The 72,089-nt window shown below is 48.0% G+C and overlaps 1 protein-coding gene across 2 annotated transcripts; it reads left to right on the top strand.

Annotated features, from left to right (window-relative positions):
• Positions 1 to 32,746: 32,746 nt before the first annotated feature.
• LOC116952521 (P2Y purinoceptor 4-like) lies at positions 32,747 to 64,042 on the top strand. 2 transcript variants are annotated; one of them, XM_032971931.2, is made up of 3 exons: positions 32,747 to 32,914; positions 45,918 to 46,039; positions 53,868 to 64,042. In XM_032971931.2, the coding sequence occupies exon 3, from the start codon at positions 54,129 to 54,131 to the stop codon at positions 55,347 to 55,349; it is 1,221 nt and encodes a 406-aa protein (XP_032827822.1). In that variant the 5' UTR covers positions 32,747 to 32,914; positions 45,918 to 46,039; positions 53,868 to 54,128; the 3' UTR covers positions 55,350 to 64,042. The 2 variants fall into 2 exon arrangements, with proteins under 2 accessions (XP_032827822.1, XP_032827821.1); XM_032971930.2 differs by lacking the exon at positions 45,918 to 46,039.
• Positions 64,043 to 72,089: the final 8,047 nt, after the last annotated feature.

Genomic DNA, 72,089 nt, shown 5'->3' with positions numbered 1-72,089 from the left:
TAACTCTATGGAACTATATGTAACTCTATGGATCTCTGTGTAACTCTATGGATCTCTGTGTAACTCTATATATCTCTGTGTCACTCTATGTATCTCTGTGTAGCTTTATGGATCTCTGTATCACTCTATGGATCTCTGTGTAACTCTATGGATCTCTATGTAACTCTATGGATCTCTGTGTAACTCTATGGCTCTCTGTGTAACTCTATGGATCTCTGTGTAACTCTATGGGTTTATGTGTCACTCTATGGATCTCTGTGTAACTCTATGGATCTCTATGTAACTCTATGGATCTCTGTGTAACTCTATGGGTCTCTGTGTAACTCTATGGGTCTCTGTGTAACTCTATGGATCGCTCTGTAACTCTATGCATCTCTGTGTAACTCTATGGATCACTGTGTAACTCTATCTCTGTGTAACTCTATGGATCTCTGTGTAGCTCTATGGATCTCTGTGTAACTCTATGGATCACTGTGTAACTCTATGTATCTCTGTGTAACTCTATGGGTCTCTATGTAACTCTATGGATCTCTGTGTAACTCTATGGATATCTGTGTAACTCTATGGATATCTGTGTAACTCTATGGATATCTGCGTAACTCTATGTATCTCTGTGTAACTCTATGGATCACTGTGTAACTCTATGGGTCTCTGTGTAACTCTTTGGATCTCTGTGTAACTCTACGGATCTCTGTGTAACTCTATGGATCACTGTGTAACTCTATGAGTCTCTGTGTAACTCTATGGATCTCTGTGTAACTCTATGGATCTCTGTGTAACTCTATGGAACTATATGTAACTCTATGGATCTCTGTGTACCTCTATGGATCTCTGTGTAACTCTATATATCTCTGTGTGACTCTATGTATCTCTGTGTAGCTTTATGGATCTCTGTGTATCTCTATGGGTCTCTGTGTCACTCTATGGATCTCTGTGTAACTCTATGGATCTCTATGTAACTCTATGGATCTCTGTGTAACTCTATGGCTCTCTGTGTAACTCTATGGATCTCTGTGTAACTCTATGGGTCTATGTGTCACTCTATGGATCTCTGTGTAACTCTATGGATCTCTATGTAACTCTATGGATCTCTGTGTAACTCTATGGGTCTCTGTGTAACTCTATGGGTCTCTGTATCACTCTATGGATCTCTGTAACTCTATGGATATCTGTGTAACTCTATGGATCTCTCTGTAACTCTATGCATCTCTGTGTAACTCTATGGATCACTGTGTAACTCTATCTCTGTGTAACTCTATGGATCTCTGTGTAGCTCTATGGCTCTCTGTGTAACTCAATGGATCACTGTGTAACTCTATGTATCTCTGTGTAACTCTATGGGTCTCTGTGTAACTCTATGGATCTCTGTGTAACTCTATGGAACTATATGGATCTCTGTGTAACTCTGGATCTCTGTGTAACTCTATGGAACTATATGTTACTCTCTGGATCTCTTTGTAACTCTATGGATCTCTGTGTAACTTTATGGATCTATGTGTAACTCTATGGATCTATGTGTAACTCTATGGATCTCTGTGTAACTCTATGGATCTCTGTGTAACTCGATGGATCTTTGTGTAACTCTATGGATCTCTGTGTAACTATATGTATCTCTGTGTGACTGTTTGGATCTCTATGTAAATCTATGGATCTCTGTGTATCTCTATGGATCTCTGTGTATCTCTATGGATCACTGTGTAACTCTATGGATGAATATGTAACTCTATGGATCTCTCTGTAACTATATAGACCAAAGTGTAACTCTATGGATCACTGTGTAACTCTATGGATCTCTGTGTAACTCTATGGATCACTGTGTAGCTCTATGGATCTCTGTGTAACTCTATGGATCTCTGTGTAGCTTTATGAATCTGTGTAACTCTATGGATCTCTGTGTAGCTCTATGGATCTCTGTGTAACTCTATGGATATCTCTGTAACTCTATGGATCGCTCTGTAACTCTATGCATCTCTGTGTAACTCTATGGATCACTGTGTAACTCTATCTCTGTGTAACTCTATGGATCTCTGTGTAGCTCTATGGATCTCTGTGTAACTCTATGGATCACTGTGTAACTCTATGTATCTCTGTGTAACTCTATGGGTCTCTATGTAACTCTATGGATCTCTGTGTAACTCTATGGATATCTGTGTAACTCTATGGATATCTGTGTAACTCTATGGATATCTGCGTAACTCTATGTATCTCTGTGTAACTCTATAGATCACTGTGTAACTCTATGGGTCTCTGTGTAACTCTATGGATCTCTGTGTAACTCTACGGATCTCTGTGTAACTCTATGGATCACTGTGTAACTCTATGAGTCTCTGTGTAACTCTATGGATCTCTGTGTAACTCTATGGATCTCTGTGTAACTCTATGGAACTATATGTAACTCTATGGATCTCTGTGTAACTCTATGGATCTCTGTGTAACTCTATATATCTCTGTGTGACTCTATGTATCTCTGTGTAGCTTTATGGATCTCTGTGTATCTCTATGGGTCTCTGTGTCACTCTATGGATCTCTGTGTAACTCTATGGATCTCTATGTAACTCTATGGATCTCTGTGTAACTCTATGGCTCTCTGTGTAACTCTATGGATCTCTGTGTAACTCTATGGGTCTATGTGTCACTCTATGGATCTCTGTGTAACTCTATGGATCTCTATGTAACTCTATGGATCTCTGTGTAACTCTATGGGTCTCTGTGTAACTCTATGGGTCTCTGTATCACTCTATGGATCTCTGTAACTCTATGGATATCTGTGTAACTCTATGGATCTCTCTGTAACTCTATGCATCTCTGTGTAACTCTATGGATCACTGTGTAACTCTATCTCTGTGTAACTCTATGGATCTCTGTGTAGCTCTATGGCTCTCTGTGTAACTCAATGGATCACTGTGTAACTCTATGTATCTCTGTGTAACTCTATGGGTCTCTGTGTAACTCTATGGATCTCTGTGTAACTCTATGGAACTATATGGATCTCTGTGTAACTCTGGATCGCTGTGTAACTCTATGGAACTATATGTTACTCTCTGGATCTCTTTGTAACTCTATGGATCTCTGTGTAACTCTATGGATCTCTGTGTAACTCTATGGATCTCTGTGTAACTCGATGGATCTTTGTGTAACTCTATGGATCTCTGTGTAACTATATGTATCTCTGTGTGACTGTTTGGATCTCTATGTAAATCTATGGATCTCTGTGTATCTCTATGGATCTCTGTGTATCTCTATGGATCACTGTGTAACTCTATGGATGAATATGTAACTCTATGGATCTCTCTGTAACTATATAGACCAAAGTGTAACTCTATGGATCACTGTGTAACTCTATGGATCTCTGTGTAACTCTATGGATCACTGTGTAGCTCTATGGATCTCTGTGTAACTCTATGGATCTCTGTGTAGCTTTATGAATCTGTGTAACTCTATGGATCTCTGTGTAGCTCTATGGATCTCTGTGTAACTCTATGGATCTATGTAACTCTATGGGTCTCTGTGTAACTCTATGGATATCTGTGTAACTCTATGGATATCTGTGTAACTCTATGGATATCTGCGTAACTCTATGTATCTCTGTATAACTCTATGGATCACTGTGTAACTCTATGGGTCTCTGTGTAATTCTATGGATCTCTGTGTAACTCTATGGATCTCTGTGTAACTCTGGGGATCTCTGTGTAACTCTATGGATCTCTGTGTAACTCTATGGATCACTGTGTAACTCTATGAGTCTCTGTGTAACTCTATGGATCACTGTGTAGCTCTATGGATCTCTGTGTAACTCTATGGATCTCTGTGTAACTTTATGAATCTGGGTAACTCTATGGATCTCTGTGTAGCTCTATGGATCTCTGTGTAACTCTATGGATCTGTGTAACTCTATGGGTCTCTGTGTCACTCTATGGATCTCTGTGTAAGTCTATCGATATCTGTGTAACTCTATGGATATCTGTGTAACTCTATGGATATCTGCGTAACTCTATGTATCTCTGTGTAACTCTATGGATCACTGTGTAACTCTATGGGTCTCTGTGTAACTCTATGGATCTCTGTGTAACTCTATGGATCTCTGTGTAACTCTGGGGATCTCTGTGTAACTCTATGGATCTCTGTGTAACTCCATGGATCACTGTGTAACTCTATGAGTCTCTGTGTAACTCTCTGGATCTCTGTGTAACTCTTTAGATCTTTGTGTAACTCTGTGGATCTCTGTGTAGCTCTATGGATCTCTATGTAACTCTATGGATCTCTGTGTAACTTTATGGATCTCCGTGTAACTCTGGATCTCTGTGTGACTCTACGGATCTCTGTGTGACTCTATGGATCTCTGTGTAACTCTATGGATATCTCTGTAACTCTATGTATCTCTGTGTAACTCTATGGATATCTGCGTAATGCTATGTATCTCTGTGTAGCTCTATGGATCACTGTGTAACTCTATGGGTCTCTGTGTAACTCTATGGATATCTGTGTAACTCTATGGGTCTCTGTGTCACTCTATGGATATCTGTGTAACTCTGGATCTCTGTGTGACTCTACGGATCTCTGTGTAACTCTATGGATCACTGTGTAACTCTATGGTCTCTGTGTAACTCTATGGATCTCTGTGTAACTCTATGGGTCTCTGTGTAACGCTATGGATATCTGTGTACCTCTATGGATCTCTATGTAGCTCTATGTATCTCTGTGTAACTCTATGGGTCTCTGTGTAACTCTATGGATATCTGTGTAACTCTATGGAACTATATGTAACTCTATGGATCTCTGTGTAACTCTATGGATCTCTGTGTAACTCTATGGAACTATATGTTACTCTATGGATCTCTGTGTAACTCTATGGATCTCTGTGTAACTCTATGAATATCTGTGTAACTCTATGAGTCTCTGTGTAACTCTATGGATCTCTGTGTAACTATGTGGATCTTTGTGTAACTCTATGGATCTCTGTGTAACTCTATGGATCTCTATGTAACTCTATGGATCTCTGTGTAACTTTATGGATCTCTGTGTAACTATGGATCTCTGTGTGACTCTATGGATCTCTGTGTGACTCTATGGATCTCTGTGTAACTCTATGGATATCTGTGTAACTCTATGTATCTCTGTGTACCTCTATGGATCTCTGTGTAACTCTATGGATCTCTGTGTAACTCTATGGAACTATATGTAACTCTATGGATCTCTGTGTGACTCTATGGATCTCTGTGTGACTCTATGGATCTCTGTGTAACTCTATGGATATCTGTGTAACTCTATGTATCTCTGTGTACCTCTATGGATCTCTGTGTAACTCTATGGATATCTGTGTAACTCTATGGGTCTCTGTGTCACTCTATGGATCTCTGTGTAACTCTATGGAACTATATGTAACTCTATGGATCTCTGTGTAACTCTATGGATCTCTGTGTAACTCTATGTATCTCTGTGTGACTCTATGGATCTCTATGTATCTCTGTGTAGCTCTATGGATCTCTGTGTAACTCTATGGGTCTCTGTGTCACTCTATGGATATATTTGTAACTCTATGGATCTCTGTGTACCTCTATGGATCTCTGTGTAACTCTATGGATCTCTGTGTAACTCTATGGCTCTCTGTGTAACTCTATGGATCTCTGTGTAACTCTATGGGTCTCTGTGTCACTCTATGGGTCTCTGTGTAACTCTATGGATCTCTATGTAACTCTATGGATCTCTGTGTAACTCTATGGCTCTCTGTGTAACTCTGTGGATCTCTGTGTAACTCTATGGGTCTCTGTGTCACTCTATGGATCTCTGTGTAACTCTATGGATCTCTATGTAACTCTATGGATCTCTGTGTAACTCTATGGGTCTCTGTGTAACTCTATGGGTCTCTGTGTCACTCTATGGATCTCTGTGTAAGTCTATCGATATCTGTGTAACTCTATGGATATCTGTGTAACTCTATGGATATCTGCGTAACTCTATGTATCTCTGTGTAACTCTATGGATCACTGTGTAACTCTATGGGTCTCTGTGTAACTCTATGGATCTCTGTGTAACTCTATGGATCTCTGTGTAACTCTGGGGATCTCTGTGTAACTCTATGGATCTCTGTGTAACTCTATGGATCACTGTGTAACTCTATGAGTCTCTGTGTAACTCTCTGGATCTCTGTGTAACTCTTTAGATCTTTGTGTAACTCTGTGGATCTCTGTGTAGCTCTATGGATCTCTATGTAACTCTATGGATCTCTGTGTAACTTTATGGATCTCCGTGTAACTCTGGATCTCTGTGTGACTCTACGGATCTCTGTGTGACTCTATGGATCTCTGTGTAACTCTATGGATATCTCTGTAACTCTATGTATCTCTGTGTAACTCTATGGATATCTGCGTAATGCTATGTATCTCTGTGTAGCTCTATGGATCACTGTGTAACTCTATGGGTCTCTGTGTAACTCTATGGATATCTGTGTAACTCTATGGGTCTCTGTGTCACTCTATGGATATCTGTGTAACTCTGGATCTCTGTGTGACTCTACGGATCTCTGTGTAACTCTATGGATCACTGTGTAACTCTATGGTCTCTGTGTAACTCTATGGATCTCTGTGTAACTCTATGGGTCTCTGTGTAACGCTATGGATATCTGTGTATCTCTATGGATCTCTATGTAGCTCTATGTATCTCTGTGTAACTCTATGGGTCTCTGTGTAACTCTATGGATATCTGTGTAACTCTATGGAACTATATGTAACTCTATGGATCTCTGTGTAACTCTATGGATCTCTGTGTAACTCTATGGAACTATATGTTACTCTATGGATCTCTGTGTAACTCTATGGATCTCTGTGTAACTCTATGAATATCTGTGTAACTCTATGAGTCTCTGTGTAACTCTATGGATCTCTGTGTAACTATGTGGATCTTTGTGTAACTCTATGGATCTCTGTGTAACTCTATGGATCTCTATGTAACTCTATGGATCTCTGTGTAACTTTATGGATCTCTGTGTAACTATGGATCTCTGTGTGACTCTATGGATCTCTGTGTGACTCTATGGATCTCTGTGTAACTCTATGGATATCTGTGTAACTCTATGTATCTCTGTGTACCTCTATGGATCTCTGTGTAACTCTATGGATCTCTGTGTAACTCTATGGAACTATATGTAACTCTATGGATCTCTGTGTGACTCTATGGATCTCTGTGTGACTCTATGGATCTCTGTGTAACTCTATGGATATCTGTGTAACTCTATGTATCTCTGTGTACCTCTATGGATCTCTGTGTAACTCTATGGATATCTGTGTAACTCTATGGGTCTCTGTGTCACTCTATGGATCTCTGTGTAACTCTATGGAACTATATGTAACTCTATGGATCTCTGTGTAACTCTATGGATCTCTGTGTAACTCTATGTATCTCTGTGTGACTCTATGGATCTCTATGTATCTCTGTGTAGCTCTATGGATCTCTGTGTAACTCTATGGGTCTCTGTGTCACTCTATGGATATATTTGTAACTCTATGGATCTCTGTGTACCTCTATGGATCTCTGTGTAACTCTATGGATCTCTGTGTAACTCTATGGCTCTCTGTGTAACTCTATGGATCTCTGTGTCACTCTATGGGTCTCTGTGTAACTCTATGGATCTCTATGTAACTCTATGGATCTCTGTGTAACTCTATGGCTCTCTGTGTAACTCTGTGGATCTCTGTGTAACTCTATGGGTCTCTGTGTCACTCTATGGATCTCTGTGTAACTCTATGGATCTCTATGTAACTCTATGGATCTCTGTGTAACTCTATGGGTCTCTGTGTAACTCTATGGGTCTCTGTGTCACTCTATGGATCTCTGTAACTCTATGGATCTCTGTGTAACTCTATGGATCTCTCTGTAACTCTATGTATCTCTGTGTAACTCTATGGATCACTGTGTAACTCTATGTATCTCTGTGTGACTCTATGGATCTCCATGTATCTCTGTGTAGCTCTATGGATCTCTGTGTAACTCTATGGGTCTCTGTGTCACTCTATGGATGTATTTGTAACTATGGATCTCTGTGTACCTCTATGGATCTCTGTGTAACTCTATGGATCTCTGTGTAACTCTATGGCTCTCTGTGTAACTCTATGGATCTCTGTGTAACTCTATGGGTCTCTGTGTCACTCTATGGGTCTCTGTGTAACTCTATGGATCTCTATGTAACTCTATGGATCTCTGTGTAACTCTATGGCTCTCTGTGTAACTCTATGGATCTCTGTGTAACTCTATGGGTCTCTGTGTCACTCTATGGATCTCTGTGTAACTCTATGGATCTCTATGTAACTCTATGGATCTCTGTGTAACTCTATGGCTCTCTGTGTAACTCTGTGGATCTCTGTGTAACTCTATGGGTCTCTGTGTCACTCTATGGATCTCTGTGTAACTCTATGGAACTATATGTTACTCTATGGATCTCTGTGTAACTCTATGGATCTCTGTGTAACTCTATGAATATCTGTGTAACTCTATGAGTCTCTGTGTAACTCTATGGATCTCTGTGTAACTATGTGGATCTTTGTGTAACTCTATGGATCTCTGTGTAACTCTATGGATCTCTATGTAACTCTATGGATCTCTGTGTAACTTTATGGATCTCTGTGTAACTATGGATCTCTGTGTGACTCTATGGATCTCTGTGTGACTCTATGGATCTCTGTGTAACTCTATGGATATCTGTGTAACTCTATGTATCTCTGTGTACCTCTATGGATCTCTGTGTAACTCTATGGATCTCTGTGTAACTCTATGGAACTATATGTAACTCTATGGATCTCTGTGTGACTCTATGGATCTCTGTGTGACTCTATGGATCTCTGTGTAACTCTATGGATATCTGTGTAACTCTATGTATCTCTGTGTACCTCTATGGATCTCTGTGTAACTCTATGGATATCTGTGTAACTCTATGGGTCTCTGTGTCACTCTATGGATCTCTGTGTAACTCTATGGAACTATATGTAACTCTATGGATCTCTGTGTAACTCTATGGATCTCTGTGTAACTCTATGTATCTCTGTGTGACTCTATGGATCTCTATGTATCTCTGTGTAGCTCTATGGATCTCTGTGTAACTCTATGGGTCTCTGTGTCACTCTATGGATATATTTGTAACTCTATGGATCTCTGTGTACCTCTATGGATCTCTGTGTAACTCTATGGATCTCTGTGTAACTCTATGGCTCTCTGTGTAACTCTATGGATCTCTGTGTCACTCTATGGGTCTCTGTGTAACTCTATGGATCTCTATGTAACTCTATGGATCTCTGTGTAACTCTATGGCTCTCTGTGTAACTCTGTGGATCTCTGTGTAACTCTATGGGTCTCTGTGTCACTCTATGGATCTCTGTGTAACTCTATGGATCTCTATGTAACTCTATGGATCTCTGTGTAACTCTATGGGTCTCTGTGTAACTCTATGGGTCTCTGTGTCACTCTATGGATCTCTGTAACTCTATGGATCTCTGTGTAACTCTATGGATCTCTCTGTAACTCTATGTATCTCTGTGTAACTCTATGGATCACTGTGTAACTCTATGTATCTCTGTGTGACTCTATGGATCTCCATGTATCTCTGTGTAGCTCTATGGATCTCTGTGTAACTCTATGGGTCTCTGTGTCACTCTATGGATATATTTGTAACTATGGATCTCTGTGTACCTCTATGGATCTCTGTGTAACTCTATGGATCTCTGTGTAACTCTATGGCTCTCTGTGTAACTCTATGGATCTCTGTGTAACTCTATGGGTCTCTGTGTCACTCTATGGGTCTCTGTGTAACTCTATGGATCTCTATGTAACTCTATGGATCTCTGTGTAACTCTATGGCTCTCTGTGTAACTCTATGGATCTCTGTGTAACTCTATGGGTCTCTGTGTCACTCTATGGATCTCTGTGTAACTCTATGGATCTCTATGTAACTCTATGGATCTCTGTGTAACTCTATGGGTCTCTGTGTAGCTCTATGGATCTCTTGACACTGCTGCCAGTCACGCAGCAACACTGAGAACAACAACCACGTTATTTGTGCCAGGCTACGTGCACTGTGACGCCACAAAGGTTCAAGAAAGCCTCACTGGAAAGAGGGTCAAGGGGACATACCCAAGTTGTTTTTGGTTAATTTAAATGAATGGCAGATGCAACAACAACTGCCATTTGCCACTAAGTGGCGGTGACGTCACCACGACGCTTGTGCCAGGCTATGTGCACGTTAAGGCCACGTGAAGTGTCGAACGACCGCTGGCAGGACAGACCCAGGTGCCATGGGTTGCCTAACTGATATGACTGGCTGATGCACCACCTACTGTGCCAACTTGCTGTGCATTAACCACCCGGCGCTCCGCTCGTTGTTGTGAGCATCGCTCCTCCGCCTTCCGTTGTTGCTGGGGGGCGACTGCCTTCAACTGCCCCGTTGCGTCCTTCACGAGCCTCCTCCATAGAGGCCGATCTTGACACCGCTGGTACCAGTCATCGGCAAGTCCACTCAGTTTCCTGTACCACATCACTCCATCTCTTCTCTAGCCCGTACCGCGCCAATTTAGCCCCCTCTATCTGGCCGAACAAAAGCTGTTTAGGCATGCGGTGGCTCGGCATGCGGGCTACATGGCCCAGCCAACGCAGCCTTGCCTGGCAGAGGGGTTCACTGATGGGATTTTGTCCAAATCTTTCAAGGATGTGTGAGCTCCTCACACAATCCCGCCTGGTTAAACCCAGGATGGATCTTAGGCAGGGCAGTCTAAATGTTTCTAACCGGCGAAGATGTTCCATTAGGGGTCCACGTTTCACAAGCAGAGAAAAGGGGGGGAATGACCGTGGCCGAGAAGACCCGAAGCTTCGCGTGGAGCAATAGACCAGGTAGCTTCCAAACAGCGTTACACAGCCGATGGAAAGATAATGCCGGTCGCCTGATTCGGAGTGAGACCTCTGCTGTCAAACCGGAGCCGGTCATGAACACACTGTCCAGGTATGGAAAACTCTCCACTCTCTCCACAACTACCCTATCATCCATTGGGAGTTGTGGTGGTGGAGTGTTTGATGGCACAAAATACCCAAGCAGGTGCTTAATTTTGGTGCAGATGCACTACCCGAAGTCATTCACCATGCCACCTTGTTGTGCGCTATGTGCCCAGCGCTCCGCTTGTTGTTGTGCCGCAGTAGCCAGATGTTATCTCCCTCGCCTAGTATGCAGGAGGTCGTGGGTTCGATTCCGACCATGACGCCTGCTGCTGTATATTTGGAGTTCGCATGTCTCTCTCCCCGTGGCCACATCGATTTTTCACCAGGTCCTCCTGTTCTTTTTCCGCTCCACATTTAGAAACGTGTGTTAAAATTTACTTGGCTGCTACAAATGTTCACGTGATAAGCCACTTCGTTGGGCTATCATTTGTGGCCAGGTCACTTCTGAAAAAGAGCTAAATAGCTCAGTGAGCTTTACCTGGTAAGGAAAACATAAATCTTGACTTAAAGCTTGCGTGACTGCAAGAATTAATATTTTTGGGGTCTTTCGGTAAAGTCACGTAGATAGGATGAAAGAAAATAAAAATAAGGAAAACATAGTTTAGTTTTAGTGGTGTGTGAATGTAGTTCCTCCGCCTCCCCATTGCTGCTGAAGGGTGGGGGGGGGGGGGGGGTGGGGGGGCTCCAATTGCCCAGCAGCGTCCTTCACGAGCCTCCTGGGCACAGACGCGCGTGCACACAAAATGCCAATTGTAATGCACCGCATAGCATCGCACATCGATTCACGCCGATGTAGTTTCGTGCCAAAAACACGTTTCCACTCACCCGTCACAACCCACCTCCTTCATTTGCCTCCCAGAGCCATTGGCGGGGTGGCGGCGGTGGTTGGGGCATGCAGTATTTCAGATCCAAAGACGAGGGAGAGAGAGCGGAGATGTTAAGTTTTATTGCTTTGGCATTTCGCCGCGGATTCTAGGCTTTCAATCGCGGTTTTTTTTATTTACGGGCTGGAATATATCCCAATTTTCTCAGAGAGAACGGAACGGGCACGTGACTCCTAATGCGTAATAAATTAGAGGAGAAACGATAGGGACACGGCGTAGGTGCGCGGTGTGTGTGGATGTATGTACAGGTGTGTGTGTGTGCAGGTGTGTGTGTGTGTAGCTCTGTGTGTGTGGGTGCAGGTGTGTGTATGTGTGTGCAGGTGTGTGTATGTGTGTGCAGGTGTGTGTGTTTGTGGGGAGCGGTGGTGTAGCGGTGAGCGCGCGCTGCGCTACGAACCTGGCGACCCGAGTTCGATTCTCGCTCATGGCCAACACCAGTGGCGATTATCTGAACCGGTCTTGGGCCTCCCCTAGGTCGACTCAGCCTCAAATGAGTACCTGGTGCGGTGAATAAACATCGCCACTGGGGAGACAAAGGCGGTGGGGCGTGGTGCTGGCCACCCACCTCGTGTACCGTTCCAGCCTTCATAGGTGCTTCTCGCTAACAACACTTGCACCAACAGTCTGTTAAGGCTATACGGGGAATCTTTGTGTGTGTGTGTGAATGTTAGTGTGTGTGTGTGATGCTATAAATCTGAGCAGCTGTAAAACACAAGGAGCTCAGCTCTTGGCATGAGCTTTGGCGGCAGAAATGAGGATTTTTTTTCTTTTAACGGAGATGAGAGAGAGAGAGATAACGAGGGAGTTTTAACAATGCGTAACAGATCGTACGCCTGGGGTGATGAGGCATTTAGAAATGCTGCCCGGTTGGTCACTGGAATGGCGTCTCGGATAGTTTGTGTACCATGAATCATATTTTTTTAATGTTATTTTAAGAATTTGTAATAGTGCATGTTGTCTGTATCTTGTGATTCTTATACATGTTATTGTGTGTTAATGTTAGGTTAGTAACACTCATAGAGATACAAAGACGCATACAGACACATAGAGATTGATAGAGATACACATAGACTCATAGAGACACAAACAGACTCATAGAGATGCATATAGACTCATAGAGACACATAGAGACTCATAGAGATACATATAGACTCGTAGAGACAACACATAGATCCTGGGAGAAAGTGGGATAGAGTTTGCTCAATCCTTGCCAGCTGGCTCAACAAAGTAATAAACACATACATAGAGACACACAGAGGATCATGGAGATACACAGCGACTCGTGGAGATACATTGAGACTCATAGAGGCACATAGAGACTCACAGATACAACGCATAGATACTGGGTGAAAGTGGGCTCAGGTTTGCCCAATCCTGGCCAGGTGGCTCAACAAATGAATTGAATTAATGAATGAATGTGTGGTGGAGGAGCAAGTGACGGCAACGGGCACCTATTTGGGTGCAGGCGGTGCAATTGCGCAGGGGCTAATGCTCACAAGTGTGTAAGAAAGTTGATGTGTTCAAGAACACATCACGATCAGTCTAGTCGTCATCCTCAACTGTATTGATTAAAAACTACTAAACTATTTTTGTTTTACCAGGTAAGGCTCACTGAGCTATATAGCTCTAAGTAGCGACCTGGTCACAAATGACAGCTCAACGTAGTGGGCTTATGACGTGGTAAAATACTCTAAACGCGTGATGTTGATTCTAAATGTGGAGGGAGAAACTGGAGGACCCGGAGAAACATCCACGCGAACACGGGAAGAGAGAGACACACAAACTCCAAATATACAGCAGCAGGCGTCAGGGTCGGGATCGAACCCACAACCTCCTGTATACCAAGCGAGGTAGTTAACATCTACTATGCGCAAGACATCTCATTGCGTAAACACCACGGTACACGCGTTGCCAATGTGTGTATAATTTTAGTTGAGATCGACGTGATTTGCCATGGAGGAAAGTAATGTAAAGTGAACTAGGCAATCGGTGATTAATAATTAGTCGTAAAAAATATATATATGCAGACCGCAGTCACTGCACTCTTAGATTGAGGGCTGTTTGAGGATTACCGTCTATTGTCACGCTGGTCAGTGCGGGTTCGGTGGCAGACAGCACCGGTTCAGATATCACGCGCCACTGATGACAGCCGTGGCTGCGAATCGAACCCGGCCCATCAGGTTTTGTCTGGCGGCACGCTAACTGCTCAGCCACCGCTCCAGAGGTACCGTCAACTAACGGAGGATAGTGTGATTGGGGGGGGGGGGCAACCCCTCCAGAAATTAAAAATTATAAAGGAGTTGTTAGTAAGTAAGGACTTGTTAGTAAGTAAGGAGTTAGTAATAGGTTTTTACCCTTTTAGCTGGCACAAAAAAAACTGACGCCTTTATACAAGGGATCATGTTTGCAATAACCACAACACAAGCAGTCAAAAATGCAAACAAAAATAAACAACTCTGATAATGATATGCACTGTCCTTGAATTTGATTGGTCCACACCCGAGACGGCTTTTCTTAGAGCCTAGTCTCCACTGGTGTTGGACCAGAAGACGCCATAAGGCGTACAACTCAAAAACAGCGCACTATCAGAGTATTGAGAGCTCGGGGTAAGCCTTTACATTATGAGACCTCCAAACATGATCCCTTGCATGAAGGTGTCAGTTTTTTGTGCCAGCTAAAAGGGTAAAAACCCTATTACTATATCTTGTTACTGGCAAAGGAGGTATCATAAAGTAAGGAGTTGTTAGTAAGTAAGGACTTGTTAGTGAGTAAGGAGTTGTTAGTAAGTAAGGACTTGTTAGTGAGTAAGGACTTGTTAGTGAGTAAGGACTTGTTAGTAAGTAAGAAGTTGTTAGTAAGTAGTTGTTAGTAAGTAAGGAGTTGTTAGTAAGGAGTTGTTAGTAAGTAGGGACTTGTTAGTGAGCAAGGAGTTGTTAGTAAGTAAAGAGTTATTAGTAAATAAGGAGTTGTTAGTGAGTAAGGAGTTGTTAGTTAGTAGTTGTTAGTAAGTAAAGAGTTGTTAGTAAGTAAGGAGTTGTTAGTAAAGAGTTGTTAGTAAGTAAGGAGTTGCTAGTAAGGAGTTGTTAGTAAGGAGTTGTTAGTGAGGACTTGTTAGTGAGTAAAGAGTTGTTAGTAAGTAGTTGTTGGTAAGTAAAGAGTTATTAGTAAGTAAGGAGTTGTTAGTATGGAGTTGTTAGTAAGTAAGTAGTTGTTAGTAAGTAAGGACTTGTTAGTAAGGAGTTGTTAGTAAGTAAGGACGTGTTAGTAAGTAAGGAGTTGTTAGTGAGTAAGGAGTTGTTAGTGAGTAAGGAGTTGTTAGTAAGTAAGGACTTGTTAGTAAGTAGTTGTTAGTAAGTAAAGAGTTGTTAGTAAGTAAGGAGTTGTTAGTAAGGAGTTGTTAGTAAGTAAAGAGTTGTTAGTAAGGAGTTGTTAGTAAGGAGTTGTTAGTAAGTTAGGAGTTGTTAGTAAGTAAGGAGTTGTTAGTAAGTAGTTGCTAGTAAGTAAATAGTTGTTAGTAAGTAAGGGGTTGTTAGTAAGTAAGGAGTTGTTAGTGAGTAAGGAGTTGTTAGTAAGTAGTTGCTAGTAAGTAAAGAGTTGTTAGTAAGTAAGGAGTTGTAAGTAAGGAGTAGTTAGTAAGTAAGGAGTTGTTAGTAAGTAAGGAGTTGTAAGTAAGGAATAGTTAGTAAGTAAGGAGTTGTTAGTAAGTAAGGAGTTGTTAGTAAGTAAGGAGTTGTTAGTAAGTAAGGACTTGTTAGTAAGTAAGGACTTGTTAGTAAGTAAGAACTTGTTAGTGAGTAAGGAGTTGTTAGTAAGTAAGGAGTTGTTAGTAGTAAGAACTTGTCCCTTGCTTGTTACACGACACGTGTGCGGCAATGGCACAGCCATCGATCGAGGGTTGAATTCGAACCGCGTTGTTAGTGATCGGCACGGCGCTCGCTGAAGGTGAATGACTTCAGGGAAGTCGTGCACTGTATACGCAACTGCGCACAATTCTGCTTTGCCGTTACTGATCGCCAATTATGGACTCAGACTATTATCCTATCATCTCATAGAGTCCCTGGCACGTAATGACATGCTACACAGTGGCAGTGGGGGTCGCAAAATGCCGATTTATTACTAATAAACCCCAATGATCCGATCGAAATGAGGGATTTCGATCGGATTATTGGGGGGGGGGGGGGGGCACGTGCCACCCCCCCCCTCGCGCCGGAACCCAGATGCTGGTGATGTCCCCACGCGCCAACCTCGCCAGCAAAGCTTGTTGCTTTATGCTTTATCTGAAAGAGAATACAGTGGACAGGTTACGATTCAACACAACATCATCGGACGCGTGACGATTACAATGATTCGTGGCGACCTCAAGGGCAAGGCCATCTTCTGTGGGTTGGAACAGAACATGGCACGGAAGCATCGCGATGGGCCCCCCCCCCCCCCCCCCCAATGCAAATTACGGACCCAGGTGACTCTCATCAACATTTCTATTTGCCCCCCCCCCCCCCCGTCAAGACCACTGGGTCTCGTGCCCCCCGCCGTCACCCCCCCCCCCCCCCCACCCAAAAAGAAGCGCCCATCTAAGAATACCGCGGAGAGTTGACGTGCCTGCCACAATGCCACGTGTGTGAACGCGGTGTTCGAAAGCCATTGGTTGCGTGCGTGCGTGCGAGGGAGCTGGCCGTCCACCCCCTGCCGTGTGCCGTGCCGGCCTTGGCAGGTGCTACTCGCTAACACCACTTTGCCACACAACAACCCACACCCACACGTGTGTTGAATCTTATTTCGTGCCGTACGTCGCCGCGGAAGTGGCACCAACACTCCCTGGCCACCTTTGGAATGTTTTTTTTTCCTCCTGCACCCTTAGGGGCCGTCCATAAATGACGTCACGCACCTAGGGGGTGGGTGGGTGGGTGGGAGGGGGTCAGACATTTGTGACGATGTGTGACGAGGGGGGGGGGGTGGTTTGAGGAATGTGAGGTCACATCAAAATGCGCAACTTTAAATAAATATAGAATTGTCATAACAACACTAATTGTTATAACAACACGCATACAACGTCAGAGTGCAGCGCCACATTAAATACGCACGACAATGACAATAGTTTAAAGCGATTTGAAGCATGTTTTATTTTCAAAATGGAAATATGGTTTTGGGGGGTGGGGGCAGAGCTTTGTGACGTCATATTTGAGGGTGGGTCTGACTTTTTGTGACGCCGCGTGACGTGGGTGGGGGGGGTCAAAAATCGTCCAAAATCGCGTGACGTCATTTATGGACGGCCCCTTATCCGTGCCGCTGCCTGTTGACCACCCTCTGTGGTGGTGGGGAGAGTGGGGGAAGGAGGGGTGGGCACACCCCATGAGTTGACAGCCCCCCAACACTCAGCACCCCCCCCCCCCAGCCCCCTGCTCCGACACACGACAGTGCCGCTCCACCATCGCTGCGCCTGATGCTGTTCCTTGTTGCTCGCTCGCGTGCGTAACGGGTGAGCGCCGCGTCGCGCTACGAACCCGGCCACCCGAGTTCCATTGTCCGGTGACGATCAACCTGAACCGGTCCTGGCGCCTCCCTCTAGGTCGACTCAGCCTCGAATGAGTTCCCCGGTGCGGCGTGCAAACGTCGCCGCTGGGGAGACAAAGGCGGCCGGGCGTGGTGCTGGCCACCCACCCACCTCGTGTGCCGTGCCCGCCGTGCCCGCTAACAGCACTTGCCCCAACAGTCTGTTAAGGCTACACGGGGGGAGGGGGCATCTTTGTCTTTGTGTGACGTCGTTTGGTTTGAGGCTTTGACGTCTTGGCCGATGTGCGCCGTAGAGTTACAACTGCAACGAGACAGTAAAGGGATTGTAAACAAGAGGGAGCCTTCTCGTTCGAACTTTGTCAACCCGTAATGTAATAAATGGGAGGACGACCATTCTCTAACACCTTTCACGCGGTGCTCTTTTGAAGTTGGGAGGCAGCGGGGAGTGGGGGGGGGATCCTCGACTCACTTAAAACTTTTATGAAACAAAATTTTCTGTTCTCCAGGACCTCCGGCGGGTGCAAACTCCGCGCATTGCATTGATATAAAAACGAACGCCAGCTTTGTCGGTCCTTGAGCAATCGCGTCGTGGTGCCGAGCTCTGTTGTCGTGCTTCGTGGACTCCACTTTGCACGTGTCTTAGACGCGTGCTTCGTGGACTCCACTCTGCACGTGTCTTAGACGCGTGCTTCGTGGACTCCACTCTGCACGTGTCTTAGACGCGTGCTTCGTGGACTCCACTCTGCACGTGTCTTAGACGCGTGCTTCGTGGACTCCACTCTGCACGTGTCTTAGACGCGTGCTTCGTGGACTCCACTCTGCACGTGTCTTAGACGCGTGCTTCGTGGACTCCACTTTGCACGTGTCTTAGACGCGTGCTTTGTGGACTCCACTCTGCACGTGCAGAGTGGACTCCACTCTGCACGTGTCTTAGACGCGTGCTTCGTGGACTCCACTCTGCACGTGTCTTAGACGCGTGCCCCCTTACTCACAAGTTGTGTGATCACAGCAATAAGCAATCTTTTCGGTGACTTAATTTTACTCCGGAATGGTTTTTAGACGTCAAAAAAAAGAAATCCGAGCCAATTTTGGTAGCTGAAATTGTATTTAACGTCATGCCAATGTTTCAATCGCTTCTGTAATGCAGTTGTGTTTTTTTTGCTTGGTAATTTTCGGTTACCCAGGTAACTTTGACAAATGAGACTCATTGTGACCTCTTCAGTTCTCACAATGGGTAGACAACATCAACTTGAAACTTGATTTACATAACAACAGCAACCACTATTTGGTTTAACTGTATCAATTGGTAGGGCCTCACCAGCTGGTACTCATTGTATCGACCCCAGGGGGGTGGTGATGACGATTATTATTATGTATACCCACAGACATGCATGTCTTATACATATGCTGGACAAAGAGAGAGAGATAGACTGGTAGACACATTGGTAGGTATGTTCGTTGGTTGGTGTGTTGATTGTAGATCGGTTGATAGCTCGGTAGAGTAGTTAATATTTATTAGTTGATAGGTATATTGGTTCATAAGTAGGTAAGTTGATAGGTAGGTAGGTTGATTGCTTGGTAGTTAAACAACCTATGACCAAAGCACCGTAACTTCACCAATCTCTTGGGATCTCAGCTCAGCAGAATTGAGCCTGGATAGTAATCGGATTGGTGTCCAACAAGGCCTTGCCAGTTGTTGTAGGCGTGGAGCTGTTAATTGGCCGAAAGATGCCAGTGCTGAGTGTCACCTCCCCGTGTGCATGGGGGTTTTTCTGCAGGTTCTCTGGTTTCCTTCCGCATGAAGCCAAACCACTCATTCATGGTATTGGCCGAACATCCCAACGCAAGGGCCCTCTTGAAAGATACGTTTTGAGACACTGGCTGTTTATGGGATAATTATTGGCATTGTTATATTATCAACATGAACATGCAGACATATATTTTTTAAAGGTTGCAGTATAATCAGATCATCATCAACAACCACAATCTTCTGCTGGATGAAGGTCCACGTGGATGTAATGTTGAAATTATTAGTGGAATTGTTTACACGTAGCCCTTCCTCAAGACACACACGTCTCTGATCAAACATGCTGCGCTGATAGGCAGGCAGATGCATCGGTTGGTAAGTAGAATTAGAGGGAGAAATTACAAAACAAGCTCAACGCATTCGCCAGTAACACTGCTTGGACTTAAAAAAATATACATAAGTATACAGCAGGCGACGTTTCGGGAAATGACCCTTATTCAGAGCACATAAGTGAGGCCTGAGAGGCGAGTTGGTCGATGGGGTTTAGGAAATGTTGGGGGGGGGGGAAGTAAACATTAAACTCTGAAGAATTAAGTGATTTACTCATTCCATGAATTCTGGGATTTGTTCTCTCTCTCTCTGTGTGTGTGGCAGAGTTACGTAAGTCCGAAGCGGGGGGGGGCAGGGGTTGGGGGACATTGGCACGCGGTCCTTGCCCCGAGGCATTGCGCGTCGGGTCGACGGACCGGCGTCGTCGTTTTCATCTATTAATTTAATTGAATTCGTTCTTTCGGCCCAATAATTAACCGTACACCGAAGAGGTTTGGACCGTGTCTCGAGAAACTTTTGAGATTTACAGTTGGCGTTGCCACCCCCCCCCTCCCACCCCCCCACCCCCCACTTTATTGGTGGGAGGAAGCGGCCGTCAACAAACGGCGGGGCCGCGTGGGTGGCTGCGCTCTCGGGGTCAAAGATCATTTCTCAACAGCCATTGTCTCATGGACAGACCGGCCCTTGTCCAGAGAAAAGGTGGAATTTCCACCACCCCCCCACCGCCCCCACCGGATAAATAAATGCCACCATCCCATTGGTGGTTTTAACATCGGGACATTTGTGGGGGGGGGAGGGGTTTGTTACAGCATTTTGCACACTTACAATAATACAGCGCTGTAGTAGCGTGAAAGCGTTTATTGTATTATTACTTCTACACTTGTTTTACCCGTTACTGACTTCCACTGCTGGATCACCCGTGAGGGTTGTTGTTGCCATACTTCACCACGCTGGTCGCTGTGGCTGTTCGTACAAAAACCCTCGCCACTAAAATCCAACTCGTGCGCTAACCACTGCACCGCCGCTCCACTCGACATTCATTTGACTTTTTTTATTAAGAAGATGATGATGATGATTATGGAGATGCTGATACAGTGATGGGTAGAGACAGGCGCCACGGCCAGTCTTGTGGAGTTACCAATTCAGGTTGATAAATTTCTTTTTTGCTTGACCAGATAAGGACTCAGGAGGCCTCGGATGAGGACTCAAAGAGACCACAACAAACCAGTCTCATGTGCGAGAGTGACCCTGGTCGGCAAGGATAGATAATTACGGTATATTGAAAGGAATGTGTGACTACAGACGACGAGACGTCACGTGCCGTCGAGGCGTCGGCAGGAGATGCGACTGCTAACGTGGCACCGCCTCGTCTCCTCCACGTCTCCCGTTTCTCATCTGGCCACTTGTGGTTGCAGGGCTGCCAGTCGAAGATCTCCCTCCCTCCCCCTTGGTCTTTAACTCTTTCGGACTCGGTGGACCACAGCGCTGAGAGGGCTTCCTGCGGGAGCTGTCGACGAAAACCCTCGAAATAGTCCCAATTTTCTAATCATTATCATCATCCTTCAGTGGTGCAGCGTCGCTGGCATGATCCCTGTTACAGAGAATAAATTGGGGCCTCCTGTCCAATTCTCAAACCCACCTCTTCGTAATGCCGCACCTGAGCATCTGCGACCCGTGCCCCCTGCGGCATTTGCACCGCGTGCACCCCAAATAGTTTCTCCACCATCATCATCATCAACATCATTCTCCTTTTGTCAGGTGCCTTACACTGAAAGTATAAAAAAACAAGCAGTTTACACAGGTTGTTGTTTTTTATCATGTAAGGTACTTGCAGTACTTTAACACGCCTGGTTTATAGCCCTGAGCCTAACAGCCCAATTCTAGCTCTAATTATAGCGTGGACACTGCCTTTATGGATCCTTCCCCAGCTTAGTCCTTCTTACCGGCCCGCGACGTTGCGGTACCTTGTGTAGGTGAATGTTTGTGTTCGTCCGAGTAGATACTACGGGGCTCGTTGTGTACGCGCGGCTGTGCGTGTGTGTGTGGCAGATGTGGGGAGCGGTGGTGTAGTGGTTGGCGCAACGCTGCCCTACGAACCTGGCGACCCGAGTTCGATTCCCGCTCACGGCCAACACCGGTGACGATTATCTGAACCTGTTCTGGGCCTCCTCCCCTAGATCGACTCAGCCACAAATAAGTACCTGGTGCGGTGTGTAAACATCGCCACTGGGGAGACAAAGGCGGCCGGGTGTGGTGCTGGCCACCCACCCCCTCGTATGCCGTTCCGGCCTTCGTAGGTGCTCACTAACAGCACTTGCCCCAACAGTCTGTTCAGGCTATACGGGGGATCTTTGTGGACTCACTCAATACCACATTCCTCCAGAGGCAGTCATGACCGACTTTGACGGCGAAACTTGTGTGCTGTTATACGACCCTTGGTGATTGCGCTGTTTGCGCATACCGTCGTGTGAGAGGCGATCGCAAAGTCCGTTTGCTCACAATTCATTCAATACGCGGGTCACTCACATCTACGGCTCATCAGATCATCGCATCTACGGCTCATCAGATCATCGCATCTGCAGCTCACCAGATCATCGCATCTACAGCTCACCAGATCATCGCATCTGCAGCTGACCAGATCATCACATCTACAGCTCACAAGATCACCACATCTACAGCTCACCAGATAATCACATCTACAGCTTACCAGATTTTTCGATTTAAAGCTTTCGTGACTGCAAGGATTCATCTTCTTTCGTTCTTTCGGTAAAGTCATGTAGAATGAGAATAAAATAATAAATTGATAAAATAAAATAACCCAATATTCTCACGACGTTCGGCCACAACACAAGGCCGCTTGTGTTGTGGTCGAAACGTCGTGAGAATATTATGGGGTTATTTTATTTTATCAATTTATTATTTTATTCTCATTCTACGTGACTTTACCGAAAGAACCAAAGAAGAGCTTACCAGATCATCACATCTACAGCTCACCAGATCATCACATCTACAGCTTACCAGATCATCACATCTACAGCTCACCAGATCATCACATCTACAGCTCACCAGATCATCGCATCTACAGCTCACCAGATCATCACATCTACAGCTTACCATATCATCACATCTACAGCTCACCAGATCATCACATCTACAGCTCACCAGATCATCGCATCTACAGCTCACCAGATCATCACATCTACAGCTCACCAGATCATCACATCTACAGCTCACCAGATAATCACATCTACAGCTCACCAGGTCATCACATCTACAGCTCACCAGATCATCACATCTACAGTTTACCAGATCATCACATCTACAGTTCACCAGATCACCATATCTACAGCTCACCAGATGATTACATCTACAACTCACCAGATTGCCACATCTACAATTCACCAGATCAACGCATCTACAGCTCACCAGATGATCAACATACAGCTCACCAGATCATCACATCTACAGCTAACCAGATCATTACATCTACGGCTCACCAGATCACCACATCTACAGCTCACCAGATCATCACATCTACAGCTCACCAGATCATCGCATCTACAGCTCACCAGATCATCACATCTACAACTCATCAGATCATCACATCTACAGCTCACTAGATAATCACATCTACAGCTCACCAGATGATCACATCTACAGCTCACCAGATCATCACATCTACAGCTCACCAGATCACCGCATCTAAAGCTCACCAGATCATCACATCTACAGCTCACCAGATCACCGCATCTACAGCTCACCAGATCACCACATCTACAGCTCACCAGATCATCACATCTACAGCTCACCAGATGATCAACATCTACAGCTCACCAGATGATCAACATCTGTATCTCGCAAGATCACAACAGATCCAATAGTCGCTCAGCAGTGCCGAGGCAAAATTAGAAAGTTGCCAAGAGGGAGGTGGGGGGGTCCACATCAAGCTTTTTCAACAGGGCCTACAGTGAGGGAAAAAAGTATTTGATCCCCTGCTGATTTTGTACGTTTGCCCACTGACAAAGAAATTATCAGTCTATAATTTTAATGGTAGGTTTATTTGAACAGTGAGAGACAGAATAACAACAAAAAAAGTCCAGAAAAACGGATGTCAAAAATGTTATAAATTGATTTGCATTTTAGTGAGGGAAATAAGTACTTGACCCCCTCTCAATCAGAAAGATTTCTGGCTCCCAGGTGTCTTTTATACAGGTAACGAGCTGAGATTAGGAGCACACTCTTAAAGGGAGTGCTCCTAATGTCAGCTTGTTACCTGTATAAAAGACACCTGTCCACAGAAGCAATCAATCAATCAGATTACAAACTCTCCACCATGGCCAAGACCAAAGAGCTCTCCAAGGATGTCAATGACAAGATTGTAGACCTACACAAGGCTGGAATGGGCTACAAGACCATTGCCAAGCAGCTTGGTGAGAAGGTGACAACAGTTGGTGCGATTATTCGCAAATGGAAGAAACACAAAAGAACTGTCAATCTCCCTCGGCCTGGGGCTCCATGCAAGATCTCGCCTCGTGGAGTTGCAATGATCATGAGAACGGTGAGGAATCAGCCCAGAACTACACGGGAGGATCTTATCAATGACAGCTGGGACCATAGTCACCAAGAAAACAATTGGTAACACACTACGCCGTGAAGGACTGAAATCCTGCAGCGCCCGCAAGGTCCCCCTGCTCAAGAAAGCACATATACATGCCCGTCTGAAGTTTGCCAATGAACATCTGAATGATTCAGAGGACAACTGGGTGAAAGTGTTGTGGTCAGATGAGACCAAAATGGAGCTCTTTGGCATCAACTCAATTCGCCGTGTATGGAGGAGAAATAAAATTTTAAAATGTTACATTGTGCAGGAGGAAGCTTTTGGCATGCTTTAAGAATGGTTTACAGTGTTTCTGTGTTTAGTTTAGGATTTGATGTAAAAATTAGGCAAACTAAACAAAATTAAATGAAGAATAACAGCTAATAAGCTATTTTGTCGTGTTTTTTCTTTCAATGCATTCTCTGGGCTGGAACAAACACACACAAAAACCCCACAGCATAATAGTAATGCGGTGAAGTAATTTACTCATAATAAAGGTTTTTTTGGGGTTAGATCGCGTTATTTATAAATGTGTCGTAACCCTCCACCACCCGACACACAGGCCACCAATCAGCAAAAAAAGTCTCACGTTGACAAAAGACAAAATAGTTCACGACTTTAGCACAACGTTTACAGTTCGAGTGGTACGACGTTTCGCTGGTAATTACATCCAGCATCATCGGGAAATTCGCCACAAAGTAATTTACTGCTGCATTATCATCGTCCGCTTTCGACCAAATGGCCCACAGTGTACCCCCGGGTATGATGAGACTTGGTCAGCCAAGCGGGGCGAGTATAGTCGTAATTTTACACTCTCTCTCACACACACACACAATCGTTTACACAACAGAGCCTCGGCGAGTCGCAAGACGCCGATTCCGAATGGTACTTCGAAGTTGTTTTGCAGCACTGTACCCGTGTGGCACTGTACCCATGTGGCACTGTACCCAGGTGCACTGTGCCCGTGTGGCACTGTACCCAGGTGCCACTGTGCCCGTGTGGCACTGTACCCGTGTGCCACTGTACCCATGTGGCACTGTACCCAGGTGCCACTGTGCCCGTGTGGCACTGTACCCAGGTGCACTGTGCCCGTGTGGCACTGTACCCAGGTGCTACTGTGCCAGTGTGGCACTGTACCCAGGTGCCACTGTGCCCGTGTGGCACTGTACCCAGGTGCCACTGTACCCATGTGGCACTGTACCCAGGTGCACTGTATCCATGTGCCACTGTACCCATGTGCCACTGTACCCAGGTGCCACTGTATCCATCTGGCACTGTACCCAGGTGCACTGTGCCCGTGTGGCACTGTAACCAGGTGCACTGTATCCATGTGGCACTGTACCCAGGTGCACTGTGCCCGTGTGGCACTGTACCCAGGTGCACTGTATCCATGTGGCACTGTACCCAGGTGCACTGTGCCCGTGTGGCACTGTACTCATGTGCCACTGTACCCAGGTGCACTGTACCCAGGTGGCACTGTGCCCACGTGGCACTGTATCCAGATGTACTGTACCCGCGTGCACTGTGCCCGTGTGTACTGTACTCCGGCGTTCCGCTCCCGTGCGTACTGTACCGTGCGTACTGTGCCCGGGTGTACTGTACTCGTGTGTACTGTGCTCGTGTGTACTGTGCCCGAGTGTACTGTACTCGTGTGTACTGTACTCGTGTGTACTGTGCTCGTGTGTACTGTACTCACGCGCTTAGCAATGTGTATAATTTGCGATATATTTCTTATGTTTGGAAAATCTGGACTGTGACAGCCGACACACGATGATGATGATGATAAAAGCCGCTTTGTCGTGCTATCATTTGTGGCCAGATCCCTTCTGTAAAAAGTAAGTTAATACCCCAGTGGGCTTAAAATGGTAAGATTTTGTTTTTTAAATGTTTAGTTTTGATTGTATATTTTCAAGTGATTTGTTTACCATTCCTACACTTTGCACTCCTATCGTGTTTATCTATTGATTGTTGTTGTAACGTTCTGATCCCGTGCCGCTACTGGACTCTGTAACAACAACAAAAAGAGCTTCATAGCTCATCGGATTCCTCCAGTATGACTAAATATTATGATTCTGCTTTCTTTCTAATGACGCCACCGGATCGTTAACATGCACCGTGTGAAGCAGACTGCGGCGTGTAGTATTTTATGATCTTCCAGGACCGAACTGCTCACCTTGGGCCATGTAAAAAAAAACTACGAAACTTTTTATTTTACCAGGTGTGCTATGTAGCTCTTTTTTAACACGCTTTTTATTAACTCACTCTGTTGTTTTGTATCAAATCTTGTAACTCAATTTCAACCCACTTCCCAATGTGGTATCGACTGCACAACTTGGTATACTTATGTCATACTGATGACAATACTAGATTCTATCATTAAAAATAATAATTTTTTTTAATCAATCTTTTTATATATGTTATGTTTCGGCTTGGGTCTAATTGTCCACGGTCAACTGACGTTGGCTGTACATCACCACGGTCCCCTTACGTTGTGACAAGCTTCGGGGCCACTTATTGGAGTCGTGGACTTCTTACATTACTAGTACGGTACAATTCATTAAAGCGTGTTTAAAAAAAAAGTTGTTTTAAGTATTACTTTTTCACAAGCGACCTGGCTCTCACAAATTAAAGCAAAAAAAAGTGGCTTATCATGGAGAAATGTAAGGTCCCCCACTGAGCTATATAGCTCTTTCAGAAGCGACCTGGCTCTCACAAATTAAAGTTCAAAAAAGTGACATCATGGAGAAATGTAAGGCCCCCACTGAGCTATATAGCTCTTTCAGAAGCGACCTGGCTCTCACAACTGATAGCTCGAGAAAGTGGCTTATCATGGAGAAATGTAAGGTCCCCCACTGAGCTATATAGCTCTTTCAGAGCGACCTGGCTCTCACAAATTAAAACTCTAAAAAGTTGCTTATCATGGAGAAATGTAAGGCCCCCACTGAGCCCTATAGCTCTTTCAGAAGCGACCTGGCTCTCACAAATTAAAGTTCAAAAAAGTGACATCATGGAGAAATGTAAGGTCCCCCACTGAGCTATATAGCTCTTTCAGAGCGACCTGGCTCTCACAAATGATAGCTCGAGAAAGTGGCTTATCATGGAGAAATGTAAGGTCCCCCACTGAGCTATATAGCTCTTTCAGAGCGACCTGGCTCTCACAAATTAAAACTCTAAAAAGTTGCTTATCATGGAGAAATGTAAGGCCCCCACTGAGCTATATAGCTCTTTCAGAAGCGACCTGGCTCTCACAAATTAAAGCTCAAAAAAGTGGCTTATCATGGGGAAATGTATAGCAGCCAAATACTCTTCTTCCACGCGTTTGTCCCACTAATGTGGAGGTGTCCGCTGTCCTTGCCAACCTTCTGCACGCTGCCCTGCCTCTTCGCTATCTCTCTTTCCGCTCATCGCACCACATCGCCTCCCCCCAAACCTCTTCTTCTGCATTCCTCTTGATCTCTTTCCTTCCGCTTGCATCACTTGCCACCTTCTGACCCACGTGGCTTTCCTGTCGTCTCTCAATATGACCGAACCACACCAGAGCCTTATCGCCCTCTCTCTCTCTCTCTCTGATTTCTACCACCTTGAGTATTCCTCTCACTTCTTCGTTTCTCACGCTGTACTTTCCATGTTGAACCCCAGCATCCACCGCAACATCCTCATCTCTGTCGTTGCCACAGCTTGAACTTTTTTTTCATTGCAAAATTAGCGATAACAACCTTAGAATTGCGTCTTTCGCACAATGTCATTCTCAACGGACAGCAGTGCAAGGGTGACAACATGGAGGAGCAGCAGCAGTGCCACCTGCAGATAGTAATCACTGAAGGCCGGACGACACAAGTGCCTAGGGCCGACGAGAACCTTAACTTGGCCCTGGGGGAGTGGTGGTGGGTGACATCCCGTGTAACGATGAACGGATTGATATTTGTTCACAAGCTCATGGGTGTGCATGAATCGAGTTTCGTGCCCTGTGAACGATTGTTTGTGGGTGCTTTATAGATGAAAATTATGTTAAAGAATACAGCACCGTACGTGTTTTTTTTAAAGGTTCGTTTATGGTGTATGATGAATAGGGGTCATGTGATTTCCCTGCGGCCACTAGAGGCCGCTATATTTCCCAAGGGGTTTTTTTTTCTTCCTATTTGTATTCTATTAAAAGACATACTGTAATTGATTCTCGAAATAGAATCGTGATTCTGAGTCGCGACTCTTTGCCATTCCTGATAGAAACCTCGCGTTTAATGTCAGCGCAAGGAAGACGCTTTGCGACGACGGACCAGTGTAGACGGATTCGTGGTTCGAATTCCAGCGGCCGCCCGGATTAATGCTACCTGTGTGTATGCTGACCAAGGCCGTAGCCATGGAATCAACATTTGGGGGGGGGGGCAAATCTTCCAGGGTGTCTGGGGGTCCCAACCCAGAAAAATATCTAAATTTTAAAACTAATTTCCTGCCTAAAATATTTAAAAATTAACTAACACATAGGATGGATACTCTTTGGTTCTATTCGGTAAAGTCACGTAGGTAAAAAATAAAACAACAAAAATCACGACGTTTCGGCCACAACACAAGCAGCCTTTTTCAGGTGAAAGGGACAGACCTGTTGGGACGACAGAGCTTCAATAAACGCTGTTAAGATTCGTAGCGCCCTTTTAAGCTGGTTGAGCGAAAGTCAGGCACCCAAGCAGTAGAATTTAGCATTTTAAAAGGTTGAGGGATTAGCTTGTGACTGGTCACAGAAATGGCTATGTAAATTCAAAGCCTACACATCCACAGAGGCACCCAGCACAAATCAAACAATATAATTTAGCATTGAAATAGCTAAGGGGATTAGCTTGTGACTGGTCACAGAAATAGCTATGTTAAAGTTGAAGCCTACACATCCACAGAGGAACCTTGTACTGGTCACAGAAGTAGCTTTGTTAAAGTCAAGGCTTGCACATCCACAGAGGTACCGCGTACATGGACGCCAATGGGTGCTGCAACAAATCAACTATCATACAGTAAACTGATGTGAAAAAACCTAAGTCTAACTTACATCAATATAATAAATGTGCTCAATATATTCTGAGCACATTTTATTTTTTACCTACGTGACTTTACCGAATAGAACCAAAGAGTATGGATCCTTGCAGTCACGAAAGCTTCAAATCTAAAACATAGGATGGACTTTTCATTTATTTTTTACAATAATGTCTAATAGTGGATTGTATTACATTGCTCTGTTTTTACTTTTTTACCTTTTCTTGTTTCATTGCATGTAATGGCAGAGATTAGGGCTTAATAAAGTACAACCATAACCACAATCATATATATGCATTGATTTATATGAAGACAAGTCCAGATATTGTGGCCAAGGTTTAGCAAATTGTTATTTTTATTTACATAGCATAGCAAAAAAAATTATAGCAATATATTGGGGGGGACATTTTGAGCATATTTGAATATTGGGGGGGGGATGTGTCCCCACAATATGTGTCCCCCCCCAATATATATTATAATTACGGCCTTGATGCTGACCAATAAACTCTGCTTCGCAGTGGTCGTGAAATACCTCGTGCCGTGATTTGCAAGAATTAAACCATTTAAAATGTTCCGTGCCATGGCCCGTCTGAACACTTAGAGTGCTCTATAAATAGGGAGCGCAGAGAGACGGTGTGGATAATACGAGTTATGAACTGCCACTTGACACCATGGGGCCTGATTAGAATTTAAAAAAAATAATATTTCCTGATGACCATTTTTGTTGTATTGTAACTTGCTGACCCCCACCACTACTGGATGTCTGTAACAAAAATAGCTGCATAGCTTATCGGATTCCTCAACGTTTCCTGATCAATTTGCATATGAAGTCAACCAAACGGTAACAATTGCCTAACAGATAAACCCCCATTCAACGGGAACGTATTACGAAATAAAAAAAACTATTTAGATGTAATTTTTTTTAAATGTTGCAGACTCATTGGTGACGTTTGTTTCCCTGCGAGTTTCGAGGCTCAGTGCACTCAGCAAAGCATTCCTGCGCCAAATAAATCACGGCTGATGACAACGTGGATAGCTCGTGGCTGTGTTAGTGATGGTGGTAGTGATAATGATGAAGTGTAAGGTAGGACAAGTAAACAAGTTATGAGACAAAGATCCCCCACGCCCCTGTGTATAATTTCACCAGACCGTTGGGGGCACGTGCTGTTAGCGAGCAGCACCTACGAAGGCCGGCACGGCACACAAGGGACAGTGAAGTTGGCAGCACCATCACGCCCCGGGTTGCCTTTGTATCCCAAGTACTCATTTGTGACCGAGTCTACCTAGAGGAGGCCCAGGACCGGTTCAACCAATTTTTTTATCGGGAATTTAAACTCGGGCCAGTGGAGCAGTTGGGATACAGTGAGGGAAAAAAAGTATTTGATTCCCTGCTGATTTTGTACGTTTGCCCACTGACAAAGAAATGATCAGTCTATAATTTTAATGGTAGGTTTATTTGAACAGTGAGAGACAGAATAACAACAAAAATCCAGAAAAACATGTCAAAAATGTTATAAATTTATTTGCATTTTAATGAGGGAAATAAGTATTTGACCCCCTCTCAATCAGAAAGATTTCAGGCTCCCAGGTGTCTTTTATACAGGTAACGAGCTGAGATTAGGAGCACACTCTTAAAGGGAGTGCTCCTAATCTCAGCTTGTTACCTCCCTTTAAGAGTGTGCTCCTAATCTCAGCTCGTTACCTGTATAAAAGACACCTGTCCACAGAAGCAATCAATCAGATTCCAAACTCTCCACCATGGCCAAGACCAAAGAGCTCTCCAAGGATATCAGGGACAAGATTGTAGACCTACACAAGGCTGGAATGGGCTACAAGACCATTGCCAAGTAGCTTGGTGAGAAGGTGACAACAGTTGGTGCGATTATTCGCAAATGGAAGAAACACAAAAGAACCGTCAATCTCCCTCAGCCTGGGGCTCCATGCAAGATCTCACCTCGTGGAGTTGCAATGATCATGAGAACGGTGAGGAATCAGCCCAGAACTACACGGGAGGATCTTGTCAATGATCTCAAGGCAGCTGGGACCATAGTCACCAATAAAACAATTGGTAACACACTACGCCGTGAAGGACTGAAATCCTGCAGTGACCGCAAGGTCCCCCTGCTCAAGAAAGCACATATACATGCCCGTCTGAAGTTTGCCAATGAACATCTGAATGATTCAGAGGACAACTGGGTGAAAGTGTTGTGGTTGTAATGAGACCAAAATGGAGCTCTTTGCCATCAACTCAACTCGCCGTGTTTGGAGCAGGAGGAATGCTGCCTATGACCCCAAGTACACCATCCCACCGTGAAACATGGAGGTGGAAACATTATGCTTTGGGGGCACGTTTTGTTAACGTGGCAAGCCTTACTGGCTGTCAAGTGATGGAGGATTACGACACATTAATACTTACGCAATCTCACCCAAAAACCTTTATTATGAATATTGGTCGCGAAAGCCTACGTGTTTTCAAGTTTCATTTATTAGGTATAGCCCTGTGAGCCATGCGGCTCTTAAGTCGGGTGCAACCGCAACAAACAAAATTTGAACACAGAACATCTTAAAGCGACAACGCGTAACAGAAACATCCTGGAATAAACCAGCAAATCTTCCACACCAAAAAAAACTTATTAAAACGCTGTGTGCAAAAATCAATGTGGTGCAAGCCAACAACAACCATAAGACAATTTAGATTAACCATATGTTTTCAAATCACCAAAATAAAGCTATAAAAACAATGTAACAGTAATCATAGGAACTGTGAATTTAAATTTAACAATAAACGATATACATAACACGTACGACAAAAAACTGCAGCCATAGCTGGCAGCACGACATTCCCAGTGTATGATGTGTGAGTGAGTCAGCAGCAGAGTGAGTGAGTGTATGATGTGTGAGTCAGCGCACGATGTGTTAGTCAGCGTATGATGAGTGAGTCAGTGTATGATGTGTGAGTCAGTGCATCATGTGTGAGTGAGTCAGTGCATGGTGTGAGTGAGTCAGTGTATGATGTGTGAGTGAGTCAGTGTCGGCTCCCTCTGCTCGCGCCGTCGCCCCCCCCCCCCCGGCTCCGTCGCCCCCCCCCCAGCTCAGTCGTCCCGCCCCAACTACCAAGGCGTTGTTATTCTTTTATCTTTCGTACGGCTGCTGATGTAGATAATGCAACAACTACAATTTCACATTCAGGTGGTTCAAGCCCAGATCACCGCGTCATTAGCAGCGGAATGGAATCGCAGCGATGATGTCTCCTTGGTTTTTGTGGATCGGGGCATCGCGTCCGTCATCCTGTTTGTGTTGTCGTTACGCTCTGATCTGGGTGATCACAGCCGCACACTCCTGGAGAGGTTTTTTGTTTGTGCATTCCCCAAGTTTTAACTTTTGTCTGCTAATCGTTATTCATTTCGTAGACACGGGTATTTCCCCACCGGCCAAACATTCTTGCGATGACCTCGCTCACGCCCACCCGCCAATCCACCCACCCAACCCAACCACCCAACCCGACGCTATAGAGGTGCCTGGAAATTCCCAAAAATCCTGGCCCAACCCGACCCTATAGAGGTGCCTGGAAATTCCCCAAAATCCTGGCCCAACCCGACCCTATAGAGGTGCCTGGAAATTCCCCAAAATCCTGGCCCAACCCGACCCTATAGAGGTGCCTGGAAATTCCAAAAAATCCTGGCCCAACCAGTGACCCAAACCCGACCCTGCCCAACAAACGAACCCGGCCCTGCCCACCCCCGCACCCTGAGAACAACCCCAGCGGCCTCCCCTCTTTTCCCTGCAGTACGAGGCTGGACTCTTGAGGGTGATGAAAGCCCTTCCACCACTCCTCCCCTCCCCGAGATGTATTTGGTAGGTACTGTAACGGTATTCAATTCACTTTGGTTCAATCACTCGCGTGGAGACGGTGGTCAACATTTATTCCCTTCGCACGCAGCGCGCTCTCCGTGCGTCGCTGTGAACGTTCTCAGTCGAATCTTCTTCTCCCCCCCCACTCCGTCCCTTCGCGCGTCGTCTTTCTACTTTCTTTGCGACTTTGCGTGTGCCTCTCTTTGGCTGTGTGTGTGTCTGTGTGTGTCTGTCTGTGTGTGTGTCTGTCTTTCTCTGTGTGTGTGTCTGTGTGTGTGTGGGGAGCGATAGTGTAGCGGTTAGCGCTACGCTGCGCTATGAACCTGGCGACGCGGGTTCGTTTCCCGCTCACGGCCGACACCAGTGACGATTATCTGAACCGGTCCTGGGCCTCCCCTAGGTCGACTCAGCCTCAAATGAGTACCTGGTGCGGTGTGTAAACATTGCCACTAGGGAGACAAAGGCGGTCGGGCGTGGTGCTGGCCACCCACCCCCTCGTGTACCGTTCCGGCCTTCATAGGTGCTCGCTAACAGCACTTGCCCCTACAGTCTGTTAAGGCTATATGGGGGATCTTTGTCTTTATCTTTGTCTGTGTGTGTCTGTGTGTGTCTGTGTGTGTCTGTGTCTGTGTGTGTCTGTGTGTGTGTCTGTCTGTGTGTGTGTCTGTCTGTGTGTGTCTGTCTGTGTGTCTTTCTGTGTATGTGTCTGTGTGTGTGTCTTTCTGTGTATGTGTCTGTGTGTGTGTCTTTCTGTGTGTGTGTCTGTCTGCGTGTGTCTGTGTGTGTCTGTGTGTGTCTCTGTCTGTCTGTGTCTGTCTGTGTGTGTCTCTGTGTGTGTCTGTCTGCGTGTGTCTGTGTGTGTCTCTGTGTGTGTGTCTGTCTGCGTGTGTCTGTGTGTGTGTGTGGGGAGCGGTGGGGCAGCGGTTAGCGCGCTGCGCTACGAACCCGGCCAAACCCGAGTTCGATTCCCTCTCACGGCCGACACCGGTGACGATTAATTATCTGAACCGGTCCCGAGGTCGACTCAGCCTCAACTGAGTACCTGGTGCGCTGTGTAAACATCGCCACTGGGGAGACAAAGGCGGCCGGGCGTGATGTGTTGCCCACCCTCCCTTCATATAGGTGCTGCTCGCTAACAGCGCTTGCCCCAACAGTCTTGTCAAGTCCAGCACGAGTGGCGATGGTGGTGGTCGTGGACTTTGTCGTTGTACGTGGCGTGTTGCCAGCGACTGTCGTGGCGTGTTGCTCGCGACTGTCGTGGCGTGTTGCTCGCGACTGTCGTGGCGTGTTGCCAGCGACTGTCGTGGCGTGTTGCCGGCGACTGTCGTGGCGTGTTGCCGGCGACTGTCGTGGCGTGTTGCCAGCGACTGTCGTGGCGTGTTGCTCGCGACTGTCGTGGCGTGTTGCTCGCGACTGTCGTGGCGTGTTGCCAGCGACTGTCGTGGCGTGTTGCCGGCGACTGTCGTGGCGTGTTGCCGGCGACTGTCGTGGCGTGTTGCTCGCGACTGTCGTGGCGTGTTGCCAGCGACTGTCGTGGGGTGTTGCCAGCGACTGTCGTGGGGTGTTGCTCGCGACTGTCGTGGCGTGTTGCTCGCCACTGCCGTGGCGTGTTGCTCGCGACTCCCGTGGCGTGTTGCCAGCGACTGTCGTGGCGTGTTGCTAGCGACTGTCGTGGCGTGTTGCTCGCGACTGTCGTGGCGTGTTGCTGGCGACTGTCGTGGCATGTTGCCGGCGACTGTCGTGGCGTGTTGCCAGCGACTGTCGTGGCGTGTTGCCGGCGACTGTCGTGGCGTGTTGCTCGCGACTGTGTGATCACTGGACACCTGCCTTGCCAACCTGTACTCTCACCAGCACGGTACAATGTAGTATGGTCAAACAAGTCGCCACGACCGACACAACGTGGGCAGGTCTGTATCCATCAAAGGGCTGTAAATTATTATTATTATTATTGTTGTTGTCGTCATCATCATCATCGTCTTTATCACGCGAAATTCCCGGCACATCTCAATTCACAATCTCCAAAGCACATTGGGGACACGCGAGTAAAATATAAAAAAAAATCGAGTACGTCACACTCAAACGGTGCTCGTAGTAGCAAAGACAGCAGCAGCAGCCACGACGACAGCGTGCGTATCGCGATAAACCTGGACGTTCGGAATTATTGTCAGCCTTTTCTCAACCCTGCAGTTGGACGGGTGAAGGTCTTCCCACCGCCTGGTCAGTCGCAGGGCTTTGTAACACCGTTCTTCCTGGCCACCTTCACCGGCGGCGAAGGTGTCGGGAAGATGTCCGGAAGGTGGCCATCGTAACGCACCTTCTGGACGCGTGCTCGCCCGCGAATTGAATTTGCTCCGGGCGCGATTTTGTTTTTTTAGTTCCATTTTAGTTCCATTTATTTTGGTATAGCCCTGTGAGCCATTCGGCTCTTCAATCGGGTGCAACCGCAACAAACAAAAAAACTAAAACACGAACAAGAAAAACATCTTAAAGTGACTATGTGACTGTGCAAACAGAAAATCCAGGGGAAAAAAACCATCAAAATATTAAATTTTGATTTAAAGCTTTCGTGACTGCAGTAATTCATATTCTTAGCTCTTTCGGTAAAGTCACGTGACTTTACCGAAAGAGCTAAGAATATCTAAATATTCCTGAAATAGCACCGTACACCAACGCTGTGTGCAAAAATCCCAGTGGGATACAAGTCAAACAACAACAACAACCACAAGACAACTAAGATTTAGGCCATCAGTCTAACTCCGTACTACAATAAACAAAAACATGGCCAAACCAAAAAAAACGTTTTCGAAATCACCAAAATAAAAGCCATAAATGCAATGTAACAGTGATCACAGGGACTGTGGGTGCGCGCGCGCGCGTGCAAACGAGACCGCTGCGGTGACATCAAATCGTGGAGGCGTCGCCGGTGTAAACGACGACGTTTGGGCACCTGCAAATGCCCAGGTTGACGCCCGATTTGACTCAGTAAAGTGATGCGTGCATTGTTCACACACGTGTCAACATATACACTGTGTTAAAAAATAACAGTGCTAATATTAGACTTTGTGCTTATTCATATAGCGTTCTACGTTTTTGTTCTCTAACGTAGAGTGCGTGTATTCAGAATGAGCATGTATTAATCCTGGATAAATCTGATGAGCTATAAAGCTCTCTTTCGCAGATGTCCAGTAGGCGCGGGTGAGAACGTCACAACAGCAAACAATACAACAAACACGATAGGAGTGCAAAGTTTAATAAATTATATTCCACTGAGCTATTAGTTTCCTTTTCAGAAGCGACCTGGCCACAAATGATAGCTCAACGAAGTGGCTTATCACGTGGACATTTATAGCAGCCAAATACCCTAAACGCGTGTTAATTCTAAATGTGGAGGGAAAAACCGGAGGACCCGGAGAAAAATCCACGCAACGACAGGGAGAGAGACACCGCAAACTCCAAATATACAGCAGCAGCTGTCAGGGTTGGGATCGAAGCCACGACCTCCTGTGTACCAGGCGAGATAGTTAACATCTAGCCACTGCGGCGCCCTGCAATGCGGAATGAAGGCCTCTCCCCGTGAACCTTTTGGCTATGGGGGGCCTGGTTGGACCATACTTCACCGCGCTGATCAGGGTGGGCTTGGCGGAGGCAAGTTGGGCACCCAGATCCGGCTCAGGTATCACTCGCCGCTGATGACTACCTGTCGCTGGGATTCGAACTCAGGTTGCTAGATTCATGGCACGAGAAATGCGAACCACTGCGCCACCGCTCCACCAACCTATTTTAGTGCGAGCGTAATTAATCACTACAGATTTTTATATACGCATTATTTATTTTAGGTAAATCGGTGTGTTGCTTTGTGGTGATGATGATGATGATTTATATTTGAGGGGGGCGGTCGAAACCTTTCGGCACTCGAGGAAGCAAAGTCGGTATAAATTCACGTTTGGAAAAATCGCTGACACTGGCGTACATTACGCGGTGCACTATTTCACTCGAAGGGCCACGCACGGAAGGTGAGACGGCGAGCGTCATCAAACACGATTAGTCAAATGTTATGACGAGGCGCGGTAACGCGCGTCAGTCACCGTTGGCCAGAGACGCCGTGAACCTGCAGTCAGTGATATCCTGGGCACCACGGTGGCTCGGGAGATGTTAACTACCTCGCCTGGTATGCAGGAGGTCGTGGGTTCGATCCCGAACCTGATGCCTGTTGTATATTTGGAGTTTGTATCTGTCTCTCTCCCTGCGGTGGTTAGATGTTAACTACCTCGCCTGGTATACAGGAGGTCGTGGGTTCGATCCCGAACCTGATGCCTGTTGTATATTTGGAGTTTGTATCTGTCTCTCTCCCTGCGGTGAGATGTTAACTACCTCGCCTGGTATACAGGAGGTCGTGGGTTCGATCCCGAACCTGATGCCTGTTGTATATTTGGAGTTTGTATCTGTCTCTCTCCCTGCGATGAGATGTTAACTACCTCGCCTGGTATACAGGAGGTCGTGGGTTCGATCCCGAACCTGATGCCTGTTGTATATTTGGAGTTTGGATCTGTCTCTCTCCCTGCGGTGAGATGTTAACTACCTCGCCTGGTATACAGGAGGTCGTGGGTTCGATCCCGAACCTGATGCCTGTTGTATATTTGGAGTTTGGATCTGTCTCTCTCCCTGCGGTGAGATGTTAACTACCTCGCCTGGTATACAGGAGGTCGTGGGTTCGATCCCGAACCTGATGCCTGTTGTATATTTGGAGTTTGTATCTGTCTCTCTCCCTGCGGTGAGATGTTAACTACCTCGCCTGGTATACAGGAGGTCGTGGGTTCGATCCCGAACCTGATGCCTGTTGTATATTTGGAGTTTGTATCTGTCTCTCTCCCTGCGGTGAGATGTTAACTACCTCGCCTGGTATACAGGAGGTCGTGGGTTCGATCCCGAACCTGATGCCTGTTGTATATTTGGAGTTTGGATCTGTCTCTCTCCCTGCGGTGAGATGTTAACTACCTCGCCTGGTATACAGGAGGTCGTGGGTTTGATCCCGACCCTGACACCCGTATATTTGGATTTTGCGTGTCTCTCTCTCTCCGTGGTTGCGTGGATTTTTCTCCGGCTCCTATGGTTTTTCCCTCCACATTTAGAATCGACATCACGCGTTTCGAGTATTTGGCTGCTATAACATTTTCCACATGATGACAAGCCACTTCGTTGGGCTATCATTTGTGGCCTGGTGGCTTCTGAAAAAGAGCTACATAGCTTAGTGGGGCCTTACCTGGTAAAATAAAAATAGTTTCATAGTTTAATCGTTTTTAGTAAGGTTCTCAACATTTAGTTTTTGGTTTCGATCGTTGGGTGTCAGTCTTTCCTGTAAACATCACCTTTAGCTGGTACAACCATAGCACCTCTTGTGGCAGTGCCATCACGTGTGTCCCACTACACTGCGGGCAGCTCGGAAAAAAACCCTGTTATGCTGGACTATGTTATGAGGATGCTGCCCTGGTCTCATCGCTGGCACGCTGGATTTGCAAGTCAAAGGCCATCGGGTTTGACCTCCTGACACGGCGATCGGAGCACAGGGCACGTTTCTTAAACCCCCCACCCCTTTCTCTCTACTATCGCAGTCCATCGGCATGCATGTCGCGTGCGGTGGGGTGAAGTGTGGGTACTCTCTCATCTCTTCCAAGACGTCTGGCCATATACGCGAGTGGAAGCCCTTCCGCCAACTGTGGCGCGAGCGAGCAATTGCAGGGCTGCGCCTTTACCTCCTTACTATACCATGCCCCCACGATTGTGTTGGCCAGCAAATCGAACTGACCACCGTGGTGAGGTATGGTCAAATAACCCCCCCCCCCCCACACTCCCCATAACCGGGCCGGTGCAGGGCAGGTGCTCATCCAGCAGCGGAATGTGCAGGTTACCGCCATCGTGTTCTTAGAGGTTCCCCGAGGCGAGCACGGCTGGACACGCGCAAAATGTGTCGACCGCACTCGTCGTGATTAACGTGGGGGGCGGGGGGGGGGCTGGTGCTCATCCAGCAGTGGAGTGACACGAAGGGGGCTGTTTTTGTGAAAAGGACGTGTGGCATTCGCCGGGTTGGGATTTGGCGTCTTCCCTCGACGGCTGGCCTCTCGAACTTCGCCCGGAATGAATAAGGGCCCGAGAGAGAAATCCGTTTTCTCACCGTGAATCTGCCACACTGACGTTCCTCGATTGCAATGCAGGTCGGGTCACGCACGGTCCTTTAAAAAAAAAACAACAACCTTGAATTTTTTTCAGGGGTGTTTCTTGTCGTCGTCGTCGTAAGCTGTCACGGATTTCGTTGGCCTCGCGCAGCTCATCCTTCGCAAACAACCTTCGCTTCACCGCTCCAAGCGGAACGACGGGGCGCATCTCAATAAATCGATCGCGGGCACGAGATGGTTACGATCGGCATCGTCGTCTTGAGACGGTGACGTCTCTTTTAGAGCAGTTCACCCCCCCCCCCCCTACGGCGGGTCAGCTCCGTAAGCTCGATGTCAAAAAACGAAGCATCCACATTAACCATCGAGGCACGCTCACACAAACCAGCAATGCACCCCGACGATCTTGATCTCTCTCAAAGCCACAATATTGATTTAAGACCGAAGCCGGAGGATTTCTCCACAACTCTGGCTGTCGCCTGATGAGGCTGATTGGAATTACCGGTGAAACTTCACGGTACTCGAATGCTAAATGTCGTGGGTTTAATCTCCAACACACCAGTGTGCTGAACTAGTAACGAATTGACAATGTTTTGTTTGCGTGACAAACTTTAATAATTGGCTTGTGTCGGGTGGTGGCGGGTTTAACGACACATTTATATTTACGCGATCTTACCAAAAAACCCTCTATTATGGATATTGATGTCTTAAGGAAAGAGCCAAATGTAAGTTCCGTGGTTGTTTGGCGTAGTGCAGCAGTAAGGTTGCGAATTCAAATCCTGGTTTTGGGCGTTGTCTCAGCCCATCATCTCACCCGCAATCCACAAAATAAGCGCCAGTTTGTGGGCAGATCAACAGTCTTGATTTCCTCATCAGAGTTACGTTGTGGACTGCAGCGAGGCAGTGCTGAAAAATCAATTGTTGTACTGTACTAATATGCTCCCCGCCTTTGCAAACCCGCACTGACTAGCGTGAAGAGGCCCTCAACCAGCAGCGGATTCACATGAAAGTGGCTGTGCGCGTGCACACGTACGCACTACGTGTAGGTAACACACGCAATTATATTGTGATAATAATATTAACAACGCCATGGTTAGCCATCCCAACTCTCCTGGAATCTCAAACACTGGGCGACCAATGCAGAGAACTCAGCAACGTAGCTACGATTTCACCCTTTAATGCGGCGATGTTTACACAGCGGTATGCGGGCAGGCCACAGCGCTGTTGCCCTACTGATAATCCACGCATGATTTATGTCCCTCACTCTGCTCTTGAGTGTCACTCGGGGATAATGGAACACGCGGCGGAGCGGTGGCGTAGGCACTGCGTCCAGCTTGAGACGCGCGTGTTCGGGGTGTCTTTCGTTCGTCCGCCGTCCGCAGCAGGCGATTTACTGGGACGCACCGGTGGGCAACGGCGGTCGCCTCGTGAATGGACTGGCGTCTGCCACACCAACGTGGGATTTCCGCCGTGCCAGGCACAGGCACACTGACGGAAGGGGTGGGGGGGTGGGCGCTGCTACAATTCTCGTTTTAGCAGGTGGGAGGCGATTTTGAGTTGAATCGCGGTTTCAAAAAGATGCGTTCGTTCGTGTATTTTGGTCTGCGATGAGTTGGCCTAAGTTATTTTCCCTCCTTCTCTGGGGAAGCCCTCGGCTCCATTGACGGCTCCGAGTCAGTGGTGGAAATTCCACGTTCCCATGGCGATGACCAGCCTTTCCATTCCACGACCTGCTGTTGAGTATCCACAAACTGGTACTAGTTATTTTATCCACACCAGAAGGGCCAAGATGGGCTCCGTCTAAAAAGTCGGCGTACGTCCGCATACCAAAAAAATGTTTGCGTGTGATGACAGCTTCCTCCATTTAGCCGCACGGACAGAAAACGATTTCTCGTTAGCGAGCACCTGTCAAGGGCCGAAACGGCACCTGAGTAGGCGGCATGACCAGCGCCACACCCAAGCCACCTTTGCCTCCCCCAGCCCTAAACATCGGGCGCTCCGAAATCCGGGCACTCCACGAGAGCCCTTTAGCCTTATTACGCACGCATCTTTTTTTTTATATTTCTACGCGTATACAATAGGGTTCAATCTGAGAGTGGGCCATGTGTGTGTGTGTGTGGCCTGGGTAGAGGGAGCGGTGGTGCAGCGGTTAGCGCCGTGCTGCGCTCCGAACTCGGCCACCCGAGTTCAATTCCTGCCCACGGCCACCGACGCCAGTGACGATTATCTGAACCGGTCCTGGGCCTCCCCTAGGTCGAATCAGTCTCAAATGAGTACCCGGTACGGTGGGTAAACATCGCCACTGCGGAGACAAAATCAGTTGGGCGTGGTGCTGGCCACCCACCCTGTTGTGTACCGTGCCGGTCCTCATTGGTGCTTCACTTAACAACACTTGCCCAAACAGTCTGTTAAGGCTCGGCGGGGGATATTTGTCTTTGTGTGTGGCCTGGGTAAATAGCCCACCCTGCACTGAGTAACTGCTCGCCATCAATCGATGGTAATGCCCGGGACACTGAATGTTATCAGCGGTTTGGCCATGACTCCACGGTGCCCTGTTTCCCGAGTCACGGACACCCAAACCGCGGTCTCAACCGACGTGACGGGTCCGGAACGATGGTAGGGGACGTCCGGGTCCAAACGCGCCCAGCAACAGTATACGGCCGGTGCTCGCCTAGAGCCACCCACATGGTGCGAAAGAAGTTCAACGTACCTGCGTGCGTACGTTCGTACGTACCTGCGTACCTGCGTACGTACGTACGCAAATTGTGGCGGCCTTCGCGATTGTTGTCAGAGGGAAGTGGGTGGGGTGGGGGGTGAGGTATGAGCAACGGGTGATCTCACCCCGATCGATCGATAGATCAATGGATTTTATTTATGGCCCTGTGTGTGAGCGCCCCGTTTGAGACAAGTCTCCTTTTGTGAGGGACAGCCAAAGTTACGTACAGTGCACGGTGAGAGATTTTCACCGTACAGCGAGCAAAGCCTCTCCGAGTCTCAAAAGTCTTTTATTTTTTCGGAGGTGCTACTGCACGCGAATGTTTGGCCAGTGCCTTTATTTAAGGATCATATTTGTTTGGTTTTGCCGAAAGGGAAACCGGAGTACCTGGATGAGACCCTTCCGGGCATATGAGGTGGTGATGCTGAAAAGTACGCACGGATGGGTTCGTGAACCCCGCTTTGCACCACCAAGTGCAGGACTAAATACACATTACAGGCCGTGTTATATCCACTGCTGGATGAGGGCCTCCCCAAAGCTGTCGCCATCCTTCACGGTCAGACGACGCAACAATTTATCCGGCTATTCAAAGAATTACATCAACAAAGCCAAGTGACGCACCACAAAACGTAACGCGTGGGTGGTCGCAGGCGATATCACGATTCATAATTGATTCATGCGTTAGGCCGCGTAATCATCTGGACGAATTTGTGTCAAGAACCCTCCACCACCCGACGTGGCCAAACAAATTTAATTGTCACGCGGTGTAGAAGCGTGTCACGAAGCTCCAGTCGTTATTGTTTCAGCTCACTCACCAACGAAGTCGTTATTGTATTATCCCTCTCACCGATTAAGTTGTCACCGTTTTTTTCTCGTTCACCAGCGAGGAAGTTGTTGTTTCAGCTCACAGGTACATCTCCACACGTACTGGGTGCACGTGTGACTGTGGTGGCAGGACACAAGCAGAAGACCGGTAAAAGTTGAAAGAACTAATTCCCACGACAAAATTGAACAATTAGATCCTCCAATATAATTCGCTGAGTAGGAGAAACTCGATCGTGAACTCACCGAAAGTCGGGACACAAAATTCACTCTCACATTTAACGGCCACACATTTTTCATTTTCATATTTAACAGAGCTGCCGACCATCATTCTTCCTGGATCGATGCAATGAGCAGCACTCGAAGGGAAAGTCACGAGCCATCATAATTCTTTTCGAAAACCACATCACCGCAGGTGTCCGACACACACGCACCGGACAATGTGTACTTTTAGTCCATGGGCCGGAGTGAGACTTGGTACCACCCAAAGGTATCGGAACGTTCCTCGTACCCGACCCGATATAATTATACGGCCAAATATTATGAGTGGATTACTTGATGATTCCACTACCCATCATTCACTGGTACTTTACTGGCCACGTGAAGAAATTTGAACGGCTCGAGTTAGTTGGCAAGTGGGTAAGTGGTGAGGGTCAGATGAGTGGTGAGGGTCAGGCAAGTTGGTGACTGGTCAGGGTCAGGTGAGTGATGAGGGTCAGTGAAGTTGAGTGGTGAGGGTCAGGCAAGTGGGTAAGTGGTGAGGGTCAGATGAGTGGTGAGGGTCAGGCAAGTGTGATAAGTGGTGAGGGTCAGATGAGTGGTGAGGGTCAGGCAAGTTGGTGACTGGTCAGGGTCAGGTGAGTGATGAGGGTCAGTGAAGTTGAGTGGTGAGGGTCAGGCAAGTGGGTAAGTGGTGAGGGTCAGGTGAGTGATGAGGGTCAGGCAAGTTGGTGACTGGTCAGGGTCAGGTGAGTGATGAGGGTCAGTGAAGTTGAGTGGTGAGGGTCAGGCAAATGGGTAAGTGGTGAGGGTCAGATGAGTGGTGAAGGTCAGGCAAGTGTGATAAGTGGTGATGGTCAGATGAGTGGTGAGGGTCAGGCAAGTTGGTGACTGGTCAGGGTCAGGTGAGTGATGAGGGTCAGTGAAGTTGAGTGGTGAGGGTCAGGCAAGTGGGTAAGTGGTGAGGGTCAGATGAGTGGTGAGGGTCAGGCAAGTGTGGTGAGTGGTGAGGGTCAGATGAGTGGTGAGGGTCAGGCAAGTTGAGTGGTGAGGGTCAGGCAAGTGGGTGAGTGGTAAGTGGTGAGGGTCAGGCAAGTTGAGTGGTGAGGGTTAGGCAAGTGGGTAAGTGGTGAGGGTCAGATGAGTGGTGAGGGTCAGGCAAGTTGAGTGGTGAGGGTCAGGCAAGTGTGGTGAGGGTCAATGAAGTTGAGTGGTGAGGGTTAGGCAAGTGGGTGAGTGGTAAGTGGTGAGGGTCAATGAAGTTGAGTGGTGAGGGTTAGGCAAGTGTGGTGAGTGGTGAGGGTCAATGAAGTTGAGTGGTGAGGGTCAGGCAAGTGTGGTGAGTGGTGAGGGTCAGTGAAGTTGAGTGGTGAGGGTCAGGCAAGTGGGTGCGGTTCAAGTGAGGGGGGTGGTGAGGGTCAACAGCTATCATTTGTGGCCAGGTCGCTTCACAAGTTAATACCTCAGTGGGGGCTTTAGTTGGCAAGATAAAAAAAACTGTTTAGTTTTATCTGAATATATACTTTAAGTTATTTGTTTACCTTGCCTACACTTTGCACTCATGTCGTTGTTTTTGTACTGTTTTGTTGTTGCAACGTTCTGATCCCAGCTCCGACCGGACATTTGTGGGGGGGGGGGGGGGGAAGAGCTTCATAGCTCATCGGATTCCTCGAGGATAAACAAACATCCTGAGTTGATGACTGGTGGTGAGTGCCAGGTGAGGAGAGTGGTGAGTGTCAGCTGAGCGGTAGGTCGCCCCGTTCCCAGGACCATTGTCACCCGGGGGGGAGGGACGCTGTCTGAGTTATTTTTCCCCCCAATGCGCCGTCCGACAGGGCCGTGTTAGAAGGACGATGCTCCACGATTTCTGTTTAACGCCACCAAGCCTCCTTTCATTCGCGCGTCCCCTTATCGCCGTCGATGTTTGTCTAGAAATCCGATTTGTCTGTTCGTATCGTTGTAAGTTAGGGAGTCCGTTGCGCTCGCTTTATATTTTGCCTCGTATTTAGTTTTTTAATTCATGCTGTACGTGCGCTTTTACGACCGAACAGTCCCCAACCCCTTCCTTACCCCCCCCCTCCGCGTTTACCCCCCCCCCCCCCAATTAGCCCCCTCCCCCCGTTTACCCCGCCCCATTTAGCCCCCCCAATTAACCCCCTCCCCCGTTTACCCCACATTTAGCCCCTCCCCCATTTACCCCCCTCCCCCGTTTACTCCCTCCCCCCATTAAGACCCCCCCCCCCGTTTACCCCCCATTTAGCCCCTCCCCCATTTATTCCCTCCCCCCATTAAGACCCCCCCCCCCGTTTACCCCCCCATTTAGCCCCTCCCCCATTTATTCCCTCCCCCCCATTAGACCCCCCCCCCCCTCCCCCGCCGCACTTTGAATGTCCCCGATCGTGTCGGTTCTCGGGAGCTAAGCAGGTCTGAGCCGGGCTAGTGCTTGGATGGGTGACCGCCAGGCGCTTGCCAGGTGCTGTAGGTTGCGAGTGAAAGGCTGTGAGGTGCCACCAGATGACGACAGCACGGCAACGGTCCGAGTCTGCATTCACATTGAACGTTTCAGAATTGAATCGTAGCCGTTGAGGACAATTTGGGCCGTTGTTCCCTCGTAACTGGTCGGTTCTTTACCGGGTACGCCAATCTCCTCCCACGTGCGAACTCTCACCACTGTTGGCGATAATCGTCATCGACATGATCAACAGAATTTGTAACGCGCAAATATTTTGCGAATCGGGCGCAGTGTTCGATAGGCAACTCGGTAGGCGCGGAGTCAGAGCTCAAAGCTCCTCGTACACCAACCTGGACAGGTGACAGCCTGGATAGGTGTGAGCCTGGGCAGGTGAGAGCCTAAACCAGCTGAGAGCCTAAACGGATGAGAGCCTGAACGGGTGAATGTTGGACAGGTGAGAGCCTGGACCAGGTGAGAGCCGATACACGTGAGATCCTGTACAGGTGAGATCTGGACAGGTGAGAGCCTAGACCAGATGGGAGCCTGGACCAGGTGAGAGCCTTGAGCCGCTGCTTGAAGGTGGATGACGGTGCCTTGATGATGATGATGCTGCCGCTGTGCGTGGTGCAGCTACGGAGAAACGCCGCTCAGCCAGGGGCATGGTGCTGGTTCTGGGCGCCAACGCGCGGATTGTCGGTGGTGTGCCCGTAGGGAGCGGCTGTTTGCTGTGGTCGGCGGAGTGAGGAGCAGAGGTACGGCGGGAGGCCTTGAGCAAGCGCCCCGGTGGCACGGGTTGGCGATTGCGTAACGTCTCGTTGATTTATGACCAAATATGCCAATGCTGGACTCGGCTCAAACATAGCCTGGAGTGAGGTTTTCCTGGATATATATTACTGGCATTAATATCGTGTTGGGAGTCGCTGTTTTATTCTCAATGTTTAAACCCGATGTACCTTTGTAAAAATAGCCTCCTGGTCTCAAATATCGAGTACCTAATCATGAAAATGAATAATAATAAGTAAGTCAGAGCCCTTTGTCAATCCACTGCTGGATGAAGGTTTGCCCGTGCCGTATCGGTCCTGCCATCGGAATATGGAATTTCCAGGGAGGTTTGCGCAACACCGGCTCAGATGTAAATTGCGACTGATGTTAGCCTGGGCCACAAATAGAATGCGTGTGAATATGTTCATTGGGCGGTGTGCAAATCATTGCTTCACAGCTCCACCCTAAATACAGGTATTGCCACTACCACTTAGGCGGTTAAACTCGGCGTGTTATTGTTAAATGTTTCTGCCCAGGTGCTAACTGTCTGTATCAATCGTGACTGATTGACTACTTTGAAAGATTTACTCGTTTTGACAGGCATATTGTTTGGCTAAATAAACTAACTCAACACGCTCGTCATTTGAGAACTATTCAAACTATTTTTGTATTTTACCCGGCATGGACCACTGAGCTGTATCGAGCTCTTTGTCAGAGGCGACCTGGCCACAAATGATAGCTCAGCAACGTGGCTCATCACGTGGAAATGTATAGCAGCCAAACCCTCTTAAATGCACGTTGCTAAATGTGGAGGGGAAGACCGCAGAACCCGGAGAAAAAGGCACGGCGACCACAGCAGGCGTCAAGGTCGAACACACAACCTCCTGTGTACCAGGCGAGGTAGTTCGCATCTCGCCACCGTGGCGCCCCGTAATTGTACATAACATACAACGCGCAGTAGGCTTTTGCGACCAGTATTATTCATAATAAAGGCTTTTGGGTTAGATAGAATTATTATAAATGTGTCGCAACCCTCCACCACCCGACACGGCCAATCAGTAACAAAATGTGTCACGTTAACAAAACGCCAATTAGTTACTTCTTCAGCCCACCGGTGTGTTTGAAGGAGTTAATCCACAACATTTAGAATTTGAATACGACGTTTCGCTGGTAATTGCATCCAGCATCTTCGGGCGATTTGCCAGAATAGTGAAGCCATTCACCTGCATTCGGTCTCAAATAGAGCAGGAAGACGTTATCATTGTTGAACCGCATCAGGTTTCAAGATCAGAGGCGGAGGTGGGATGGTATTGCAATTAGGTAATAGATCAGTAATCAATCACTTAGCATGTGACTGCTCTATAAGGAATTGCAATATGTATTGTGTATTACTTTATACGCTTCCAGGCTGCGCTGAGTCTGTAGTTATCACAGCGGTTGAAATTATTTGTATTTTTCTCAATTTCGATTGATTCTCAAATTAGTCTTGGCCAGTAATAATAAGTTTTGCATAACACTTCAACGTTATCAAAATCAATTGAATGTCCTTGTTGACAAGCATGTACGTGCCTATCGACGTGACTTCACCAAAAGACCCAAATAATATCACTTAAACTACTTGATACACTGGTAAAGAATACAGGTTTACCAGAAGATATTCCAAAACTAGCTGACCATTGTCTAAATAACACTTATTTCTTATGGAGAGGTGACTTCTTTAAACGAAAGGAAGGAGCGTCAATGTGCTCTTCTTTGTCTCCTGCTAGGAGGTTGTGTTAATAACGCGATCTAACCCAAAAAACCTTTATTATGAATAACATACGACGTTTTGGGCAACGACCCTTCTTCATTGAACATAAATGCAAGCGCTGTGGAGTGAGGGATGAAGCGTGGGGGGGGGGAGAGGGTTTTAGCAGGAGGGGGGCAGTAGGGAGGGGGAGGCAGGGCCGTAAGATGCTCGGAGCAAGGCGTGCAAGCACAGGTCAAATTGCTCGCAGCACCGAGGCATTTTCCGCGGTGGCAGTTCCGGAGGCGCTCTTCGCGCAGAGAGGCGAGGTGGCAGCGGATATCCCGTGGCCCACGGCGCCCGTTTATTTACGCAGTGCGTCTGGAATTAGGTCCACGTGGCGGTACCACGTGGCCGGCGTAGCCGCCGGCGTGCAAGGGGGTCGGCAAACCTGCCCTTCCAGAGCCGCGTGCGGCTCCTTGTAATGACTGCAGTACAGGCTCTTGAAATATTGAGGGAGGGGGGTGGGGGGGAAGGTTAATGTGCCGAATTCGAAAAAAATGGCTCTTCTTGTTATGGTGGTTGCAGGTCCATGACCATGGGAGTCAAGTTTACCATGGAGGTCCAGTTTACAATGGGATTACAATTTACAATGGTAGTCCAGTTTACCGTGGGAGTCCAATTTACAATGGTAGTCCAGTTTACCATGGGAGTCCAAATTCCAATGGTAGTCCAGTTTACCATGGGGGTCCAGTTTCCTACGGAAGTCCAGTTTCCAATGGGAGTCCAGTTTACCATGGGAGTTGTTATTATTATTCGTGTGTCACAGCATTACACCGCCGGGCCACATTCGCAATTGGGTATTTAGGGCGCGCGCACGCACAGAGAGAGAGCGAGCGAGCGAACGAGGAAAAACAAACTCACGAAATTAGCCGCGAGCCATCGCCGCCGCCAACGGCGGCAGCGGCAACGCAGAACGACGGCGCTCGTCTCGGGTCCGCTCGACGGAATGACATTGCCGAACGTTGCCGAGGCCGCGTTTGCACGCCGAGAAGCGACGACCGCCACGGGGGGACAAGGTGACGAGAGCGATTCGCCAGGTTTTGCTTGCCGCACCGAGGGGGAGAGCTTCCGTCTTCTGCTACAACGCGTAATATCAACGGGGTACAATTGTGTTGCTTGGGCACTTGTTGGTTGGGACGGGGGTGTGGGGTGGATTGTGTATCGTTGTTATTCTTGTCGTTTGGCTGGTCGGTTGGCTGCTGCAAGGTTTAGGGTTTCGCCATTGTCGTTTCAGAAAAGCGTTTTTTTTCTACTTTTAAAATTTGCGCAGCTGTCCGCATTCGCCGTCCGCCAGACGCGGGTTTTTTTATCCTTGAGTCGGCGCCAGCTGCCGCTGCTGCTGCTACGACGGCTGGTGGGCAGGTGCCGGAGAAAGTGGGTGAGTGGCCTTGTCGATAGGTACGTCGGTGAGACGGTTAACGCGATAGGTAAGTTGGGTAGATGGATAGGTGGTTCAGTGGGCCGGTACATGTACGGATAAGTGGTTTTATAAGTCGGGAAGGTGGGTGGGCAGGTAGGTAGTTAATTAGGTAAATAGGTAGATATGTACGTTGGTAAGTGATATAGATAGGTGAGTGGGTAGGTGGGTGGGTATGTAGATAGTTGCGTGGGTATGTAAGTAGATACCTGTGTGTAAATTTAGTTAGGTAGCTGTTCGCATAGGTAGATAAATGGGGAGATAAATAGGTAGGGGTATGAATGAGTTGGTGCGTGTGAATGTAGGCAGGTGGCTGCATAAATACGTGGGTAGGCATGCACGTTGGTTATACCACCAACACTGTGGTTATACCACACCCTGGTGAAACCAACACACCCTGTGGTTACACTAGACTGTGGTTACACCACACCCTGTGGTTAAACCACGCACCGTGGTTAAACCACGCACCGTGGTTATACCACACCCTGTGGTTACACCACACCCTGTGGTTAAACCACGCACCGTGCTTACACTAGACCAGGGGTCACCAAACTACGGCCCACGGGCCGGATCCGGCCCGCGACGTCAGTCCATCAGGCCCGCCGACGGTACTTGAATTTGGTTGATAAAACGTATGGAACACGAGACGTTGTGATGCAATTTAAATTTAAATGTTTAGAATACTAGGAGATCTTCGCGCGTGCGGAGACCTCCTGACTGCTATGTTCCTTAAATTTACTATTTAAAATGTAAAATTATTGTATCTAGATTTTCTTGTTCATTCAAATTTTTGCTTATTTCGCGCCATCCCAAGTACTTCCCCGGCTCGTGGTAGCTCCGCCTACGCTCTGACGTTACCATGGTTTCCATGGCAACGTCATGGCAACACGTTACCGTGGTTGCCATGGCAACACACACAAACACGCATCTTTCCCGCCCCAAGATTTTCCAGCTGTCAACACAGGTCCGACGCTCCAGGAATATTTATTTATTTATTGTGCGGCCCACGCTCGTCATTCTTTCAGTTATCCGGCCCACTGTGAAAAAAGTTCGGTGACACCTGCACTAGACTGACGATCCGAACTCTGCACCCCCCCCTAAATTCTATAACCTTCGTCGGGGCTCCCCCCCCCCCGTATCTGCAGGGGCCCCACCACTTCGATGTCCCCCCCCCCCCCGCCGGCTGCGTGGGGCCAGGGAACATCTCCCGCACCGCCGCCCAGCGCGATCATTCACGCGCCCGCGCAAGGGAAGAACCACCGTCCGTTTGACCTCCGCTAAGCGGTGACAGGGTAAACAGGGATAAACAAGGCCCCATTTCTTTTGTGTCTCCATTTTCTCTTTATTTTTTGTTCCTTTGGGTGGCTTTTTAAATATTTACCAGGGGTCACCTTTTTTACGGGACGCCATCGTCCCCGGTTATGAGGACTTAATGATGAGCAGCAGCTGCTGCTGCTGCTGCGTATTTGGTACGTGCGTGGGTGTGTGCGCGCGTGCGTTTGTGCGTGGCAGTGTAGAGCGGTCAGCGCGCTGCGCTACGAACCCGGCGGCCTGAGTTCGATTGCCGCTCACGGCCAACACCGGTGACGATTATCTGAACCGGTCCTGGGACTCTCCTAGGTCGACTCAGCCTCAAATGAGTACCCCGGTGCGGTGCGTAAAAAGATCGCCACTCGGGAGACAAAGTCGGCTGAGCGTGGTGCTGGCCACCCACCCCCCCGTGTGCCGTTCTGGCCTTTGTATATGCTCGCTAACAGCACTTGCCTCAACAGTCTGTTTAGGATATACGGGGGATCTTTGTCTTTTTTGCGGCATCTCGTGGAGAGATCATTGTCACTTGTCTTGCCTGGTTGAATTTTTTTTGGTGTGCGCGTGGCTGCTTTGTGCCCGTTGTTATTGACGCGCGTCGAGTACAGACACCGGGGAAAGAGCAAAGTGGGATGTGTGGGAGTTGGGCAAATGTGGCCTTGACATTGCCAAACAGAGCCTCACTCTTGCGAAGGAGATTATTAACAAGAACGAGGAATGCCCAAAACAACAACAACAACCACCAGAACACCCAACACGGCCACCAGAACACCCAACACTACCACCAGAGCACCAAACACTACCACCGGACCACTCACTACTCCGCAGAACTACGGCTACCACCCAGTACCATCCTGCTGGTCTGGGTACGTGCTGCCCGATTAGGTAATAGAGGTTTATTGCATTGGGCGCCCCTGAGCACTGTGTCTTTGTTATTCATCTTGCAACAATGCGCCTTTGTGAGAGGATAAAGAGGAGCGCGCTGGCAAATGCGCGTGGCGCGGGAGGGGGTATTCTGCGTAGAGCTCGCAAGCGGAGAATCGCCTTTTATTCTTTCCGCCCCCAGCCGAGAAAAAGAAAATGAAATAAAAATGCACGACATTTAAAGGTCGCGTTGCACAGCACTACCAAGCCAAAAAAAGTTTGGGCTTGCGGGAGAAGGAGGCCTCCCCGCTCGCGGATGCAGAGCCCTGGGTGATGCAGATTTCAACATTCGTGCACCAACCGTACACGCGGTTGTCACGAGAGAGAGACGAAAGGAGAATTCATCTTCTTGGTTCTTTCGGTAAAGTCACGTAGAATGGAGACATATCAATATAATACATAATGTTAGCGCTTACATTGGGCTGTGTATACGATATTATACAATGTAGTTTAGATTGGAAGGTATAACATTGTAATGTATAGTAGTCTAGTTTATGGCATAGCTGTAACGCAACACAGGACAGAGCACCGCATCGTGGCTGTTTCTCCCCCCTCCTCCGTTCCGAGCATAGATGGACTCGTCCGTCTGAACAAAGCTCGTCGCTTTCCGTGGTGCTAACGTTGAAAAAAAAAGAAACCGCCACTTTTTTCGACATAGAATTGTAATGTATAACGACTTATTGTTAGTGGGCTCAGCTGATTGGAGAGTATATTGAGTTAATTGATAACATTGATGTAGTTTATATTGTAGTTTTTTTTTATCAGTTTACTATATGGTATTCATTATGTAGTGGAGTAGGCAGGTGTGCTGGGGAAACTGCTCGAGTGTATTGATCACACGGACAGTGTGGGGTTTATCTGGGGTCAGCCTGAGGAGACAGCGGAAAGAGTGGGGTCGTGTGAGGACAGCCAGGTGAAGAGGCTGGGGTGATGAGGTAACGGTCGGGCCAATTAAGCTAGAAGGGCTGTGATTGGTTGGTGTTGTTGCTGGGGCCGAGGAGGCGTCGAGGTGTCTGGTAAAAGGCAGGTGGTTGAAGACGCGAGGCGTGCGGAGGCACGCGGACCAATTAATTAGCGATAATGAGAATGGGGACAAATTGGGGGGAGACAGAGAGAGATGGGGAGATTGGAGTTGGGAGCTGTGCGGTGAAGACGTGGAGTTCGGAAACAGAGTTTAGAAAGGAGTTGGAGCATAGTGGTAGCGAAGCTGAAGCAAGACGAAGCAGTTAGCAGTGGAGTGAGCATAGTGATAGCGAAGCCGAAGCAAGACGAAGCAGTTAGCAGTGGAGTGAGCATAGTGATAGCGAAGCTGAAGAAGACGGAGCAGTTAGCAGTGGATAGCGCGTAGTAATAGAGGAGCTGGAGACGAGGTGTGGCGGAGACAGAGAAGTGAGATTGGGTTTCGCTGTGTGCGACGACGCTGTATAGCGGAGGAGCTGAGGAGGATAGCCAGCAGTGGAGAGAGCGTAGGAATAGAGGAGTTGAAGACGTGTGTGTGCGGAGCAGAGCGACGTGCTGCTGGGAACCAAGGTGGTGAGCGAGACGGGCGAAGCATGGCGAGCGAGCCGCGGTGTCCGGGATACGGCGGAGTGTGGAGGACGTGTTAACGATGAAAATAAAGAAGTGGTTGAAGAAAGGCAAAAGTTGTTCGTGTAAAGTTCACCACTACTATTATATAGTGTAGTGTATGCCCAGTTACTTTATGTTAATAGCTCAACTTATTGAAGAATATATTGAGTACATTTATTATATTGATGTAGTTTATACTGAGTTCTTTCACATCGGCTTATTGTATGATAGTTGGGTAGTTGCAGATCTTTAGCGTCAATATACTAAATGTCTCTGTTGATATGTAAACTCTGACTTTAACATAGCTACTTCCATGACCAGTTACATGCTAATCCCTCACACTAACATCATGCTAATCTCCCAGTTACATGCTAATTTCTGACTTTAACACCCTGCTAATCCAACACATTAACACAGCTACTTCAATGCTAAATTCTTCTGTTGATATGTAAACTCCTTTGTCAAGGCGCTCTGCTCCTCCCACCCAGCTTAAAAGACGCTGCCAAGCTTAGCAGTGTTCATTGAAGCGCTGTCGTCCCGACAGTTCTGTTCCTTCACCTGAAGAAGGCTGCTTGTGTTGTGGCCGAAACGTCGTGAGAATTTTATGTTATGTTTTATTTTTATCATTTTATTTCCATTCTACGTGACTTTACCGAAAGAACCAAGAAGATGAATCCCTGCAGTCACGAAAGCTTTAAATCGAAAGGAGAAGTCGTTTGAATCAACTTCCTACTTTCCCCCCGCAATTGCTTTTGTGCCCTAACGTCCGTCCATCTGCCCGTCCGTTCCCTTCTCTCTTGCCCGTCCACAGTGGCGCCAGTCCACGCCGACGGCCCGGGACGTCGCTCGCCGTCATAACGTCGACAGCCGCCAGCGTTGAAGTTGCGCGGAGGAAAGGCGGTGGGGGGAGCAAGCGAGGAGAGGGGGGGCGGACAGGCTAAATAGGCGACCGATCCGGGTGGTGGGAGGCGGGGTGCGCGCCTCTTCTCGACGCGACCGCAACGACAGCAGCCGAAGGGAGGTGCCGGTTTTGGGCGGCCACGGGGGTCCACGTGAGCCCGTCGCCGCAGACATGAGCGTCGGCAACGGGAGCGACGCGGCAGCGGGGGGCAGCCTCTACGACGACAACTGCACCTTCGACGAGGAGTTCAAGTACATCCTGCTGCCCGTCTCCTACAGCCTGGTGTTCGTCCTGGGCCTCGTGCTCAACTGCCTCTCCCTGTGGATGTTCATTTTCAAGATCCGCCCGTGGACGCCGGCGACCGTGTTCATGTGCAACCTGTCCGTCTGCGACACGGTGTACGTTGTGTCGCTCCCGCTGCTCGTGCACTACTACGCGAACCGCAACAACTGGGTGTTCGGCGAGTTCATGTGCAAGGCGGTGCGCTTCCTCTTCTACAGTAACTTGTACGGCAGCATCGCGTTCCTCACCGTCATCAGCCTGCACCGCTACCTGGGCGTGTGCCACCCAATCCGCTCGCTCTCGTGGCGCAAGAACAGCCGGGCGCGCGTGGTGAGCGCCGTCACCTGGCTGGTCGTCATCGCGCACATGGCGCCGGTGCTGTTCTTCGTCTCCACCAGCCGCTGGGGCAACGAGACGATCTGCCACGACACGGCCAAGCCGGAGCTGTTCGACAACTTCGTCGCGTACAACCACGTGCTCTTCGTCACCCTCTTCGCGCTGCCCTTCTCAGTCATCCTCGTGAGCTACGTGGCCATCATCCGCACGCTCCGCCGCTCCGCCACGTCGGGCGTCCGCACGTGGACGGCGTACAAGCGGCGCTCGCTGCGCATGATCGTGCTCGTGCTCGCCGTGTTCGCCGTGTGCTTCGTGCCGTTCAACGTGACGCGCACCGCCTACTACGTGCTCCGGCAGCAGGAGGCCGCCTGCGCGACGCTCAACGCCATCAACATGGCGTACAAGATGACGAGGCCGCTCGCCTCCGTCAACAGCTGCCTCGACCCGATCCTCTACCTGCTCGCCGGCGACCTGTACCGCCGCAGCGTGACGCGGGCGAACGCGGCCCGGTGCACGCGCCCCGGCGGCAGCGAGCCCTCCAGGGTCAAGAAGTCGTCGTCGTCCGACGGCGAGGAGAAGAAGGCGAAGGCGATGGAGGCGGAGAAGGGGCAGGAGAAGGCGAAGGAGATGCCGAGCTTGGAAGGCGGCCCGGCGGGAGGCGCCGGCTGGGTGGTCGAGCGTGGGGCTAACGGAGGCGCCAACGGGACTCGCGGCCAGCCGCACTTCAACTCGAGGGTGAGCACGGTGAGCACCGTGGACGGGAACTTCATGTGAGAGAGCCGCGGCGTTGCACAGAGAGACACTGCCGGGGTGGTGTCGTGGGTTGGTCGCTTTCTTTTTTTTGCCACCAGGTAAGGCCCACCGAGCTACGTAGCTCTTTTCCAGAAGCGACCTGGCTATCACAAATGCGAGCTCAACGAAGTGGCCTGTCACGCTGAACTTTATAGCAGCCAAATAGCCTTGCACACCCACGACCTCCTGTACACCAGGCGAGGTAGTTAACATCTAACCGCCGCAGCGCCCTTGCTCTTCGTGCCGCTGCCGATGCACGGAGTCGCCCCGGGGACTCGACCGGCGTCCTCACAAATTCGGGTGCCAGGCTGGGTGCAGCCTGGACGGGTGTCGCTGCAGGGCCACTGCAGGGCCGCGACGTCGGCAAGAAGGAGAAGTGGAGCAATATTCATCGTTCTGCATTGTGCTCCAACGTCTATATCCCCCCCCCCCCCCCGCCTTCACCAACCCGCACTGACCAGGGTGGTGAAGTATGGTCAAATAGCCCCATCCCCCACGCCCCGCACAGCATGGGGGGGGCGGCACGATGAATGGGCGGCACGTCCACACGAAGCGGCCGCGTGCCTGCGGACGTTGTCGAATTACGACGTCGGTTTATATCGTGGTGTATATTTCAGTGTGAATACCGTACATGTATAGTTCATGTATATAGCGCGTGTGTCATATGTGTGGTGCGTGTGTGAGTGATGCTAACTGGAGCCAAGTTCTCGGTGGGTTTAGAACCACACGTGACGTCGGTGCCGCTGGGGTTGAATGCAATGAAAACTTGAAAACGGACTCCTTGTGTTTTATTGGGGTTTCAAGAAAAACTCGCTCACGACGACAGGTCTGAGCCTAAATTTCAAGTGATTTTTTTTAAAAAATACGCTTATTTAACAAATGTACAATTAATAAGACTGTGACCAAATCGCCCTATCCCGTTAAGACCGTAGAAGTCTCGCTGGGGTTGTGAGCCTGGATAGTGCTGCATTTGGCGAGCGCAGAGATGCTGCGATGATATTTGATGATAATAATAATAGACAATTGAGTTTGTAACGATCCGGTGTGATGTGTTGCTAAATATTGCAAGACAGCTAATATTATGGCCTTAACTCGTTGGTTTTTTCGCAGCCTAATCTTATGATTCGTGATTGATTTTTTTTTTGGGGGGGGGGATTTAAGCCACTTAATTATCTGGCCAAATGTGTATCGTTAAGGCCTCCTGCAGTTAAATTTGGTGGTGAGGATTTATGTTCAGCTTGCCAGCCGCTGAGCCCAGACAAAGTTGATAATAATTGGCGCGTCGCGACACGTTTCATTTGCTCGGGCTGTCTCGGTTGGTGGAAAGTATTGACAACACGCAAATTTGCTCAAGTCCTTGTTTACGTGGCCTCACCCAAAGATAATTGATTGCGAAATTCATCAGAAGTCTGTCCATGGTGTAGGTGTCATGTTTGTCACAATGCATCCACTTATATTTGTGTACGTGTGTACACATGATGGTCATTTAGATCGTCATGCGGTCATACCTTGTACTCGTGTACAGTTCATAACACATCGGAGAGCTTGTGTTTGTAAAGTGCCATATGGTGGAGTCGATGTCAAACATTGACAACTCTGTGAAAGGCAACTTTCTCACGTAATTTAAATGATTTTACAATGACTTTACCACAGCCCGTGTAAGTTGGAGGTTCGAGTTATTGAATTTAAACGTGGTCGGTATTTTTTGTCGTTGCGATTTTTAAATAGTGCGCGAGATGCGGTTAATTTGTTGACCTCAAAGGGAGAGCAGTGAGAGCAGTGAGCACTCTTGACGAAGCGGCGTCCCATTGAAGTGCAATTCACTTGGTCCATCATCACCATCATCAACAACAACAACAACCCGTCATTCACCACCAAGTGGCGGTGGCGTCACCAAGACACTTGTGCCAGGCTATGTGCACGTTGAGGCCACGTGAAGTGTCGAACGCCTGCTGGCAGGAGGTCACAGGGCAGACCCAGGTGCCACAGGTCGACTGACTGAGACGACTGGCTGATGCACCACCTGTGCCCTCTACTGTGCCAACCTGCTGTGCTTTTGCCACCCGGCGCTCTGCTCGTTGTGAGCGTCGATTCTCTGCCCTCCGTTGTTTTTGGAGGATGACTGCCTCCAACTGCCCAGTAGCGTCCTTCACGAGCCTCCTCCACTGAGGCCGATCTTGACACCGCTGGTACCAGTCATTGGCAAGTCCACTCAGCTCCACATCCTCCTGTACCACATCACTCCATCTCTGTTCTAGCCCGTGCCCCGCCCGTTTAGCCCCCTCTATCCGGCCGAACAAAAGCTGTTTAGGCATGCGGTGGCTGGTTATGCGGGCAACATGACCCAGCCAACGCAGCCTTGCCTGCCGGAGGAGCTCACCGATGGGACTTTGTCCAGATCTTTCAAGGATTTGTGAGCTCCTCACACAATCCAGCCTGGTTAAACCCAGGATGGATCGTAGGCAGGCCAGCCTAAATATTTCTAACCGGCGAAGATGTTCCATTAGGGGGGTCCACGTTTCGCAAGCGTAGAGAAGGGAGGAAATGACCATGGCCGAGAAGACCTGAAGCTTTGTGCGGAGCGACAGACCAGGTAGCTTCCACACAGCGTTATGCAACCGATGAAAAGATATTGCCGCTCGACTGATTCGGAGTGAGACCTCTGCTGTCAAACCGGAGGCGGTCATGAGCACACTGCCCAGGTCCACTCTCTCCACAACTGCACCATCATCATTACCACCACCATCATTACCACCACCACTGTCATTATTACCACCATCATTACCACCATCATCATTACCACCACCATTACCACCACTATCATTATTACCACCATTATTACCACAACCATCATCATTACCACCACTACCATCATTACCACCATCATCGTCACCACCATTATCATCACCACCACCATCATCAACACCACCATCATCAACACCACCATCATCACCACCACCGTCATCATCGATGTCCCGAGGCTGTCATCCCAGTCTGGAAGAACTCTCCGTCTGGCTCCTCACTCCACTCACAGCTCAGGTCGCTTCCTCGCCACACAAACAGCCGCTGTCCCCCCCCTCTCCCCGTGAATGATTCTAAAGCTGTGGAGAATAATCTAAGACTACTCAACTATTTATTTTATCTACCAGGTAAAGCCCACTCGGCTTTTAGCTCTTGTTCAGACGCGACCTGGCCACAAATGAGAGCTCAACGACGTGGCTTATCACATGGAAATGTATAGCAACCAAATGCTCTAAAACACGCGTTGATTCTAAATGTGGAGCGAAAAACCGGAGGACCCGGAAGAAATATCCATGCGAGCACGGGGAGAGAGACACGCAAACTCCAAATACAGGATGCTTAAAAAAATGTTAACACTTATATGGGACTATCGTTTTTAGTGGAAGAGGAACGCATAATAGACTGTAACATGATAACAAATGTAATGTTAACAGCTTCACAAAGTCAAAGAGTCTCCCATTTGTTTGCCATCGTTGTCAACACGTGGCCTGGATTCTTCTCCAGGTGGTCTCCACATTTCTTGTGGTATTGTTGCAAATTCTCAGAAGTATTAAAAAAACTAAATTGGAAGCACCCTGTATACAGGCGTCAAGGGTTCTGATTGAACCCACGAACCCCCTGCATGCAAGGCGGGAGAGATAACATCTCTCGCCACCGTGATCTCGTGAGGGCGGTGGATCTTTATGATTTTTCCTATTTCTATTTTGTTCAGTTTTAACACACAATTCAAGTAAAGGACTGCATGAATCGTTTTCATCGTAATGCGTTATAACAGAGCCTACACCCTTGGTGCAATACTGTGTTCGCAGCGCAGCCGTCGCCAGTTTGTAGAGGAAAGACATACAAACTCGACACAGAACGTCACCCGATTAGAGAATCGAACCCAGGTCCTCCATGCTGCGAGACAACACATGCCACCACTTGCGCCACCTAAGGCAGCCTCCATTCTGGATGTTGTGTTATTAATTTCTAAACGTGGAATGTTTACATGTTTTTTTCTTTGCATTGTACTTGCATACCCACAACACTCACCGGTCGCACGTTGTTAAGCCTCACAGGTTGTCTGGGCGACTCCTGTTAGCGAGGGCCTGCATGGCATTCAAGGGGTGAAGTGTCGTGGTCAGGCTCCACACACCGGCTTGCATTTGTCTCCACAGCGCCGATGTTTACACGTTGCAACAGTTGCTCGTTTAAGGCTGAGTTCACCGTGGGGAAGCCATCATCATGAAGGTTCTGTGTGTGATGTAACAATAACAAGAATAGGTTTTACCCGTTCTGGCAATAAAACAAGGTTTTGAGATAATAAGAGGGGTTTTCCCCTTTTTTCTGGCAACAGAACTGAAACCTTTTTACAAGGATTCATGTCTGCATTAACCACAATACCTGCAGTCAAAATGCAAACAAAAAACATACTATGATAATATATGCATTGTCCTTGAAACTGATTGGTCCACACCAAGGGACGACTTTCTTTTGAACCTCGACCCAATTGGTGCTCGACCAGATGATGCATTTTGACAGCAGGTATTGTGGTTAATGCAGACATGAATCCTTGTAAAAAGGTTTCAGTTTTGTTGCCAGAAAAAAAGGGGAAAACCCCTATTATTATATTTTGGTACTGGCAAAGGAGGTCTAATAAAGGTTTTGAGATGTTCAAAACACCAATAGAAACCTTTTGCAGGGAATCATTGATCACCCCGAGATGTGACCAGGGTTCTACAATTAATGGCTCTCCGTGGTTTTGTCTCAGACGATGCTTCTAATTCTGGGAAGGAAACGATGCAAGGTGGTTTCTGGAATGTGAGACAAACTTTCAATTGTTGGAAGGCTGTGGAAAATCGTGTTCTTGAATGTCAGCATCTGAGATGGTGAATTCTTCACTTGTGCGGCAAAGTATAAAATGCACGAGGTATGTATGTAACGATGCGTCGATCCACGGATTGATATTTTCTCGTGGTATGCGACTTGTATAAGTTTGATGTCATTGGTTTAAATGAGGCCGTTCTTTTTATTGTAAAAAAGTCCATTTCGAGGGTGGTGGTGTTGGTGGTGGCCCAGGATAATGTGCATTATAACTCCTCTTATGTAACATTCAAGAATAACGAACACGTGTCGAGTAAGCCATCACATAATCATCTTATTTAACAGACGCACACAAAAAATATAACTTTTACGAAAACTGTTTTATTTTTAACCATTTTAATGTACACGTCTCAACGTCGATGCGGATAATATTTTTTGACATTTTTGCCTTTTTACTGTAAAAGAAAAGTGTGAAGTGTTATTTTTGTTGACAATGTTGTGCTTTTAACCCCATTAACTGCACTTTCAAACCACAGTAAACGTGACTGATTTTGCACGCGCGTCGATGGATTTATGATCACCGTGTGGCGCGATTAACTTAGCACAACGGGACACGGTGCGTTTCTACTGAGAATAAGAATGATTCATACATTGTATCTTATGGGGACCCGTTTTGCCGGTGTCGAAATAACTTTTTTTTTTAAATGCGTAGGCTACGTGGCGCTTTATTGAATGGAACACCTCAGCCATACGCTCAAGGGGAAAGGAGTGGGAATTCGAGACCAGATGGTCTCCCCTCCTCATACAACACCTGAAATAAGTCAGCAGGATTGAGAGGGTCGGGAGAGAGGGGACCGAGGACAAGGCGCATCACTACTTCAAGTGAAACGGGAAGCCGTTTAGGTCGCCTCTTCACGTGATTTTTTTGTTACTTTCTTTATGTCAGCTGTGTTTCTGTTATATCCCTCTCTCGCCTTCTCATCCCTTCCACCTTGCTTCAAAGTGTTCTTATTCTTGGTTCTTTCGGTAAAGTCACGTAGAAGGGAAACAATAAAATAATAAAAATATAAACAATACAATTCTCACGACGTTTCGACTGAAACACAAGCAATCATCAGGTGTGAAAACCACAGCAAGAAAATTTGAAAAAAGTGGCGTTTTTTTAGTTTTTTTTAATTTTATTGTTTCCCTTCTACGTGACTTTACGGAAAGAACCAAGAATATGAATCCCTGCAGTCACGAAAGCTTTAAATCAAAGTGTTCTGTTACTCTTTCGGTTAGGCAGCGGGCCCGTTTCCCATCTTTATATCCCCTGCTCGTCATAACCGGTTTGGCTTTATGTTGACGGCGTGATCCGTGCGTCACGTCGTGATGTACCGGGGGCCCGCCACGCCACGCCGCCTCAATTTAAACAAAAAAAGTACAGGCTTTACCCTAATACACGAGGTGTTCAAACACCAAATAAACACACGCCTATTAACCACACGTCATGCTTGTGGTAAAACATGCAAGCAAACGTGCTTTGATGATGATGATAATAATAATTGTAGTATTGTGCATTGTCTTTTAAACTGATTGGCCTACACCAGAGGCAGCGTCCGCTGTGGCTTTGTCTCACCGGACGGTGTTGAGATCAGAGAACACCAAAAGGCGAACAGCACAAAGGCAGTGCAAATATCAAAGCATTACTCCTTCGACCCGAGCTATTCTGCTATGCCACAAGCACGCGTGGTTAATGCAGACTATATGGCTACTGGACATTTGTGTAAAAAAAAAGCCTTAGAGCTCATATAATTCCTCCGGTATGAATAAATACTTTGTTCTGATTTGGTGTGTGAAGATCATCGCACCTCCTGTATTTTTGCCGGAAAGCGTAAAGCCTTTTCATCGGTGCATAATTGATTGGGTTTTGCCGCTACGAAGTGATCTCACCATGTCTGTTGTCAATTCGAATCCCACCACCACCACCCGACGTGCAGCCAAACGAATCAAATTGCCACGCGCTCAAGCACTGTTGTACTTTCAGCTCGGCTCACCGCGTGCGTTGAACAATCCTCTCGACCAAATTCAGCATCGGTTAGATAAGCGACGTTTCGCTGGAAGCGAGAGGGATGACTCATAATTCGTTTTCACTCTTCAACTTCCCAAGACTTGCGGTTGTTTGCGATACATCTGTGTGAGTGTGTGTGGTGGATCTGCCAGTCATCTCAAGTCAGTCAACCCAGGCACCCATGGACACCTACTGGGTCTGTCCCGTGAACTCTTGCCAGCAGCGAGCCTTCGACAGTTCACGTGGCCTCAATGTGCACATGGCCTGGTACAAGCGCCGTGGTGACGTCACCGTCACTTAGCGGCTGTTGTTTCTACATGTGTACGTGGCACAGTAGGGGGCCCACAGGTGGTGCATCAGCCAGTCGTCTCGGTCATCTCAATCAGTCGACCCGTGTCACCTGCTGGGTCTGCCCCGTGACCTCCTGCCAGCGGGCGTTCGACACTTCACGTGGCCTCAAGGTGCACATGGCCTGGCACAAGCGTCCTGGTGACGACACCGTCACTTAGTGGCGAATGACGGTTGTTGTTGTTGTCCTTGTGTACCATACCGATACACTGCAAGGGATAACAAAATATTTTAAACAAACCGGAGCGGAGTTTGCAAACTCTGGGGTAACGAGTGACACGGCTTGGTAACAGCTCGTTCGGCGCTTGTTGCAGAGCTTCCCGGTTCGATATCAACGGCCACCCTGGATAATACTGCGGGGTTTTAATCACAAAACAAATAAAAATACCGAGCGAAAAATCACTCAATTCGGATTACACGTAGCAAACATCGCCCCGTATAATCACCGCCGTTCACTACTAAATCGTGGCCGAGACATTACAGCTCTTGTGCCAGACTAGGTGCACGTTGAGGACACGTGAATAGTTGGTGGTGCCGCCGTAGAACCAGGCATTGTGGATGAACTGAGACGTCTGGCGGACACCGCCTCCTGTGCCCCCACAGTTTTTCCACATCGCTGTGTTGTCTCGCTCGCCCTGGTATACAGGAGGTCGTGGATTCGATCCCGACCCTGACGCTTGTGTATGTTTGGAGTTTGCGTGTCTCTCTCATTCCCACCGTGTACGCGTGGATTTTTTCTCCGGGTCCTCTGGTTTTTCTCTCCACAGTTATAAACAACTTGCGTTTCGAGAATTTGGCTGCTATAAATTTCCACGCGATAAGCCACTTTGTTGAGCTGTCATTTGTGGCCAGGTCGTTTCTGAAAAAGAGCTACATAGCTCAGTGGGCCTTACCTGGTAAAATAAAAAAACTATATATAGTTTACTCTTTGGTTCTTTCGGTAAAGTCACGTAGAAATAAAAATATATAAATGATAATAGAATACGGCACAGAGGTGTCTATGTGTGTGTCTCTCTCTGTGTCTCTGTGTTGTCTCTCTCTGATTGTGTGTCTGTCTGTGTGTCTATGTGTGTATCTCTCTCTGTGTGTATCTGTGTTGTCTCTCTCTGATTGTGTGTCTGTCTGTGTGTCTACGTGTGTGTCTCTCTCTCTCTGTGTCTCTGTGTTGTCTCTCTCTGCTTGTGTGTCTATGTTGTGTGTCTCTCTCTGTGTGTCTGTGTTGTCTCTCTCTGCTTGTGTGTCTGTCTGTGTGTCTATGTGTGTGTCTCTGTGTGTGTCTGTGTTGTCTCTCTACTTGTGTGTCTGTCTGTGTGTCTATGTTGTGTGTCTCTCTGTGTGTCTCTATGTGTTCTCTCTCTACTTGTGTCTCTCTGTGTGTCTCCGTGTGTCTCTCTCTGTGTCTCTGTGTTGTCTCTCTCTCTCTCTGATTGTGTCTGTCTGTGTGTCTGTGTTGTGTGTCTCTGTGTGTTGTCTCTCTCCACTTGTGTGTCTGTCTGTGTGTCTATGTTGTGTGTGTCTCTCTCTGTGTGTCTCTGTCTTGTCTCTCTTTGCTTGTGTGTCTGTCTGTATGTCTATGTGTGTGTGTCTCTCTGTGTGTCTCTGTGTTGTCTCTCTCTCTGATTGTGTATCTGTCTGTGTCTATGTTGTGTGTCTCTCTCTGTGTGTCTCTGTGTTGTCTCTCTCTGATTGTGTGTCTGAGTGTCTATGTATGTGTCTCTCTCTGTGTGTCTCTGTGTTGTCTCTCTCTACTTATGTGTCTGTCTGTGTGTCTATGTGTGTGTCTCTTTGTGTGTCTCTCTGTTGTCTCTCTCTGCTTGTGTGTCTATGTTGTGTGTCTCTCTCTGTCTCTGTGTTGTCTCTCTCTGCTTGTGTGTCTGTCTGTGTGTCTATGTTGTGTGTCTCTCTCTCTGTATGTCTCTGTGTTGTCTCTCTCTGCTTGTGTGTCTGTGTGTCTATGTGTCTCTCTCTGTGTGTATCTGTGTTGTCTCTCTCTGCTTGTGTGTCTGTGTGTCTATGTGTATCTCTCTGTGTGTATCTGTGTTGTCTCTCTCTGCTTGTGTGTCTGTCTATGTATCTCCGTGAATGTGTTTTGTCTCTCTCTCAAATTTAGCATTCTTTGGAAGAACGTTAATCAACCAGATAGGATGTTGACTGTTGTCTTTAGCCGACTCACTGTGTTGTATTGCATTATATTTCTCTAAGTTTGCTCTTTTTGTGTTCTCATTCATTCGTACCTTGTTGCAATCGAAACGTCGTATTCTATTATTTAATTTATTTTCTTTCTCAACGTGACTTTACCGAAAGAACCAAAGAGTAATTTCTGCAGTCACGAAAGCTTGGAATACTGTGTATAGTTAAAAGTCACTCGAGACGTTGATGTCCTGCCATCTGCTGGGCCATTTGTAGACCAAACCCACGGTTCCTGATATGGGAAAATCACCGTCGTTTATACCTGGACAACGAACTACTTTGCGCAAAAATAAATGTACTGTCCTGTAGAGTGCAATATATTATTTAAGTTTAGTATTTTGTTGATTTTTTTATGTCTGCTGTATCTTATTGTACCCTGTATAATTTGTGTTGAAGTTTACTGCTGTAAGCTCGTGTTGAGTATATTTAGTGATGTTAATGGTACGTTGTGGGTACGTCTCGGTCTGACCTATGGGAGTCCAGTTTACCATGGAAGTCCAGTTTACGATGGAAGTTCAGTTCACCATAGAAGTCCAGTTTTCCATGGGAGTCCAGTTTACCATGGAAGACCAGTTTACGATGGAAGTTCTGTTCACCATAGAAGTCCAGTTTTCCATGGGAGTCCAGTTTACCATGGAAGTCCAGTTTAAGATGGAAGTTCAGTTCACCATAGAAGTTCAGTTTACCGTGGGAGTCCAGTTTACCATGGGAGTCCAGTTTAACATGGAAGTCCTGTTTAACAAACTCAACCTCGACACTGGCATCAAATAATCTGGTCAACGACTTGTTCGGAACGATTGGTGCTGAGCCGCTCCTCCTCCGCCTGTCCGGGGGAGGCTGAGAGAGCAAGGATCGCGTTCACAGCGCCCCCTACTGGTTGTGCCGTGGGGGGCACCGGTACAGCGCCCCCTACTGATTGTGCCGTGGGGGGCACCGGTACAGCGCCCTCTACTGGCGGTGCCGTGGGGGGCACCGGTACAGCGCCCCCTACTGGCGGTGCCGTGGGGGGCACCGGTACAGCGCCCTCTACTGGCGTTGCCGTGGGGGGCACCGGTACAGCGCCCTCTACTGGCGGTGCCGTGGGGGGCACCGGTACAGCGCCCCCTACTGGCGGTGCCGTGAGGGGCACCGCTACAGCGTCCTCTACTGGCGGTGCCGTGGGGGGCACCGCTACAGCGCCCCCTACTGGCGGTGCCGTGGGGGGCACCGGTACAGCGCCCTCTACTGGCGGTGCCGTGGGGGGCACCGGTACAGCGCCCCCTACTGGCGGTGCCGTGGGGGGCACCGCTACAGCGCCCCCTACTGACGGTGCCAGAAGCGGGGCGCTGCAGAAACAATAAAATCGGACCGCGACGGAATCGCCGATCTCGCCGATATTAGCCAATCAAATGAAGGGGGGGGGGGGGGGGTGGCGGGTCGCATTATTACTTGATCCATGGATCAATTGGCGATGAATCAATACTCGATTAACCCGCAAATTACGATTAACCCCACATTGTTGATGTTTGCTTATTATATTGTGTATTTGTGTAATATATTGTTATGCCCGTTGTTTGGGGGATTCTGATATCCGTGTTTATCTTAAACTTCATTATGTGAGTACTGTATATGCTAAATAATTCGAGGGTTTAAATGTTTTACTCATTCGCTATCGACAACATATAAAAAAAATACTTATATGCATCTGTTGCTGGATTAATGCCTCACTCCCCTAGCCTTCTCTCCACCCCACCTCTAATGCACCATCGGCATCATCAAGCCAGGGTCTCTCCACTGCTGGATTAATGCCTCTTCACTCCCCTAGACTTACATTTCGATTTAAAGCTTTCGTGACTGCAAGGATTCATTTTCTTTGGTTCTTTCGGTAAAGTCACGTAGAATGAGAATAAAATAATAAATTGATAAAATAAAATAACACAATAAAATTCTCACGACGTTTCGGCCACAACACAAGCGGCCTTCATCGGGTGAAGAGACTTCTCCCCCCCCCCCGCCTCCACCTCAAATGCACCATCGGCGTGAGACGCGTCGACCAAGAGCGACGCTCAGACCGTATTGTATAAGGGAGATGCGGGAGAGACTCGGGGCTGTTGCGGTGTGGGTCTGCGCCTGTCCGAATGTGTGACCACGTGGCTCCTTAAATAAATTAACCATCTCAAGACAAGTGCGTCCAAGTCGTCATTTCGCGTGTGTGGGCTGGCGGCGGGAGGGAAAATCTCTGATCGGTGATTTTCGTCGCGTGTACGATTGTATCGCTGCTCTGTTACAGCGATACTCTACAGGCAAAGGGGAGCAAATAAGCAAAGCCCTTTACCCCTGCACACACGCGTGGTGGTTCTGGGGCGGACCCGCTCTACTGCTGGATGGGGCACAGGTCATCGGGAGCTATATGACACGTGCCCACGTGGACGGTGGGATCGAGCTGGCGACTTCTGGAGTTGGTGCACTGAACTTTAACATGACAGCAGCTCTCCTGAGCAACGTGGGCGATAAATAAAATATAAGATCAACTCTGTTCCATCTCCACGTTTACGCACGAGGTATTTGTTTAGTACATCGGCCTATTGGCTTTCCAGACCAATATTAAAAAGCATGATAATTATTCATAATACAGGGGTTTTTTCGGGGGGGGGGATAGATCACGTACATATAAATGTGTCGTTAAACCCGCCACCACCCGACAGCCAATAAGTAACGCTTGTCACGTAAACAGAACGTGCCAATTCGTCACTAGTACAGCACACCGGTGTGCTGGAGAGCAAAGCCACAACATTTACAATCTAATTTACATAAAAACTATATTCTGGTTGATATTGGTCGCAAAAGCCTACATGTTAAAATTATAATTATATTCTTTGTTTATGGCAAACAAACTTTGGAGCGTTACGACTTTCCAGGTCTCAATAATCAGACTTGTTCGACAAATGCTGCTGGATGTTCTTGGCAAGAGCACTCCATGTAAATGATGCGACCCGGGGTGGTATGCGTGAGAATTAGAGGCTCTTTCACAATCGGGTTTTTTTTTTCTCGCGTTCATACAATAAAATCATAGAAATAGCACGTTCAAAAAAGCCCCGCTGAATGTGAAAGAAGCATACTGAGTACATCACTAAACGTGCTTGTTCAGCAGAGGAATAAAGGGTCCAACGTTTCAGACAACAGCCCTTCTTCAAAACACATAAAAGAAGGGTCCATTAGCAGCAACGTCGTTCATAGCACATGATGTCCATATGTTTTTTGGGGGCCGCAGTGTTTTTTTTGACGATTGGTTTAAGTGAGTGTGTGCTATTTTTTGGTGTAATATGCGCGGTATTTTTTTTGTTGACGAATGCCTCGAGTTCGTGGTTTTTTTGTTTTGTTTCACATGCGCGGTGGGTCAGGTTTTGTCAGCAAGCATTGCATCCGCACTTGGGCAGGTGAGATTGGAATTGGGGGTGGGGGTGATAACGTAAATGAGAGCGAACAATGCCAACAAGGTGAGCAGGGTAACTCGCCACCACTCGATTCACTCGCAGACCGCTCGCATCTTCGCCTCGAGGCATCCACCCTTTCCTCGCTCTACGGTGAGTGAGTGAGCGAGTGTGTGGTTGCGTGCAATAAAATTGATGTTAGCTTACAATGCGGTATCTGGCATTTAGCGATTGTAGAAAGCCTGACTGCTTCCACGTTATCGGTCGGCATGTTTATATGATTTGTATGAACGACGCTAATATATTAAACAAATCATTATATTATTTAGTTTTATTTAAAGGAGGTTGAGGTGATGGGGGGGGGGGTTAGCCGCAGCTCTGATGATTTGTCTAAACTCTAAAACTAAACTATTTTTTTTATTGTACCAGGTAAGGCCCACAGAACTACGTAGTACTTTTTTCAGAAGCGAGCTGGCCACGAATGATAGATCACCCAAAGTGGCTTATCACGTGGAAATTAATAGCAGCCTAATCCTCTGAGCTCGCGATGTTGATTCTAAATGTGGAGTGGGGAAACCCCCTGAGGACCCAGAGAAAAATCCACGCGCCCGCTGTGAGAACATTGATGATGTCTTATCGGCGTAAGTGGCTCCTCTCTCTCTGAAAGTTACATGAAGGACACTGCAAGTCGCGGCTTGCTCAAGTGCTGAGTGGAAGAAATTGAAGTGGCCTCCCGTAACAGATTTCAGTGCATGTTGACGAGACACGATCCGTGGTCTGGGGCAGTGGTTCTCAACCGAGGGGTTCTTCGAAATCCCTGGGAGGGTGGGGGGGGGTAGGTGGCAATGTCCAAGAGGGTTCGTGAGGTGTGTGAAATTGTATCGTACATGAGAGACGTTGATGAACAATCACGTGTGAGTCTTGCCAATGTAAGATAACCATGATGAAACTGAAATCCATACGGTAACCTAAACTCATTGATCTTTAACGATGTTGCTTTTCGAGAGTAACCAGCGAGCGATAATAATAAATTGCCTCACGCCTGCCGAGCGTCCGTTGCATTTGTTTTTATACTTCACGCGCGGTTACTTAGCGAGTCCGGGATAACCTCACAAAACGGACAATCGGGTAACAATATTGACGTTCATTTATCCGTACATTTATTTCTCAGATAACCACGTTGGGCCAGGCAAGCGGTATAATGGATGGGGGGGGGGGGGGTTACTACTCGGTTGAAACAAAATTCAACGAGGAGGAGGAGGGGGTGACGGCAGAAGTTATCAAAAGGGTTGAGAATAACCACCTGCGTGTGGGGGGCCCATGATCACAGTCGCACTTGGGGGGGGGGCAACATCTCTGTGACACCGATGGCCACGGCGCTGTTGGCTTTGTTCTTCATCGCAGAGACGCCTGGAATCGTTTTTTTTTTATGAAACTGGATGTATTTCATACTCGTTGGTTCTTTCGGTAAAGTCACGTAGGTATAAAATAAATAAAATCAAGATTGGATGTATATCTTTAATAATAATCTATGAGGGGGGGGGGGGGTTTGTACCCTGTATTGCTGGACCCGGAATGTTCACTTGTTCGTGTTACACAAATACCCTGTTAAGGTCATGATAAGTCCTTGGTCGTTTAACTATAAGGGTACCCTATGGGTTACGACGGGACCCTGTTGCTTCATGAGGGACTGTGGTTATTTATGAGGGGCCCCTATTGGTCCATGAGACCCTGTTGGGGCACCCAGATTATTTATTAATGAAGGGACCCTGTGGGGTTATTACTGGGGAAACCCTGTTGGTTTATGAGGGGACCCTGGTGATATATCTACGATGGGGGCCCTCTTAGTTTATTTACGAGGGGACCCTATCGCGATCGCCCGGTGTGCACCCGCAGGCGGCGGTGATCAGTCGTCCTCACGATGTATCAGCCCCACTACAAGCATCCTGTGGTGACGGGCCAGCCGATGCCCGTGACGGCCCAGCCGATGGGGATGGGCCAGTCGACCATGCAGCACACGACGATGAGCACCACGCTCACTACCAACACGTGGAACTCGAGAGTATGTGACTGCTGCACCGACTGCGGGTCCTGTGAGTGAACCTCCACCCACCACCCTCCACCCACCACCCACCACCCTCTACCCATCACCCTCCACCCACCACCATCTACCCACCACCCTCCACCCACCACCCTCCACCCTCCACCCACCACCCTCCACCCACCACCCTCCACCCACCACACTCCACCCACCACCATCTACCCATCCCCCTCCACCCACCACCCTCCACCCACCACCCTCCACCCACCACCATCTACCCACCACCCTCCACCCACCACCCTCCACCCACCACCCTCCACCCACCACCCTCCACCCACCACCATCTCCCCACCACCCTCCACCCACCACCCTGCACCCATCATCCTCCACCCACCACCCTCCACCCACCACCCACCACCATCTACCCACCACCCTCCACCCACCACCCTCCACCCACCACCCTCCACCCACCACCCTCCACCCACCACCCTGCACCCACCATCCTCCACTCACCACCCTCCACCCACCACCATCTACCCACCACCCTCCACCCACCACCCTCCACCCACCACCCTCCACCCACCACCCTCCATCCACAACCCTCCACCCACCACTCACCACCCTTCACCCACCAACCACCACCCACCACCCACCACCCTGCACCCACCACCCTCCACCCACCACCCTCCACCCACCACCCTCCACCCTCCACCCACCACCCTCCACCCACCACCCTCCACCCTGCACCCACCACCTTCCACCCACCACTCTCCACCCACAACCCTCCACCCACCACCCACAACCCTCCACACACCACCCTCCACCCACAAACCACCACCCTCCACCCACAACCCTCCTCCCACCAACCACCACCCTCCACCCACCAATCTCCACCCACCACCCTCCACTTTTCCCCTCCCCTGACTTTGCACCAATGATGGATCCAAGAGGGGTGAGGGATGGTGGTGGGTGGAGGTTCATGGTGGGAGCAAACCCTCCTGCACCCCCCCCCCCACCAAACTTGAGAGCTCGAAGATGAACTTAGTTGGTGCTGTGCTCGCACTCCCCACGTATCTGCGTGGGGTACACGGCCGGGGTGAGTGGGGGGTGGTGGGGGGGGTGGTGGGGGGGGTGGTGGGGGGGTGGTGGGGGGGTGGTGGGGGGGGGGGGTGGGGCGTGACGTCATAACACACAAATCCGGAACGCTGTGACGTCACCAGCGCGCACGAAGTACGTCTAACTTCTTTCGCACCGTACGTATCCAACCGCGCTATTCGTCAGCAAAAAAACTTGTACATATATAATAGCTATGTAGTGTACTGCGGTGTGATTTACCATTGAAAAATACAGGCGGTCCCCGCTTTTACGACACAATGCGTTCCTGGGAACCCCGTCATGAATCGGGTCGGCGTAAATCGGCCTCTTATTGTCTCATAAGCGGTAGAAGCAGTAAAAAAACCACATCACTTGGCCGATGTGTTTATGTAACTGTGCTTATTAACAGGTACACACACACACACACACGAACAAGATCCACAAAAACGCTTGAGAATGCGGAACGCTCCGCGCAAAGTTACATCGGAAAGCGGGGCTTGCTCCGTTCAAGCGTTTTTGGAGTGATGGCGGAAGATGCGTCGTAAATCGAATCAAAGTTGATATCTGAATGTCGTAAATAGGACCAAGTTGCCATACGGCTGTCGTAAATCTGGACACGTTGACACACGAGTGTCGTTAATCGAACCAAGTTGACAACTGAATGTCGTTAATCGAACCAAGTTGACAACTGAATGTCGAAAGTTGAACCAAGCCGGAACCCCGAACGTCGTAAATCGAGACAAGTATACATATGAATCTCGTAA

This window comes from Petromyzon marinus, chromosome 47, assembly GCF_048934315.1.
Source record: "Petromyzon marinus isolate PM22_M1 ecotype Great Lakes invasive population chromosome 47, UKy_Petmar_22M1.pri1.0, whole genome shotgun sequence".
Classification (NCBI taxonomy): domain Eukaryota; kingdom Metazoa; phylum Chordata; class Hyperoartia; order Petromyzontiformes; family Petromyzontidae; genus Petromyzon; species Petromyzon marinus.
Note: the sequence above shows the minus strand (reverse complement) of the source record. Positions and strands in the feature narration are given on the sequence as shown.

Bases quoted from the DNA above. Each gene is read 5' to 3' on its own strand.
- LOC116952521 (XM_032971930.2), top strand. From the start codon at position 54,129: ATGAGCGTCGGCAACGGGAGCGACGCGGCAGCGGGGGGCAGCCTCTAC.